This window comes from Mya arenaria, chromosome 15 (genome assembly GCF_026914265.1).
Source record: "Mya arenaria isolate MELC-2E11 chromosome 15, ASM2691426v1".
Taxonomy (NCBI): Eukaryota; Metazoa; Mollusca; class Bivalvia; order Myida; family Myidae; genus Mya; species Mya arenaria.
Window position 1 is genome coordinate 23440498 of NC_069136.1, and position 56053 is coordinate 23496550.

Sequence of the window (56053 nt, forward strand, 5' to 3'; positions counted from 1 at the left end):
GAATCCAATTTCGATGTCCGGAATATTACTATTACTGTCATTACAGATCGTATTTAGCACTTCCTTGCAAGTATAAGCCCGCTTCCTTTTCTTGGAAGCCATCTTGAATTGTCCAGATCGCTCTGCGATTTTAATTCACTTCAGAAGACTGTAATTAATTCAATTTTACGTGAAAAATTATTTAAGAATGCGGAAGTAACATGAAAAAGCCTCGTTCTGAATCGAAAGTAGAAATCACTCGGCTCTGTAATAATATTTGAGCGTAAAAATAGCGAAAACACTACCCTATTGTTTTGTCGCAAATATGCGACTTTGGCGGTCAGCCTAGTTGTCGCAATTATGCGACTTTGGCGCCGAAAGGGTTAATATTCGCTCTTATCTTTGAGCTCAAATATTCATTCATATTTAATTATTATTTAGACGTGCCTGGTAAGTTTATTGCTCATAGTTCTTAGAATGTTTTATGTATTTAACCGCGAAGTCTCCCTTGATATATTTACCGATCACTGTCCATTGTCTTTGTCTTTTGTGTTATTAATAATATGATTATGTTAGCATATACATTTATATCTTTTATTATATGTTTTAGGTTTCGTTCGACAACGTATAAATAAATAATATTCGAACTCCGAAGTTGAGTGGTTTTGTCTTGGCACACCCACACTACAAATGGCTCCCCGATCGAGGTTGGCGTAGTCCAGAGCCAGGCCGTCGTGTCCTCCAGACCAGACGTTGAGGGGATTTTGTCTGCGTTTTGACGCCCAGAAGAGGTCGAGAAGCCCAGCATATCCGCCGGCACCTCCGTATTGGTATACCTCCCCGTCCCTTTCCCCACCCATCCTCCCTGATCGTGCAATATACCCCCCAGTCCTTTCCCCCACCCATCCTCCCTGATCGTGTAGTATATTTCGCGAGAGACTCTAATCCTGTTTTATTTACATTTTATCTGTCAAATTTGACAGTTATCAGCTGATCGCGTGTCACGTGACAGAAGAGGAGCACCGCGTATGGATTTCTGTGTGTTTTGTCTGTGATATATGTGTTATTTGTAATTGTGGATTGTATTTTTGTGTGTGTGTGATTTTTTTCGTTGAACCGTGAGTACCCTTATTTTACACATAACTTTGTAAGTTTTTGATATTTTGGCTGTAACTATTTTTTTTCCTTTTGAGTAAACCGGCTAGTTGACATTTATAAAGTGAAAATAGCGTGACCTAGATTTTTTTGGATTACTTTTTGGATTTATTGCTTTATTTACGGTAAGAGTACATATATTTTTGGTTTATTTCATTTCATTTGGTATTGATTTTGTCCGTTTTGCTTGAAATTGTAACTGTCATTTTGTACTTTGTCAGTCATTTTCATTTGTGACATAATTTCACGACCCGGTATTTGTTTTGACAGTTAATTTTGACAGCTAAATTCATATGTTTAATTAATTGTACACACGGCTCCTTTTGAATTGCTTATCTATTGACTGTGCTTTAAATGTTTTGTTTTGTGTAAACTTGCTTGCTTTACTTGTGTCATAGATTAGTATTTCTGTGCTTTATTTGCTTCATTATTTTCATTTTGCTGGGTTATTGTGATCTTGCCTGGCTTTTGCATATATTTTGGTTGCATACATTGCTTTGCTTAATTTTACACGCTTACAATTAATTTATACATGCTTTACACTTAGTTTAGCACGTTAGTTTAGATCATATTTATCATTAGAAAACTAAGTGTATTTATTATTGTGTTTACCATCCTTCACACATATTACACATATAAATTTAAACTACACATATACACATTACCCCTGCTTTAACCCATCCCAAATTTCCCCTTGCGTGACCGGTTAAGTGTGCTTGGCAAGTTACTGTATTCATTTGCATAGTTGTTTGTTTATTTGTTTCTTGTGTGTTTCTGTGTTCTTTGTACATTATATGTTTCATATTTTGACCTGTCAGACTAGGATATAAATATTTGCCCTTTTTCATATAATTTTCCTAATTTATTTCCAGATTTCCCTGTTATTATTTACATTTCAGAGTGTGATCTCAGTTTTGATTAATTTGAGATTCTGAAATCATTTTATTAAGTTTTGCTTCACACACAATTTAGTACTTTAATTATTTATTGTTCATAGTTACTGTGTGGATATAGCTATCCAGGTGTATTTATGGTAGTTGTGTCATAGCTTAAATAGAAATAGTTATATAATTAAACTTGGTAGCCTACTAGAATATTTAGGGAACACCTTTTGACCCTATTTGACCCTGAACTTGTTTAAACTTAGACTGGTCCCCGGCCATTAAACTTATCACTTGTATTATTTATACTTTTTAACGGATCTGTCCTTTGCTTTGTCTTTGGCCTTTACAATTAATTTCATAAATTTAATTAAAATTAATTTATTTGTCATTTGAATTAAAATTTAACATTCACATACATCAATAGGATAAGTTCAATTTATTTATTTCAATTAATCAACTTTGAAATTTATTTTCATCATAATTAATTAGACTTAATTTACACACATTAAAATTTAATTACACATACAGTACACATATAGTTTTACACATCCGTTGATATATTTTTTTAATTGAAGATATACATAATTGGCATTTGTTAATAATTCACTGGTGAGCATAGCACATTGTGATCACTAATACACTCATAGTCACACACGGTACGTGTAGTGGATCATAGCCGCTTTCTGTTTTATTAATCTATTTTTGTTTATTTGCCCTTTCTTTTCTACTGTATTTTCTGTACATCATTTCTTCATTCTGGGTTTGTTATACCTTCTGTTGTTGTTGCTTTCTGTCACCATGAGTGACGAAGAAGCCCCCATGTCCGAGGAAAAGCTTGGTGCAGTTGGTGGTGATATGCCATACCCATCTGAAGCTGAAATGTTACAGTTGCTGTCCAGCAAGTATAATATTACACCTAAGCTTGCCCCACCCATTTTTGATTTTAAGCCCAAACCTCTTTCAGGTTCTAATGTCAAGCCAAAGCCCCAACCATTGATGTCCCTTTTGACCCAACCTTCCACCCCCCATCTCATTTTGCTTTTACACCTTCTTCTTCTATGGCGACTAAGGCACCGAAGATCCCACCGTTCTCTGGTGATGATCCTACGCCTAAGTCAGAGATCATTTTTTATGAGTGGCGCCATGAGGTGCGTTGTCTGAGGAAAGACGCTTATTTGTCTTCTTCCTTAGTGCTGCAAGCTATCAGGTCTTCATTACGGGGTACAGCTCGTCGTTTGCTAGTTTCACTTGGTGAAAATATTACAGTAGACACGGTACTCCGGAAACTTGAAGTGAATTATGGCGAACCTTCTCAAAAGTCTTTATCTATGAAGGAGTTTTCAATTTGGCTCAAAGACCAGATGAGTCTGTCACATCTTTTGGTTGTCGGCTCGAGTCGGCTTTGACGCAAGCTTTTGATAGCGGCCGTATCCCATTGACAAATCGTAATGAACTGCTTTGCGAAAGACTATGGTCTGGTTTGCGCACAGAGATGTTGCGCACAAACACACGCCACAAGTTAGACGCAGCAGCAGATTATGACGCGTTTCTCCGGGATGTCAGGCAGGTTGATAAAGAGCTGTCCCTTTCTTTACCAAAGTCCAAATCCCCCCATGCTTCTAGCCAACAGCAATCTATGCCCCCCAGTTCTCAGCACCCCAACTTTGATAAGAAGCTTTCTGACTTAGAGCAACGGCTCAATTCCCGGATATCTTCTGTCCAGTCTGGTGTTGATAAAAAGTTTTCCACTATTTTACAGCGCCTAGACACTCTCACACTTTCGCCTGATGTTAGTGTACCCCCACCCCAATACATTCCTCCTTTGTTTTCCCCTTCCCAGGCGGCACCTCCCAGACCGCATGGTTACGGCCCTCCGACACCCAATGTATACTCTGGTGGTAACCGTGGTTCCCGGCGTGGTAGAGGTGGTGGCCGCCATTCTTCTTTTGGTCAGTCCCCTAGTCACCCAAACTTTTAGCCGCCCCTGCCAGTGGCCACCCAGGGGTTGGCGCCGTTTTCGGCCAGTCTGTTAGTGTTTCTGATCTTGTTGGTGCGTCCAATACGTCCAATGTTGTCATTGATTCAGTTCCTGCTATAGGTCTGATAGACAGTGGGTCCATGGTCACTACTATTAGTGATACTTTCTTTAGGTCATTGCCTAGTAAGCCTCCTTTGAAGGAATTGTCTGATTTGAATATTGACATAAATGTTACTGTTGCCAATGGTAACAAACTTGCCATTTTTGGGTATATTGAAATCACTCTGGCTGTTCCTGATTTGAATATTGAACTTGATGTTCCAGTACTTGTAGTTCCCGACACTGGCAGTCATCCGGTGATTGTGGGCACCAATATCATTAGACGTTGTAAGTCAGCGTCTGCTGCAACCGCCCGTCCATTGCCTGATTCTTGGCAATCAGCTTTTGATACCCTAGTCTGTAAACCTATTACAGTAAAGTCTACTAATGAGCATACTGTAGAACTTGGTCCTTATGAGTCTGTTACCCTTAACGGAATTGCCAGAGGTCTTAACCATGATGTTCAGAAGATTGTTACTGAGAACATTTCTCCTGATAGCCCAAACCTTGTTAGACCCCATGTTTTGAAGGCCCCTCACCATGGTAATTATGTCAAGGTCCCTGTTAGGTTGTGCAACATGACTGCCAAACCCGTCTTTATCCGGCCAAAGTCAGACATATGCGTTCTAGACGAGGTCAAGGTCGTTGATAATCTTGTTTCTTCACTTCCTTCTTCTAGTCTTGACCCAGTTGACGATCTTGGTGTCAAAATCGACATCGATAACTTGTCACCAGATCAGATTCTGCGGGTTCGCCAAATACTTGGTAATTGGCGTCATATCTTTTCTACCGGCCCTACTGATCTTGGCTGTTCCAATATCGTTAAACATAAGATAGTTCTTACCAATAACACGCCCTTTAAGCAACCATACCGCAAGATTCCACCAGGAATGTATGAGGAGGTACGACAGCATCTTAAAGATATGCTTGACTGCGGTGCGATTCGCGAAAGTGATAGCCCGTACTCCTCTAATGTAGTTCTTGTGCGAAAGAAAGACGGCTCATTGCGTTTTTGTCTGGATTTCCGTATGTTGAATTCTAGGACACGTAAGGACGCCTATATGCTGCCAAGGTTCGATGATACCGTCGACACTTTGGTAGGTTCTAAGTTCTTCTCCAAACTAGACTTACGCTCAGGTTACTGGCAAGTCGAAATGGAAGAAGACAAGCACAAGACAGCATTTTCTGTAGGCAATCTTGGCTTCGTTGAGTGCAACCGAATGCCTTTCGGTCTGACGAACAGTGGCGCTACATTTCAGCGTCTTATGGAGAAATGTATGGGCGATTTAAACCTCAGAGAATGTCTTGTTTTCATTGACGATATCCTTATCTTCTCTGACTCTTTCGAAGAACATTTGTCCCGTCTCGAATCTGTTTTTCAACGCCTCCATTCTCATGGTCTTAAACTAAAAGGCTCAAAATGCGAGTTCTTTAAGTCGTCAGTTACCTACCTTGGCCATGTTATCTCGGCCAATGGTATTTCCACTGACCCGGACAAGACATCTGCAATTTCTGATTGGCCCGTCCCTAAGAATGTCCAGGAGTTGCGTAGTTTTTTAGGGACTGCTGGTTTCTACCGTATGTTTATACAGGGTTACTCTAAGATAGCCCATCCCCTTAACCAACTCCTCGAAGGGCACGGTTCCACCAAGTCTTCTAAGAAGTCTAGGAAATCTAAAAGAAATTCCCCAGCCCCGTGGTCCTGGTCTGACGCCCAGCAACATTCTTTTGATCTTTTAAAGACTAAACTTACTTCTTCTCCCGTCCTAGCTTTCGCTGACTTCAGTAAACCCTTCATCGTCCATACAGACGCGTGTGGGACCGGTTTAGGCGCAGTTCTTTTACAGGAGCAGGAAGGCGAGGAGAAGGTGATTGCTTATGCGAGCCGAGGTCTTCGGGCAGGTGAGCGGAATTACCCCGCTCATAAGCTAGAATTCCTCGCGCTCAAATGGGCTGTCACCGACAAGTTCCACGACTACTTGTTCGGTAACACCTTCACTGTTTTCACGGACAACAATCCATTGACCTATGTTTTGGCGTCTGCGAAGCTTGACGCGACAGGTCACCGCTGGGTGGCGGCCTTGTCTGCGTACAACTTCGATATTGTTTACAAGTCCGGCAAATCTAATAACGACTGTGATGGTTTGAGTCGTAAGCCACAGATGTTTTCTGAAGCTGTCAAAGCTATTTGTCTGGCAGCTACTACTTCTTTTGCTGCTGTTGAGAGTCTTTCTTGTGATAGTGACGCAGTCCTTGGAGATGATATTTTTTCAGATACTGTCCCAGTTAATCCTGTCGATTGGGTGCAGGAGCAGGCCAAGGATGCTGATGTTTCCAGGGTTGTTTCCATCCTGCGGTCCGGTTCTCGGCCGAGGGGGGAGGAGTTGTCTCGAGAAGTCCGTTGTCTACTCCGTGATCTTTCATCTCTTTCTCTTGATAATGGTATACTTTACAGAACCGCTATCGTGGATGGTGAGCAGGTCCGTCAGTTAGTTGTTCCTGCTGCTTACAGATCTGTTGCTTTTCGTGGTATCCACCATGATGTCGGTCATCCTGGCGGCGACAAGACTCTATGGCTCGCCCGCCAACGCTTCTTTTGGCCTGGTATGGAATCCTTTATTAAAGATCATGTTTCTTCCTGTCTATCTTGTGTCTGTAGGAAGACGCCTGTGGTACCGCGCGCAGAACTCGTACCCATCAACACCACACGACCGATGCAGCTTGTATGCATGGATTTCTTGAAGCTCGAGAGGTCCAAGGGTGGGTACGAGGATGTCCTTGTCATAACGGATCATTTCACTCGTTATGCTAAGGCGATTCCGTGTCGCAACCAAAAGGCGACTACCACTGCCAAGGCCCTATATGAGCACTTTATTGTGCATTACAGTTTTCCCGAGCAACTGCATTCTGATCAAGGGCGTAATTTTGAGTCCAAGGTTATTAAGGAGTTATGTACTATTGCGAATGTCCGCAAAACGCGCACTACACCTTTTCACCCTATGGGTAATCCTTCTGCGGAACGTTTCAACCGCACTCTTTTACGTATGCTTGGCACGCTTAACGATGATCTTAAAGCCAACTGGAAAGATTACCTCCCAGCCCTTGTTCAAGCTTACAACGCAACTAAAAGTTCTTCTACAGGTTTCTCCCCACATTTCCTGATGTTCGGCTGGCATCCCCGTTTGTCCGTTGACGCTTTTATGGGCACCAGTCCGGGTAACCTTGCTGACTCTAATTATTCCAGCTACGCCGCAAGGTTACAGAAACGTATGCACTATGCATACAAGGTTGCCAGAGAAGCCGCACAAAAGCGAGCCAGCCAGAACAAGGCCCACTATGACCGTCGTGTTCACGAGAATAAGCTTGTCGTTGGTGATATCGTTTTGGTCAGGAATGTCAACCTCCAGGGGAGGCAGAAGCTCGCCATCCGATGGGAACGTAGCCCCTACGTTATCGTAGACGTTCCGTACGATGGTCAGCCGGTGTACAAGGTTCGCCTGGAGTCCGGCAACGGACCTGTAAGAACATTACACCGGAACATGCTTCTCCCTTTTCAGTCAATTCCCACTGACGAGGAGTCACCTGCACCTCAACCTGTCCCAAAAGCCAGACCGAGGACCAGAGCAGCCCCTGTTGACAATGAGTATGATAGCGACACTAGCTCGGATGAGTCAAGTTCCTCCGCTGTCTATATCATCCCTCAGCGTCGAGGTCTCCGTCGTTTCAGTCCTTCTCAACCACCCACACGTGTCAATTCTTTAGCCCCGTCCTCTCCTGTCCAAACCCCTCATATTGACGCTCCACCTACGCCCAGTCCTGTCCCGTCCTTACGTACTCCTGATCCAGTTATTTCTAGACTTAGTCCGAGTCCTGTTACTCCCATACCCGTGCCCAGGCCGCGACGTACCAAACGTCCACCTGATAGGTATGGCGAGTGGGCTTATCAGCAAACAGCTGAATTCTTTGTTTGAGACTAAGTAGATTGAGTAGGCTTATGTATGAGTTGTACTGCTCTCATTATAGCATTTCAGGTAGTTTTCACAACAATATTAGTAGTTTTATTATTATAGCGCAGTGTACTATGGTTTTACCCATTATAATATTCATATTGCGTTACAGGCATTTTCATTGCGAAGCGACTGCTGCCCTTTGTGACATATATGTATTAACAGTTGTATCTGTTTGAGATATACTCTATTGTATTTGCCACATCCTTTGTCTCATGTTTTATATACAATACTTAAGCCTTTGCTATACATTATGAGATTTTATTCTTCTCGTAATATTATTTGAATACACTATCGTTGACACTTAATATTGATATCTATCATATTTCATTTCCTTGAGATAAAGTTATTTACTCTCTTTACCCGGAAAGTATGTTTCCTGAATGTAGGGTACATTCCAACTAGGAGGGGGAGTATGTAGCAAGGTGCATATTTCAGTATTTTATTAGTTTGTGTGTTTGGTATGGTTCTATATCGTATATCGTTTTGTATTGTTTGTGTATCGTCGTGTTTAGTGTTGTGCTACGTGGTTATTGTCCTATGTGCGTAACTGTCCGTCTATGTCCGTCAATGTCCGTCTATGTCCGAGTGCGTCAGAGCGTGAATACTGGTTATGCGAGTTTTTCTAAATTTATAGAGTGATTGATTGGTTCATAATGCCTTTTCCCCTTTTTCCCGCTTCATTGCACACGCCCTTATTTATATATACACATAAATCATTCCGTTCTGAATCATCATCGACGCAAGTCAAGATTTCAATTGTAACAGTTGTTACTATATTCTTACTTATTTAATATTCGCTCTTATCTTTGAGCTCAAATATTCATTCATATTTAATTATTATTTAGACGTGCCTGGTAAGTTTATTGCTCATAGTTCTTAGAATGTTTTATGTATTTAACCGCGAAGTCTCCCTTGATATATTTACCGATCACTGTCCATTGTCTTTGTCTTTTGTGTTATTAATAATATGATTATGTTAGCATATACTTTTATATGTTTTATTATATGTTTTAGGTTTCATTCGACAATGTATAAATAAATAATATTCGAACTCCGAAGTTGAGTGGTTTTGTCTTGGCACACCCACGCTACATATCACGTAGTATACACACACTGAATATTTACGAGGTCCTGTCACCGTTACGTTTAGTCATTTTATTTCTATGTTTATTATGAGAAAAGATATGTGTATCTTGAACAATTTATTTATTTTCGTTTAGGTTAATTCTATATCTTTCGGTTTTTATGATTACATAAATATCTCGTGCTCTATAAAAATTGTTTTGCCTTTTTGTATTCGCTAACAGTGCCCTTACAAACAATTTTGAAGCCAGAAACAGGCATATACAAACATATGTCGGCAATGATATTTACAATTTAAATAACATCTTCTTGCGTGTATAAATTAGACAGATCATGAGTATCAAGTGTTTTAATACATCGTTTTTGTTCGCTTAAAAGTTTGTATCAATTCATTTTTTGTGTCATCCCATTATTTAAATATTGGCTCATGGTTTTCCTCGTTTTTTTACAGTTAGACAAATTGAAACTGCAAGTGAACGATATAGAGGACAAAACCCTTGTTTATGTCAATATAATATATACTTAAACATGTGAGCGTTGCACAGAAAATAGTCAACAGTACTGATTCCTGCACATGTTGCTTTACCTGGAATATAACTCTTTGTACTACCATTTAGAATATGAATTTGAAGAATATAATAAATCGGGTTCCAAAGTTGTTGGCAGACAAATAACGGCTTTGGCCGTTTAATTCTATCTTTTTGGCGCACTCATATTTATAATGTATCTCATTTATAGACTCATCATATGTCTATTTAAATGGTTTATTTTAGAAAAAATGTTAGTTAACTGGAATAATTTCATGAATACGTGTGGGTTTACTAGTGTTGTTCCCAAAGATTAATACATGTATAAGCTTATATTTAGATGTCGTTCATTCAACTCTAATTGGATGCCATTAAAGCTGCACTCCCACAGATTTACCGTTTTGACAACTTTTTTATTTTTTGTCTTGGAAAGATTAAATTATTGCGTAAATATCTGCAAACCAGTGACAAAATATTGCTGACTAAAGATCAGAACGCAGATTTTCATATTTTCGTTCGAAAATTAATGTTTTATGGCTTAAACCGTTACAAACGGTTTAAGAAAAATACATACAACATCATTTTGTTAACTTCAATTGAAAAATCTGCGATCTAATTTTTTGTCAGCAGTCTCATATAACTGGTTTCCATGGATTTTCGCAAAAAATATCTCGTTCCAAGACAAAAAATAAAAAAGTTGTCAAAACGTTTAATATGTGAGAGTGCAGCTTTAAAACGTTATGAATAAAACATAAATGAAATAAACATTTAGAAGCAAATTATGTTTTAATATCAAGTAATTAAAGGGTTAATCATTGGTCCAAATTATTGTACGTTGACGGATTTTTTTACAATTTTGATAAAGCAAATATTAGGGATTGGAAGAATCCCGTAGGACACGTCTATTATTTTAGACCAGGTAAATCATATGCATGCAAATGAAGTTGCTATGTGTATTGTTGTTTTTTTTCAACTAAGCACGGCCAACCATACCCTCAACAATAAACATAAGCATACCCTCAACAATAGATATCATCATACCCTCAACAATACACATAAGCATACCATCAACAATGCACATAAGCATACCCTCAACAATACATATCATCATACCCTCAACAATACAGATAAGCATACCATCAACAATACATATAAGCATACTCTCAACAATACATATCATCATACCCTCAACAATACAGATAAGCATACCATCAACAATACATATAATCATACTCTCAACAATACATATCATCATACCCTAATCAATACACATAAGAATACCCTCAACAATACACATAAACATAACCTCAACAATACAAACAAGCATACCCTCACTCAGCGATATAAATCATCACACCATCAACATTACACATGATAATACCGTCAACAATATACACATTTAGCGTTACAGATTCGGCATACAACGTCAGTCGGTTTTGCGATATTTGGCGTTACAGATGTGGCATATAACGTCAGACGGTTTTGCGACATTTGGAGTTACAGATGCGGAATACAATGTCAGTCGGTTTAGCGACATATAACGTTAAGTGCGATATTTTGCGTTGGTGGAACATTTAACGTTGCTATAATGTTTCAAGTATTGCCTTTACACGCAACAGAGACTTTGAGTGCATGGTAAGGCCTGGAAAACAGAATAACAAGGTAAGAGTGGCAGCAAACAATGTGTTGTTTATCAATTTTAACATAATTTTTCTGCACTAATAACATAAACTTGTATATCATCATTCTAACCAGTTGAAATATATATTTAATAATTTATGTTAAAGCTGCACTCTCACAGATTGAACGTTATGGCAACTTTTGTTGTCTTGGAACGAGCCATTCTTTCGAATATCAATGGAAACCAGTCATATAAGACTGCTGACTAAAAAAGAGATCGCATATTTTTATATTTAAGTTCAAAAATTGATGTTTTATGCATTTTTCTTAAACCGTTAGCCATAAAAATTAATGTTCGAACGGAAATAGATAAATCTACGATCTTATTTTTTGTCAACAGTCTTTGTCATTGGTTGCAGATATTTACGCAAAAAAATGTTCTTTCAAAGACAAACAAATAAAAAAAGTGGTTAAATTTGTATAACTGTGAGAGTGCAGCTTTAGTGTGAATGTGTGCTTGTGCGTGTGTGCGTACGTATCTTTCAGCGTAAACGTACGTTCATGTGCGTGTGTGTGTGTGCGTGTGTGCGTATGTATGTTTCAGCTTAAACGCACGTTCATGTGCGTGTGCGTGTATGTGTGTGTGTGTGAAATATATCAACCCTTCACATATGATATTATTGAAACGATTCAATGTTTTCATTTATAATTAGTGCAACTCTTATTAAATAATTTTGTCATAACGTCAACAGAAAGAGAAGCATTAAACACACTACGCAATGCATAATCATCTAAGTGTGTGTTTATGTTATGCACCAGTAAATTGTAACCACGCCCCCCCCCCCAGGTCCGGGGAATAGCCGGGACTTTGACTTTCGGTCCAGCAAACCCCGGGTAAAATCCCCGCCTTGCGGGGACGAACTGATGAACTTAAACCCCGGCTAAATGCCCCCGCACCCCAGAGGCTCTATATAAGGCCCAATCTCCGCTAAATTTGGCGCTATGACAAAACCACCGCGGTCACCCGGCACTGCGGGGGCACATGGAAAGTAAAAACACGGCCTTTTCCCCCGGCTATCCCCGGTATACCCCCGGACCTTTGTGTGTGCCGTGGTTACAATTGACTGGTGCATTAACGCCGGTGTAACTCTCAATTTTGACTACAAAGTCATTTTTTCTGTTCAACGTGTTAACGGATCAGTACTGAACGAATAGAACTGACACGGCCGTTAATTAATGTCCCATCGTTGCGTGAAAAATGACCCTTTGTAAGTTGATCAAGGGTTATACTAGTATTCCCTATTTAACTTAGTCAATCAAATGGTCATACGCTGGCGACGGATTTGTATATATTTTTGTGTAGAAGGGAGTTAAATGTGCCTGTCTAATTTGTTTCTTTTGGTAAAGTTAACCTGCTAATCTTATAATTACTTTCGCGAGTTTTAAATCAGTCACGAGGTGTTTGGTCATTTTTAGTGAAAAATTCAAATTGAAAATCAAGTGTTCAGATTGAAGAATATCTTACTTGTACTTGCTTTATTCAATCTTCGGAAAGTGAGTGTTTGTTTTTTTAATCATTGATGTCATTATTTCAAATCGCATTGATGGGAATCTAATGATGTGCATTTCGCAGATTTTAGTTAAAACATACATGTTCATGAGTATCATCTGTGATATATTGTTATTTTGAAGGTCTGGTTTAAATAACTAAGTAGTAATGTCATCCTTTATCTTTTTCAGAAGAGCTGGGTATTTCTGCACAAGGGGCACGTTGACTGTACATAGCAGCGTAAACATAGTGACGTCTGGCGCCCAGTGAAATGTTCTTCCGTGTTACATATACAGTTTTCAACAGATATGTGAGTAAAACAGCCAATTGTGATTGCGATTCAGAAATTGCAGTCAACTTTATTTTTTTATCTTGTGTCAATTTTGTTCTTGACGGACTTGCAGTTTTGTTTTATCAGTTTTGTACATGGATGTTGATCTTGTTTTTTTCTTCAGAAAGACGAATACGACTATTAATTTAACAATACACGTAATATACATTCCAGGAAGACCTATATTCATGTATGTGTTTTTTGTTCTGGTGTAGGTACTCTGATATACTCGCGTTAGTTTCGATGTTGAAGTGGTGGGACATATTATTTGCTTTAACCAGTCAGCACCAGGTTCGCACCCGGGATCGCTGTACGGACGTATGCACCTTGTGTTGTCAACGTGTCGATGCCAAAGACTCACACTCACAAGACTGGGTTTATATGCATGCATTTGTGACAGAAACAGAGAAAGGTGGTGGAAAATTCCATGCGTTTTAACCATCCTGTTGGTTATGCTATACAGAAACTGCCATTAGGACCATATCACAATTTAAGTGGTCACCAGATTCAAACCCTGTCTGGTTGTTCGGACGTTCGACCGACGCATTACCATGGTAACCATGCAGAAGAGATACAAGTACATCTCAACAGATATGTGAGCAGAAATACCCATTGTTTAAGATTTGTTACTTATTAAGATGCTTAAGTTTCCTTTTTCAATTAAAGTTTTTAGATAACTTCAGTTTTCTATCATTTGTACACGGATATGAGATACATGTACTAATTACAGAACTTTAGGATATTGTCCATAAAAGGAAGACATTTACAATTGCATGTTTTTCACAGGTAAAGGTATTTATTGACTAACTTGACTTCCGGGCAGTTGAACATGATATTTACCATTTATAAATGTAAAGTATATGTACAGTACGGTACACAACAGATATGTGAGTAAAAACACAATTACTTTTAAAAAGATGCAAGTATCCAGTTTTGTCACGCACACATCTCCACACAAGACATTTGTGTATTTAATGTTTATATATATATATATATATATATATATATATATATATATATATATATATATATATATATATATATATAATACACGTTCTTGGGGCGGGTAATCAACGCCAGTTAGGTCATATGAATTTCACGAGTTTAGTGTACTGTAGCCTTTTACAGTTATGCCCCTTAGGAATTTGAAAAACAGTCTGGAAAAAAGGGGTCGGCCCAGTTGTCTATCCTTAATTATGATCGGACCTGCTTCGAGGCCATCATAATTATTAATGTCGTTCATCTTTGTTGTTGAATTTTTTTTTTTACTTTTATGTTATAAAAGGAATGGCAATATTACTATATTATAGTATATTCTATACTTTCTTTAGAGTCTATCATGAATTATTTTAATGCAACGTTTATAAATACGTTGAAACTGTTGTCTATCACAGATTATTTAGCTTGACGAATAGGGCTATTGAGCACACAGATTATAGGCTTAAAAGTATCACGATTATGAAACTGTTGTCCGCATCTCTATAATATGTACCTTTACGAATTTATTAGTGTCTATCAAAGAAATATTTTAATTGATATTTATGTATGTCATACAAAAATAACCCTTTCATATACCATTTCTTTTATAGACATTTGAAGGTACATATTAACAAAATCAATTGATATATTTTATTTTTTGCATCAAATATGTTCTTTGATAATATAAAGAAAAGTACTTTGATCAAACAAGTGTAAGTGAGAAAGAAATAGAATTGGCTTCAATTGCCAATCAATATTTTTTGCTCACAGTCTGCAGTCTATCACAGATCAATGAGCAATTGCAATGACCAACAGTTAACACAAACGGTTCCGTGGGAGGGGGGTATGGCACACCCGGCACATGCCCCATCACTTAAGTCGCATTCTATTTCAAAGGAGTGGAAATTAATAAACTACACCTTTCAAATGCCATCATGTGCAGGCGACATGAACTCATAAAAACAACAAATTCAAACAGCGCAACTTCCTTTAATTATGTCCTCTTAATGTTTCTTCACCCGTAAATAAACAACAGTTTCCTCGTCTTCCAACAATATCATATACTGGTGAAAATGTATCCATCATCCGTGTGATATTTGTTGAAAAAAAGAAAAGCATACATGCCATAAAACTTAGAAAAAAGTTATTATCTCCAGTCTTGTAGCAGAACGCAATCCTTGAATATGTGCAAGATATGCCATGAAGTCAATATCACCACTACTTGAAGGCCACTGATGTGTTATATTCACTTGTATGTCTTTCTGATTTCTTCACAAATTGCTTACGTCTAGCGGACCCTTGGGGGAAGGGGTACGCCCCTTAGGTATGTCCTCTCTTAGGGAGCGGAGTACGCCCCTTAGGTATGCCCTCTCTTGGGGAGCGGAGTAAGCCCCTTAGGTGTGGCCTCTCTAACGTCTAATCCTGAATCCTCCCCTGCTTTTAAGATAAACTTTCATAACCAGTATCACTTATTACCTTATTATTATAATAAAATTCATTAAACTTATCTTGAAGCCATGTGATGGCAGATAAACAATGGTTAAAAGTTAATTGAACAGTAATGTTCATTTCTATTTCTTTATTGATAAGATTAATCCCAGTATAAAAGATTCATTTTATATTAGAAAATAAATAAAATATATATGTTTAGGAAATACAATTAAGAAAACCATGTTTTATGATAGACAATATTTTTTAATGTAAATGATACATAAGAAAAAATATTCTTATTGTCTATCATGAAATATATTTCTTATTGTCTATCATGAAAAATATTTCTTACTGTCTATCATGAATTATTTTTTTATTGTCTATCATGAAATATTTATCTGTCTATCATAAATTTTAATACATATATTTAATTTAAAATATTTCTTATTGTCTATCATGAAATTTTTTCTTACTGTCTATCATGAATTATTTTCATTATTATCTATCATGAAATATTTTTCTTACTGTCTCACTGTGTGGGAACGGACACCGGATATAGCTCAAAAAGTGATAAGTAAACAGACGGTTCCTAAAGTGGCCAACCATCCAGCCGGAAGAGATGCCTTTTGCGGTGGAGTTGGCGAAGAGGCGTAATGCGACTACAGTTGCAGTCAGGTTTGCGTAAGCTCAAGTGGACAACTTCGTCAACAAAGATATGTATTATTTTGCTCACTTTTTGTATAATTTTTTGTTCGCACTTTTTGGCTCAGCATTGTTTTCTTTTTAAATAATTCATCTTGAAAGAATGTTTTCACTATGTAGGTCACTTTATATTTCATAGCCTTATAGTGCATTAATTAAAATATTTGGATTACATTTTTAAAGGTTCTTATTAAATCAATAATTTGATTAAACATATCCATGATTCTTCGAATTAATGATTCTTTCTTTCCAAATACACGAAAATTGAAAAGGCATTTTCTGTTGGTTTTAGAAATTTTACAGTGAAAATGCTAAAAGGTGCCAGCATCCTTTCCCAAGATTTCTTTAACCGAACCCAAGTAACTGAAAATGTGTATTTCATTTTTTTTGTATGTCAACATATATAATTTTAAATAAAATGTTTTATATGAGGGAGGCTTCATTTTTATGATTCTGAATGTGGGTTATAATAAATTTCTAGGAAAGGCTCATGAAATAAGAGTGCAAAACAATATAAAACCTTAATTCATATTAATATATTTGTTAATTTATGAACGTAATTGAATTGATTTCAAATGAATTTTGTTTATTACGACTTTAATTCACATGATTAACAATCGTTTTTTTAATTATGATACTTGCTTATTTTATTTATAAACTGCTTATTGAAATAAGTTACTTCATCGGGTTTTCATATACACATCAATGTTACAGCGTCCACGGTTCCTGAAGTGGCCAACCATCCAGCCGGAAGAGATGCCTTTTGCGGTGGAGTTGGCGAAGAGGCGTAGTGTGACTACAGTTGCAGTCAGGTTTGCATAAGCTTAAGTGGACAACTTCGTCAACAAAGATATGTATTATTTTGCTCACTTTTTGTATAAGGGTTTGTTCGCACTATTTGGCTCAGCACTGCTTTCGTTAAAAACAAACAATCTTGAAAGAATCTTTTCACTATGTAGGTCACTTTATATTTCATAGCCTTATAGTGCATTAATTAAAATATTTGGATTACACTTTAAAAGGTTGTTATTATATCATTCATTTGATTAAACATATCAATGATTCTTCGAATTAATGATTCTCTATTTCCAAATACACGAAAATTGAAAAGGCATTTTCTGCTGGTTTTAGAAATCTTACAGTGAAAATGCTAAAAGGTGCCAGCATCCTTTCCCAAGATTTCTTTAACCGAACCCAAGTAGCGGAAAATGTGTATTTTATTTTCTTGTATGTCAACATATATATTTTGCAAATAAAATGTTTTATATTGGAGGGGTCTCATTTTTATAAGTCTAAACGTGGGTTATTATAAATTTCTAGGAAAGGGTCATGAAATGTGAGTGCAAAACAATATAAAACCTTAATTCATATTAATATTCTTGTTTATTTATGTACGTAATTTAATTGATTTCAAATGAATTTTGTTTATTACCACTTAAATTCACATGTTTAACAATCGTTTTCTAATTATGATACTTGCTTATTTTATATAAAAAACTGCTTATTAAAATAAGTTACTTCATCGGGTTTTCTTATAAACATCAATGTTACAGCGTCCACGGTTCCTGAAGTGGCCAACCATCCAGCCGGAAGAGATGCCTTTTGCGGTGGAGTTGGCGAAGTGGCGTTATGCAACTACAGTTGCAGTAAGATCTGCGTAAGCTTAAGTGGACAACTTCGTCAACAAAGATATGTATTATTTTGCTCATTTTTTTGTATAAGTTTTTTTGCACTAATTGGCTCAGCATTGTTTGTTTTTTTAAACAATTTATATTGAAAGATGTTTTCACTATGAAGGTCACTTTATATTTCATAGCCTTATAGTGCATTAATTAAAATATTTGGATTACACTTTAAAAGGTTGTTATTATATCATTCATTTGATTAAACATATCAATGATTCTTCGAATTAATGATTCTCTATTTCCAAATACACGAAAATTGAAAAGGCATTTTCTGTTGGTTTTAGAAATCTTACAGTGAAAATGCTAAAAGGTGCCAGCATCCTTTCCCAAGATTTCTTTAACCGAACCCAAGTAGCGGAAAATGTGTATTTTATTTTCTTGTATGTCAACATATATATTTTGCAAATAAAATGTTTTATATTGGAGGGGTCTCATTTTTATAAGTCTAAACGTGGGTTATTATAAATTTCTAGGAAAGGGTCATGAAATGTGAGTGCAAAACAATATAAAACCTTAATTCATATTAATATTCTTGTTTATTTATGTACGTAATTGAATTGATTTCAAATGAATTTTGTTTATTACCACTTAAATTCACATGTTTAACAATCGTTTTCTAATTATGATACTTGCTTATTTTATATAAAAAAACTGCTTATTAAAATAAGTTACTTCATCGGGTTTTCTTATAAACATCAATGTTACAGCGTCCACGGTTCCTGAAGTGGCCAACCATCCAGCCGGAAGAGATGCCTTTTGCGGTGGAGTTGGCGAAGTGGCGTTATGCGACTACAGTTGCAGTAAGATCTGCGTAAGCTTAAGTGGACAACTTCGTCAACAAAGATATGTATTATTTTGCTCACTTTTTTATAAGTTTTTGTTTTTACTATTTGACTCAGCATTGTTTTCTTTTTAAACAATTCATCTTGAAAGAATGTTTTCACTATGTAGGTCACTTTATATTTCATAGCCTTATAGTGCATTAATTAAAATATTTGGATTACATTTTTAAAGGTTCTTATTTAATCAATAATTTGATTAAACATATCAATGATTCTTCAGAAAATGCTTATTTCATTTTCTTGTGTTCATATATATTTATTTAATATTGTTTATTGGAGGGGCTTAGTCTGTATTATATGTTGTTTATTATAGACTGGTATGAAATGCTTATGAAGTGCAAGTTAAAAGCAATTCAAAAAAAGATTAAGATAATATGAATTAATTTGTTAATTGAGATTATAAAATGTTTTTAATTGAATTTGAATGATATTTGTGTTCTAGCTCTTTAATTCATATGATTAACATTTGTTTTTTTTCGTTGATAAAACTTGACTAAAGTATATATTTAACGGTTTTTTAATATAAGTGACTGCGTTCGTTCAATGTTTCAGCATGTGTCCTACCATCCGGTTTGTAATCGATGCCCCATGCATTAAGCTTTGGATGACATGTCAAGTATGATAGTTAGACAGAAGCAGGTGAGCATTGTGTATAAAAATGGTTTAAAATTAATGATACAAAAATGATTCGGTTATACATGGTCAATTGTAATATTGAGGAAAAATGCTTAGTCGCTGTACAGGGGATACTAGTGTTATTGATTGTCAATTCAGTGTTGCAAAAATCGTATTGTTTCTAGCTTGACCTTTCGAAGAAAAAGGAGGGCTATACTTACCGTTTAAGCATTGTTGTCAGCGCTCATACTTAACAGCGTTGAACCATCACACAATTAGGTTACATACCTCCATATCATATTAAATACAAATTGTGGCCCCTGATAGACCTAGGAACCTTTGGTTTTATTTTGGGCACAGTTTTTTTCTTCATTTTTAAGGGAATTTTGGATTTTTATACTCTTCATTTAGAAGACTTGACACAATTGTTAACGACCATCAAACACTAGCGTTACATACATCCATGTTATCGACTTAGAAACTTTTGAGTTTTACTCAGATATAAAATGACGTTCATCAAATGAATTTCATTCTTAAGTGTTGTTCACGGCCATCTAACAATAAGAAAACATAATTCCATATTATCCTAAATACAAATTATTACCCTTTGTAATTACCATTGACCGACTTTATTTTTAATCATGATGATGACCTTTAACTTAACCCTCACTTGACCCATATGTGGTTCAATATTTCAGTGTCCAGGGAACCGGGAGTGTCCCACCTTGCAACTCGAAGTGATACCTCTTGCAACCTGAACGATGCTCCATCAGTGGCATTTGCAATGGTACGAATTGAACAAAACATTGCTTGATTGAATTTTAGAACTATAATAAAGATATTACATGTATTTAATATCATAATTGAAATATCACTCTAGATCGTTCAAATGGCATTTGTACAACAAAGATATAAACTTTAATTGATATTAAAGTTAATGTAAAAAATATAATAAAGATGGTTAAAACGATCATTGTAGTGCTGTTGGTGATAATGCTGATCTTTTTATGTTAAAAGATAATGATTTTGTCATCAAGATACCTAAAGATGATTTATATTTTTTAAGCCCGAAGGCCGCACAAACCTGTCTTCCATTAAGCACTTTTGGCCATGGGTGACAACTTAGTGATGACACAAAGGGTAACACCTTACTGATGACACAATGGCTTGATTGCTTAAACTGGGTCAGGCCTCTTCACGGGAAACACAATGGAAAATGAAATATTCAATACATTGACGCTCTATTTTTGCGCCTTGTGTTGATAGATAAGACTTTTACGTTTATGTGGCAACTTTATATTTATGACATTATAATGGTGATGTTGCATTTTTATACTGAAGTGACTTTCATATGTTGATTTGACATTATTAAGTTTATGTGACATTCTAATGTTATTGGAATTCTTATTTTGATGTAACCTTCTAATTGCGATGTGACATAACATGTAAGTTATTGCGCGAGTACTTTAAGATACAGGCCTCAATTTCTCGAAACTTATAAGTCACTTATAACAGGATTAAGCTGAGCTCATTATTTTTGTTTTCCACTAATTTGCATAACATTTACTTCTTTAAGAGTTTTCATACTTAAGATTGGAGTTATGATTATGATTATCACAATGAACCTTTTTTCATTTATAAAAAATCAATTTTAGTATGTATTTTACTTATTGAAATAAGCTGCTTAAGCCTGTTAAGTTTAAGAAGTTTCGAGGATTGGGGCCAGGTGTAAATTGTTATGTTGTCATTAAACTTCATGTTGTATACACCCTTATTTTTGATATTTTACAATGTTTATATTTGATGTTGTATATGAATCATAAATTTGAAACCAGGCCCCAATTTCTCGAAACTTCGTAAGTCTCTCATAACAGGATTAAGCTAAGCTCACTATTTTTGTTTTCCACGAATTTGCATAATATTTACTTCTATTAGAGTTTTTATACTTAAGATTGGAGTTATGTTTATGATATTATCACAATGAACCTTTTTTCATTTATAAAAAATCAATTTTAGTATGTATTTTACTTATTGAAATAAGCTGCTTAAGCCTGTTAAGCTAAAGAAGTTTCGAGAAATTGGGGCCAGGTGTAAATTGTTATGTTGTCATTGAACTTCTTGCTGTATACACCCTTATTTTTGATATTGTACAATGTTTATATTTGATGTTGTATGTGAATCATAAATTTGAAACCACAGGTGTAAATTGTTATGTTGTCATTGAACTTCATGTTGTATACACCCTTATTTTTGATATTGTACAATGTTTATATTTGATGTTGTATGTGAATCATAAATTTGAAACCACAGGTGTAAATTGTTATGTTGTCATTGAACTTCATGTTGTATACACCCTTATTTTTGATATTGTACAGTGTTTATATTTGTATGTAAATCATAAATTTGAAACCACTTTCCATTTGTTCCTGTTTTACATACCTTAACATGTGTTTCTTTGTCGGCTGCATTTCATCTCTTAATAACCTTTTCGCTTGGTATTGTATATGTGTTGTTATGTTTAGGTAAACACGTCATCATTTTGGAAAATAAATGATAAGTTACATGAACATGATATTGTATTATTCAGCAGATGGGACCCGACATAGCAACTTGAAACCTAATTTGAATATTTTGCAGTCTTGTTTTGTATCATACTATATTGATTTTGTTTTTAACTTAATTAATGTTAAAATTATATTTGTGTTATGTTTAATTCTGTGATGACCTAATCATTTAGTTTTTGGGAATACCCAGTTAAGGTATTGAGAAAGGTCCAAATGTGAATTGGTTACCCTACAGGACAAGTGTTTGCGTGCAACCACTTTCTAGCCAGGAAAGTTACCTCATTTTAAGAAGCCCGACATGGACCTTGTAGTGGCACTCTTATTCAAAATAAATCAATACATGCAAATTAATTACAATCATAAATTTTGATAATAAACCTTTCACTACTTACTTAATAATGCATTTAACTGATTGTAACCGTGCATTTAATAGGTGAAAACGCCAAAAAAATGTTGGTGAGTGCTAAAAGATTTACTGTGATCCACTGTGGTATCATAAGGTAGAGAGACCGTGTCTTCTGTACTTTTCTTTCCAATTAAACTCGGTATCCATCATAAGAACTATTCTTTTAGACATTTATTAATCGTTTTTGGTATATTAAAATAATTGTATTTATTGTGGTAATTCTTATTTGGGGTAAGAGTTCATCTTTAATTGTGTCTACTACCAAAGCATGGAATAAAAATATACAAGAAATTACACTTATCAACGTTCTACCCAATGCGAGAAGGTGGACATATGGGGGATTTAAGACAGCGCATGAATCCTGACAGGTGGGATTTTGAAATATAATAATCACATGACGCAGAAAACATCATTTAAAATATTCTCACTACGTCATTCTTGAAACTATTGATATCATTTTAGCGAATCTACTTGAAATCTTTCCAATATCCCTGATATATGCAATCAGCCGAACGACATTATGTGTTGAGTCATTTGGTATACTTCTTTGGATATATAAGTGAAGTCATTATATATATATTCACCTAAATGTGTACAGTTTCAGATATTTAATAGATACAAAATATGAAATTGGTGTTCGTCCCAGCGAAACGGTTTTTACGCCTGTAAGAGGACACTTTTGGAAAAAAACACGAGTATCTGTATCTGACTTATACGACGATGAGTGTATTGCATATATATGTGAGCAAATAAATACATTAATAAATAAATACTGATTTATAAATAGATAAATAAAAATATTTTCCGAAAGATAATAATTAGATTATTATCAGGGCTTTTCTAAATACAATGTATTGACACGTTGGAGTACCGAAACTTACGTGCACGGTCCGCTTACAACCGTAAGATGACACTTTTTCAATAGCTCTGCTGCGGTTTAGTCATATAATCAATCATCTGGCCAAGTTATACAAAAAGACCTGCCAAAGCAACCCTTTGGAAGGAATTATGTGCATTATCAATTGGCTCTCCGGTGGCACAAGGGTGACATGACTGATTGTGTATGTGCGCGCGACAAACAAAGTCAGCGTGCGCACGAGATACTACAATTTAAACCATCGTGAACATCAACAACAGCAGCATTTGTATTGACAACATCGCGACTCATAACAATAAATAAAATTTATGTTATGATTGGATGTCTCATTATTTAATTGTATTGATTATATGAACTTATTGTTAACATTGCCCTGGTTCTGTATAGGTTTACCTGATAAAAGGGTATTGTTTTATGTGATCACTTGCATGTTCGTCTGGCGTGTTACTTCTCGAACCAAATTCGCTGTTAACAGAAGACTGAACAAATCAATAGGTGTCTCTACTTCCCCAGTTAAATGACCAGGTCCTGCTTCTTTATGAAAAGTTAAATTTTCAACATTCTCCGGCGGAAAACAACGGAACCATGGTGGAAAGTATTCCTTTACACGTGCAATGACGTATGGATAGTGCTGACGTAGAAGCACGTATCACGAAAGCGCGAGAGTAGTTGAATAACTTACTAATTACATTCATCATTAATTAATTACTTGGTTTAATGGGTATTATATCATTAATGTCATAATGTCACAATAGCCATTATTATTATTATTAATATGAACTAAGGCGCTGCCTCTACGGGCTTGAAGTGTTATTGCCGGACACTTTAAGTTTACTTAATGAATAAGTGAAACATATTAGAAGTAAAAGGGAAACGTGTTTTTGTATATGTTAATAAAACTTATTATTATTATTATTATTATTATTATTATTATTATTATTATTATTTATTATTCTTATTATTATTATTATTATTATTATTATTATTATTATTATTATTATTACGAAGACAGTGCCATGTGCGTATTTGTGCTTTATAAATGCTGAAATAACGTCGTACAGTATAAATTGATATTGATATGTAGCATAACGTATAGTTAATATATTAATATAATATGTTTAAAAGTACTAAAAAGCAAGACCAAAAATAGTAATGACAAAAAACGTGGGAAACGAAATGACGTCGCCTGCGTCTTGGAGCGGTTCGGCACGGGCGGATATGACGTAACAGACGATAAACAACTTATATACGGTGACAGTTTCCTTGGTAAATGTTGCCGTCTATATGATATTTGCAACTTTTATGACCCAAACAAAATAGGCCCAAAATAGACCCGTGGCATTCAACGTAGTATATAAAAATAGGCCCAAAATAGGCCCTTGGCACAGGGATGGTTAAATAACACGTAAATAATAAATTCACGGAAATGACGTCATCATAACAAGTTGTAAAAAAATGACGCTCTTATACATTTTAACAAACATGAATTATTTTAACAGTATTTCTTAAGCAATATTCAAAAAAAAAATTATCAAACGATGTCAAATTAAAATTCACGTCTTATGGTACAATTTTCATCAAGATGGTTTGTGTGAACTTTGGAAAACTTCAAATTTGCTTTGACGTCGGCGCAAAAAATCGAGTTACAAAGAGGAAAAAGACGGAACTTTAACTTAAAAGATGGGAAATCAACAGTGAACAATCATTTTGCCAACAACCATACCGTTTATGACAAATTCAACAAAATCGAACAACAATTCCACAGGAGATATAACGTAAACGCTTGATAGTGTTCGGATCCCGGCGTAGAAATTACCGAAGAGGGACTTACAAGCTTAGTAAAAAGGAAGAGTTAATTATTTTTTCAACATATGTGGAGAGTCACTTTTTCTTCTGGACGTACTGGTGAGACATTTAATTTCGTTTTAATACAGGAGCTAACAGTCTAGTCGTTCAAGATGGTGGGTTTTAGTGGAATATTAGTCGCCTGTATACTTCTTCAAATATATTTAAAAGCAGTGGAATACAACGATACCAACCAGCCTTAAACAAAACATAAATATTCTCCAGGCGAAAAAACACATGTCAACTGTTTCGACTCTACAAAAAAAAAGTATTTTCACGTTTGAAATTCTTTCGTACCTTTCGCCCCCAGTGGTTGAAGTGGCACCCAGCCATTTTGTATCCTCCATGAGAACTATTAAAAACCTTCAGAAGTATTATGCCAAGGTTAATCCAAGATATATATTTTTCGTGTTCCTTCTACTAAGTGGTGACGTGCACCCTCATCCTGGACCTATTGAACAGGACAAGTATGCTGATAATTCGGGATTTTCAAATATGAAAAAAGGGAGACAACCTAAATTTCCTTGTTCAGTTTTTGGAAAAGGTGTAACTGCCCGTAGTAAAGCTGTCAACTGTGATTTTTGTGAAATCCGGACACATATAAGATGCTCAGGTTATATAAGTGATTCTTTTTACTCAAACGTATGCAAATCTAATGGATCTTTCTATTTCACTTGTCGGATATGTACTTTTAAATTATTACCTTTTTATCTTTGTGATGATTTAAACGATATTCATGATAGAATTCTGCCAGATTTACATGACAATAGTTTTGCTGAATCTTGTAGTAATTTTAACTGCTTTGAACTTAAAGGACTTCATTTTATTCATTTCAACATACGATCTCTATTACCAAAGTTGCCCGAAGTGAGACATTTAATGTCAAAATAGAGATTTGCAGCCATAGCGTTTTCAGAGACCTGGCTGGACAATTCAGTTATGGACTCGGAAATACAAATTCAAGGATACAATGTGATCAGAAAGGACCAGAACAGACAAGGTGGTGGAGTATGCTTATACGTTAATGAAGATCTGGCGTTCACCGAAAGACGGGACCTAGAAAAGGACAATCTTGAAGCAGTGTGGGCTGATATTTTATTACCAAAAACCAAACCTATTTTAATAGGGTCATGTTATAGACCACCTAAACAAACAGATTTTGTTGATATTTTTGAAAATGTTTTATCTATGGTTAGATCTGACACAGAATGGTACATCCTTGGTGATTTTAACATTTGTTTTTTTGCAAAGAAATCAGCTCTTTTTAAAAGGTTTGAACAAGTTCTTAATATCTTTAATCTAAAACAGATCATAAATGACCCTACCAGAATCTCAGAGTCCTCCTCTTCTGTGTTAGATCACATTTTATATAGCCATCAAAACAAGATCGTTCAGTCTGGTACTCTTCCGATAGGTCTCAGTGATCATTTGCCTGTATTTTGTACACGTAAAACACAGAAAGGGACGTACAATATGCATAAGAATGTTGTTATAAGATCTTTGAAACATTACAATGTAGATCATTTTATTCACAAACTTAAACTTTGCGATTGGTCAAACATGTTTATTGCAAAAACTGTAGATAATTCATGGCTGTCTTTTAAAGAAACATTTCTGTCAGTTTTGAACACTGTTGCTCCTGTTAAGGAAGTCAGACTAAAACAAAGAAGTGAACCATGGTTAGATTCTAACATTCTGGAACTCATCAGTCAAAGAGATGCTTTTTATTTCAAATTAAAAAAATCCAAACAGAAGGAGATGTTAGATAAATATCGTTTTTACAGAAACCTTGTTCAGAAAGAAGTAATTAAGGCCAAGTCAGAATATATGTCGAACAAGCTGGAAGAAAATAAAAATGATCCAAAAAAGCTGTGGTCAGATTTTAAAAAATCTTGGATATAGTAGTAAAAGTAAATCTTCTCCAAATATTGTTTTGAACATTGATGATGAAAATTGTTTTAAACCATGTAAGATTGCAAATCACTTTAATACTTTTTTACTACTGTGGCCTCAACTTTAGTAAAAAAAACTACCTTTGCCCTTCAATTTGTTTAACTATGAGTCTGGCTGTTTTAAACGATTTTATAAAGATAGAAATCCTGACTCTGTTAAATCTAAACTTCACACTGTTAGTGAAGAATACATTTACAAGGAACTATGTAAACTAAATTGTTCAAAAAGCACAGGGTTAGATAACATTCCTGCAAGATTTTTAAAAGATGCTGCACCATTTTTAAAGATACCAGTAGCATTTCTGATAAACAGCTCTATCACAAGTAACATTGTACTATCTGAACTCAAAAATGCTAAAGTAAAACCATTGTTTAAGAAAAACAACAGATCTGATGTTTCAAACTATCGACCTGTAAGCATACTATGTATAGTTTCAAAAATCTTAGAAAGAGTTGTATACAACCAACTAGAATCTTTTCTTGTTAAACATGGATTATTATACGAACTTCAGAGTGGTTTTAGATGTAACTATTCAACTGACTCCTGCCTAATTCATTTGGCCGACCATATAAAAGAACAAAATTCCAAAGGTCTGTATACAGGAATGATCATGCTGGATCTTCAAAAGGCGTTTGATACCGTAGATCACAAAATTCTATGTCAGAAGTTAAAAGATATTGGTGTGGATTCAATTGAGTGGTTTCAATCATATTTATCTGGAAGTAAACAAGTTGTCAATGTAAATAATACAACGTCTGAATTCATGAACATCTCTTGTGGCGTTCCTCAAGGAAGCATACTTGGACCGTTGCTGTTTTTATGCTATGTCAATGATATGAGTATAAGCATAAGTGAAAAATGTAAATTAATATTATATGCAGATGATAGTGCTATCCTTTTCTCACACAAAGATCCGTCGGTTATTAGTAATGTACTCGGCAAGGAACTTGAAAACTGTAGTAAGTGGTTAGTTGACAAACTGTCTTTGAATCTTGGAAAAACAGTATGTATTTTATTTGGGTCTAAAAGAAAACTAACAAAAGTTGATAGCTTTAATGTAAACTGCAATGGCCATATCATAAAACCTAAACAATCTGTTAAATATCTTGGAAGTATACTGGACAATGATCTCAGTGCTGCATCTATTGTTAACAATATCGTCAGTAAAGTTAATTCTAGGCTAAAAAATTTATATAGACAAAATCGTTTTTTAGATATGAATCTAAGAAGATTGTTATGTCACTCCTTAATACAATGTCATTCTGACTATGCATCGACATCTTGGTACAGTGGTATATCTAAACAATCCAAGAACAGATTACAGGTCACTCAGAACAAAGTTGTCAGATTTATTTATGGCTATGATTGTAGAACTTCCCTGAAAGTCTTGGCTTTCAGTGATATTGGATGGCTTAATATAGAAAATAGGATAAAGCAACTACGACTAAATCATGTACATAAAATCTTTAATAGCAAATGCCCATCATACTTACATGAACATTTTACTTTAGTCTCATCCACACATTCTTACAACAGTAGACATAGTGCTGGAAATTTTAAAGTGCCACAGGCTGACAGTTCTATATTAAATACTTTCTTTTATCAAGCAATCCAGGACTGGAACAGTCTTCCAATAAAGTTAAAAGAATTGAAAAATAAGAATACTTTTAAAAAAGAAGTGAAATCACATCTCATTGTTGGTATGAAATGTGCAGAAATGGAAGATTTCCTATTTTATTAATTGTTATTCATTTAATCTTGCATATCAGTCCATATATTTTTGTCATATTATGCTAAAGTGTCATATGGTTTTAACAGTCGGTTGCATTATAACTGTAAAAGTTTGATATCAAACATTTAATCATTCTTTAACTGGTCAAGAGTACATGCATGTTATTTTTGTATAAGAAAACCTAATTTAAACAGCTTACAATTGAGATCTTGGCAAATAATTATATTTGTCATAAGGACCCCATTGGAAATAAGTTGAATAACTTTAATGGGTTATCCTGTGTTATATATTTGTCACATTGAATTAAATCTTTATTAACGCACTTATATATCCAAAGCATTCTAATGATGTTGTGCTTTAGTATATATATCATCACTAATACTTTGTTAATCAGTCTGTGTTATAACTTTATGAGATATTTGGTTTGTTACTATGACATATATATGCACGAATAAATCTATCTATCTATAACATTAACGTTTCTTATGATAAATTGGTTGAACGTTACCACTATGAATTCGATGAAGTGACCATATCTTGCGTTGAAGTATAAATAATGTGGTATAAATTTAGCACACATTTTCAGCAAGTTCTTGAAATTACATAGTATCCAGCTGAAAAATAATAAAGATGGAAAGCATGATATGGTAAAACCATGCCGTTTTAATAACGCGTCCTAAAAGGGGAGGGGGTGGGGGTTATAGACCCAGTTTTACCGGAAAGGTCAAATAATTTTGGAAAAAACACATAATTGCGTTAAATATATAAGCGCTATTTTCCTTAATATATGTTGTGTCAAATACATTGCACAAAAACAATCCCCGAATAAAAGAAGTATAACTTTGCATATAGGTTGTTGGATAAAATGTGCATTCGTGCAAGTCTAATTCTGTTGAATAAAGAATTCACCAAACGGTCAAATGCATTGTACTGCTCTTGTTTCAAACAAGTTGTAACAACCCGTCGATAGTACCACGAAAGGTGCCGTGTTGGGTGATTGTAAGCAATGGCTGCCACAGACTGGGTTACATCTGCCATTAACATCAGCGGCTGACAATAGTCAAAACAATTGATTGAATAGCAATGAAGTCGACTTTAAATGGAATTTAGGTTTTAGTACATTCTACTTAATCAGACGGCAGAATTGAGTCATTTGAAATAAGGATTAGGTTATGGACAGACTGCACTTTGCAAACTATTAGTCGTATATGTCGTACAATTATCGGGACTCCATCTTAATATAGGCACTCCAGTCTAAACAATAGGTTATTACTGGACTCAGCTGCTCCTTTCCTTACTTGCCTTATCTCATTAAGCTATATTCAGTTGAACTATGTGTACGCTTAAAGCTAGTCATTATAACCATAATACTTCGTGAACGAAATATTGTTGTCCGTTGTTATTTTAATATGCGTAGCTTCAATTTCAAAAGGTCATGACAAGATAACACTACTTGACGACATACATATAACACCTTCATCGTCTTAGTTGATGCGCTGAGAAAACATGCCATTAAATGCCGTTAAAGCGGAGCTGGGCAACTTGAAACAAAATTATGCAATTAAATGGTTCAACATGGAATAGATTAGGAAATAACATAATCGATACACTTATCCGATATAGCATTTTAACATTTTTAACATAATTTCTTTTTTCTGTAATTTTCAGATAGATACTTAATCCATAATCTTTCGTTTTCATTAATCAACGTCAACGACAAAATCATCTAGAGACTCTTAGAAACAAAATGTAACACGATACATTTTGCCAATAAGGACATGGCGACTGTTCTTAAGAAGTATGCGGCTAATGAATGACAACATTACACGTTCGATCAAAAGAAAAATCAAATTAAACAACGCAACAAACGTCCAACGAAAATGCTCATAATTTAATACTTCAGTCTAAACGGTTTTATCTTACACCGATTGTAAAACAAGCTATTAGAACATTTTATTTATCACGCTCGTTAGCGCGATTATTTGCGAGAGTGAGGTCTGTGCAGGAAACAAGAGTACCCCGAGGACACCAACCTGTCCGGCTTGTTGACTGCATACTTGTTACAACGATCAAGGTTGCGATCGAAAATTTTAATCGTGTTATAGTTCATTGTTATATTTTCCTTTGTAAATTTAACGATTTAATGAATTGTCGTGCTAGATAAGTGTGTCGTGGGCAGTGTGTGTTTACCACGTGATAAATTGCGTCATAAATGCTACTTCGGAAGGCAAATCTTGCTCCGAATGAAGACTTTAAACAAAGATAACTTCAATATTTCTTCACCATTTTAAATGAAACACAGCGCACTCTACGCGGCTTACGGAGCCCACCTTTCGGTCTTTTACCAGAGTTTGATCAAGAGTTTAGTTTCTTAAAACACTCCAACAAACCTTTTTACAAAACGGCCGTTTGACGAAGCACTGTCAAAACATTATTTTGGAAACCGGTTTGTCGAAGTGTTTGATGAAACTAATCACCTTATCAAACTCCGGTAATAAAACGAAGGCGGGGCTCTTTAAGCGGCATAGACTGCCCTTTTTCATTTAAAATAGTGTAGTTAAATAAAGTTATCTTTGTTTTAAGTCTTCATTTTAAGTAAAATGTTGCCTTCCGACGTAGCATATATGACGTAATTTATCACGTGGTATACACACACTGTGTTGATGAGGGATATGAGCGAGAATGGACGAGAAGTGCTTGACGGTTAAAGGCGTTTTTCACTATAAAGGCTGGACCCGTGCTTTAATGGTTACATACATATGTCAACCGAAAGGTAATAGGTTTCATATCCCCCCACTCACCATTAAAATATTTTTCATTGTCGGAGAGTATAAATCTGCGGAAGTTAAACGCCGTCCTGTGTGATAGTGTAAGACAACACTAACGTTAAAGAACCATTATAGCTCGTCTATCTTCAAAATGTGCAATAACATAACAAGACCTATACTCTCACTAGCGTCGTAATACACTCATAATGTAACCTTCGGTTTGTGAGTTAATAAACGTATAGTACATAAAAAAAAACCACACAACTTCAAAAATAATATAATTACAATTTAAAATGCAATAAAAGAGAATGGTCAAGCCTAATAAAATAAAATTTGTTTTAATGAGTTTAAGATATGACTACATTAAAATAGGAGTGAATAGTGTTTGTCGACGTGTAGTATCAATATGACTTGGATAACTTATGCCCTGTTTTAGCATTTAAAAAAAATAATGTTGGTACACACGGTGGAGTAAAACTACACTGCAGCCGATCGGCGCGTACAATTAAGTCTTTACGGTTCGCTGCTCGAAACTTTTTTTGCAACAATGGACATTGTCTGGTTGGCGGTGTCACTAGACCTGTCATATTTCCAACTGGCGCAGTCTAAAGTTCCAGGTTTGTATTGCGAGCAAATAATTGAAACCTAAATGGTGCTTAGTGATATGGCACTAATGCGAAAAGAAAATGGGCTGATTGGCCTATTGAACCTTACCAATTTGACATTGCAATGTACTGATGGCATTCTTATCAGTCTTATCAATTATGATTATAATACTGTGTTATCTCTCTCACCTATTTTACTGTGTGAGAGGCATTCACGAAAAGAACCTACTAACATCGGGATGTGGACTCTCTTGTTCATGGTTTTGAGTTGCTTGGTTCTCATTAACGGAGAGGAAAAGAGAATTCTGTTACAATCCCCACCACGGCACCTTCGTCACTCCTGTCAATGGGACTTACCAGTTCACCATAACAACGTGCTCACATGGCGGGCACTTTAACACCCTCGACCTAGTAGTGAATACTGAGGTTGTAGGCAGAGTGATTGGCGGAGATAATGGCTTCGACGAATGCACATCAAAAACATTTTACGTTAGACTGAACTCTGGCGACGATGTCTACGTTAGGCATCAAACATCAGGAGACTACATTTACGCTGCTGGAGGCATGGGCTTGCCTGTATTTGGAGGAGTGCTATTGCATACAAATTAAATCAATATTCCAGTGAATTTACATACCTTTTACATCGGAGTATCGATGGAAACCTTCACATCAATAAAACAATATTATTATTATTATTATTATTATTATTATTATTATTATTATCATTATTTTTATTATTATCAATAATATTATTAGTTTTATTATTATTTTTTATTTTGAATTTTATTTTTTATTATTATGACTATCATTATTATCATTATTATTACTGTTATTATTATCATTATTATTATTATTATTATTATTATTATTATTATTATTATTATTATTATTATTATTATAATTACTATTATTATTATTATTATTATTATTATTATTATTATTATTATTATTATTATTATTATTTTATTATTATTATGACTATCATTATTATTATTATAATAATTATGAGTCTTCAGTGATAGAAATACACACTGGCGCACTTAATAATAATTATTATTATTATTATTATTATTATTATTATTATTATTATTTTATTATTATCATGACTATCATTATTATTATTATGATAATTATGAGTCTTCAGTGATAGAAATACACACTGGCGCACGTTAACAAGCCATCCGTGCACTATGGCCCGCAAACGAACAGTACTGAGTCGACGTAAAAAAGGTATACACCCGCCTCGGGTTAATTCACACAAATATGCAGCACGAGTTATGAAACTATGCCAATAAGATAATTTCAATTAACGACTAAGATCTTTAATGAAGCGACTATGTTATACATTTTTAATAATACATACCTGCACAAAAAGCATATTTAGAAACCTTGGCAAAACTGTTTGACGCCCTTTTGTTTCAAAGTGTTCTTAGGGAGATACTGGTCCACCCCCCTGTTTCGCATGGTGGTGTGCGTTTAGTGAACTTTATTGTCGAATTTCTTCATTCAGAGATGCTGTTAATGCAACTTATTGACCCAAGTATATAATTAGTCTGCATATGCTTTGTATTTCCAGAGTTATCTCTTGCTAGACTTAAAGTTTGCGATTACTTATTACTAAAGCCTGATATAATTCAATAATGGAAAGTCTGATAACACTGCATCTTATGCTAAAATCATATTTCACAAAGCTGTTTACAAACATAGATTTGTGTTTTACACACAATACTTATACTTGTTATTTCGCTTTTCGTGCTTGATATGTACTGATTTGTTGTCTTTATCTATGTGTTTTATATGTATATATTTTGAAACCTCATATAATTTGTTCCATTTGGTTATTCTTCTCTATTTACATTATTGATTGTTATTCCAAATGGTCAGTGTAAACCTGTGTAGCACAGTGGATCAAACATCGTTTCGAGCCCGGTCTCCGACTCCATTTTTTACATTTGAGTATTATTTTTTTACAATTATGATATCAAAGAGTTAAACATTTTATTAGATAATTGTCCTGAGATTAGTTACAGAAAAAAACTTCTTTTGTTGCCAATCTGGTGTAAAGTCACTTTAATGATTTATAATTTATGGTGGGGTAGGGTGGGGTAAGTGCACACATATATATTCCGGCCAATATTCTTTGCCAGTGTCATAATCATGCAGAGTGATTGAACTTTCTGAGCGAGTGTTTGCTGAGTTTGGTTGTTGGCGGACTATTGATTGGATTCTGGAGCTCTGTTTGTGCCCTTTTTCTGACATTTCAGAATAGAACAGTCCGTTTACGGTCAAATGACCAACTGACTGTAGATAAACATCGCGTGTTCAACTACCTTAATAAGATGAAATTACACGCCACCTTGTTATTGGATCGATTTGTGTGCAAATGAAAGGATTAATGGTACCTATAGGAATTAGCCCAGTATCCTTCAATTACGGCTGTTTGAAGCTATAAGGACCAGTGCTTAACAGAAACTGAACGAAAAAACGTACATCATAATAAAAAGATCAATAAAGCAATTTTATCATTTATTGCTGGATAAAGCTGTAATTTTAGAATGGCTAATAATGCATGTTTACAAACCTCTGTACCTGGATGACTGTGACAACGTTAGACGAGTGATTCCAACTTTCAAAGATCTCAATTTACCTTAAATCGTTGCTTTAGCTATGATAGGTACACGTAAATAATAATTACCACAATAACAAACACAGATAAATACAATTAACATTATCATTTTCGCCTGATAATAAATATTAAAGTTAAAGGTAATTATTGGTCAAGCATTTGTAATTATAAAATATAAAACAATATGCTGCTCAGAAACGATATGACAAATCTGCATTGGTTCAGTAAAATTGTGGAAAGGCAGATTCAAATTGATTATTTAGTGTTTCTCTCTGTTGTTTCTTCCTTCTGTAGTACACTATTCCACCAACTATAAGTGCTAGAGCCAAAAGTGTAACAACGAAAGCACTAATATATATATAGGCGCCCATTTTGTTATGGCACGGCTTTGCAGTTGTGATTACCGGCTTCTTAGTTGTGGTTACCGGCTTTGCAGTTGTGGTTGCCACCGTTGCAGTTGATGTTACCGGCTTTGCACTTGTCGTTGAAAGATCTTGTGAACATCGTTTGACGTCTGAAATGGGCAATGAAAAGTATAATAGAACTTATTTAATGCCTTATTTGTGAAAGAGATAAAAGTATGTTTCAGTCCATTTTATCATAAAACTAACAATTATTTTAATCCAATATTAAATGAGGTATTATTTAATATCACAATTTATACTCAGTAAATTTAAAAACGCAATTATTTTTTAAGTTAAAACATCTTTGATTAAGTTAGCGGTCCATATCGTAATAAAACAACATTTTGGTATTAATTTCATTATGAACAAATGACGCTTTTACGACATGTTTTAACACATTTCATCACATCACCCTAAAATTGAAATTCAAAAATCAACATCGTGTATATCTAGCCAAAGCATTTATTAAAGCTTCCCATTTGCGGAATAGCTTGTCAACATCATATCGCAGGTGCTGCATGTTCATCGTTGTAAGCTTATCATACACATCTGAGACGAACTCTTTTTTCAAAACAAAATACATTGTTCCAGGGTAGTTGTATAAGCGTGATGTCTCTCTTTACGTAATCTTTCTACTCGCGCCGCATTGAAAGCGTAAACATATTCAGTGGACGTCGACAGCTCAGACCAGCATTACTGTGTTCGAGTTTTAACGACGTCTGAGAACAAGACGTAATTATCATGTTTGACTTAAACATGCTAATTGTCAGGTAAAACAAGTGTACTTAAGCGTACATACCTATGGCGTCCTTTTGTCTGCTGTGACGATTCCGAAGCCGTAATGAAGCGGTGTTTATCACAAATATGTTGGTCCTGTTGGCGTTTGATAAACATGGTTGACCTGGCCGCGGGCGAATTATAACACTTTACGTCACTTTCAACCGCGTTAGTATCACAACATGGCAGTTAAATGTAATGGCAACAAGAATGTTGCTTGATCCTGTCTAGATCATGCCAAGAGCCTAGTTACGCTCATGTTCAGATAAACATGGCATGTCCATGAAATAAGTTGAAACTCAAATAGTATGTTATGCTTGAACTTTACTTTCTTATGTATTCTATCATGTACAAATGGTACCAAAACCTCGTGAATTTCGACCTGCACGGACATCACGTGCTTTCTTTATAATTTAAACTATACATTAAGATACTGAACCGATAAGCAAGAATGGATGTGATGAGAAAAGTATGCATGTTCAGTTTAATCCCTGATAAACATAATACTAACATTTCAAATCATAACCTTATAATAGGTCGTTGAAGTGTTTGCGTTTATAAATCTACTGAGTATAATGATTCATTGACTGCAATGAGTACAAAACATCAAACTGATTAATTTTGACAGTACTTACCTGCTTTTGGGAAGTCGGTGGATTGTGTATGGCCGAAACCTCTATACTGAAGTTTTGATATAAAAAAGTCAACTTCTCCAAGCTTAAGTGATTCCTCACTGTCGCAAGCAAACGAACCTAGCGTGTCCGTCTTAAACGTGTCAAAAGTGAGTACTGTCATCACAGTCATGTTTTCACCTGGAACAGAAAAATGGTTGGGAATGTATCACAATTGAAATATCTATTTGTCTAGCTGCATATATATAATGCTACACTTTGTATGCTATCAATTACCATTAAATTGCATTCAGTGTTGTATACCTAAAACTGTTTTTAGAACAGCGCTGTCATTTATATCAAGATAAAACTAATAACATAGTTACAGTTCAAAGATGTACAAAAATATGTGTTTCATAAAGTTGTCGCAGAAATCAAGAAATTGCTCCGATACTAAGTATCCTTTACAAACCTAGATAACTTATTAAAACATGGTTCTTTGTTTAAATAATATTTTCTTTAATATCTACCTACCTTTCCCTTTTGGCTTCACGAAATGATCGTCAAGAACGTATTCAAGTGTTACTCGCTCCCATGAGTAAAACTGCGCTGCCCCTTCGTCTTCGCCAGCTTGCAATTCATCGCCGTTTGCCGTGCTTTCCACAAGGACAACAGAGAGTTTCCAGCTGTCAAAGAAATCAATATCGATCTCCTGGGCGGTGTTGGTGTTGTTAAGGTTGCAAGTACCCGTCACCAAGGCGTTGTCAGGTACACCTATCATCAGTGTACTTGTCTACAACATAAACTTCGGATTTTATTGTACAAAAGTGTAGGGAGCAATAGCTATTCATTAGGACACCGTAAACGGTTTATTCCCTGTAAGTGTATACTAGTTAATGATTTTTTCCACGACTCTTTAAGTAACTTCAACTTTATTGAGTTATTTAGTAATCGTCGTTATAAGTATATGAACATGCACTAATCGCATTCTCTTGTCATGTTTATTTTCTAAACGCGAACAAAACTTGAAATGCCGTGTGTAATGCAAATCACCATTACCTTGTTGTTTTCCATTTCATATGGAATGGTGAAATGAAAATTGCCTTGTAGTATAATGCAGCAGTACATTTCGTAACAAAGTTCATACTTTGGGGTCGTTGAAAACGGCGTCGTTAAGAGGGTGGGATAAGGTGTCACTGAAGTGGAATGTAATGTCATCGTTGGTGTAGTGATCTTCTGCGTTGTTGAAGCAGGATGCGTGGTCGGACGCGAGGTCGGATTCGTGGTCGAATTCGTGGTCGATTGTGTAAACGGGTGCGTGCTCGGATGCGTGGTCGATTGCGTAATCGGATGCGTAGTTGTTGGTGGAAATACTGTTGGTTTTGAAGTTGAATGTGATTTGTGGGTCGACATCGTATGGCTAGTTGGCTTTGTTGTTCCTGAAGCGATGTTTTTTTATTAGTCGGCACACGGAAGGGCGCCGAATTTATTTGATATTACTTAAGAAATATTCCAACTAAGGGACTAGTTCATAAATTGCAGAACCATGTTTTCAATAGTTTCCACGTTGCATGATAAAATATGAAGATTAGTATGTTTATAAAACTTTACACTTTAATTGATAATGAAACCTTAAATTATAACAGCCCTGCTTATCATTTTGAAAATTTTGATTTCAAAAACCAACTCAATCATAACAACTCGGCCATCTCCGAGATAGATACTGGCCGAGGTGTTCCGATTGATATCAACTTCAGCCCAAATAGATGAAGGTTACACGGTACTATTACAATATCCTCTATGTTTGTAAACCTCCTACGCAGTAATCTCCTTTGGCGACAGCAAAATTGCCGAGTTTTAAAAAAAATAACATTAAGCTTAATTGTTTGTTTTGAAAATGCAATTCGAAAGAATGAACTCTAGATAATTTCCTCTTGATGTATAGTATTTTTATCCCCGTTCTATATTCTCATATGAGTGAAATGTGTTACAAAATATAATGCAAGGAATTCACATAACATGCCGGTACAAATAAAAAGTGAATTTCATGCTATTGAAATCTATGTATTAGACCATTGACTCTATTTCTTCCGAAGAAACGTATGTATATGTTTGGTATAATTTAGTTTTAACCGGAGGATTAGCTTGAAAACAAAACAAAACAGAATATCTATAATTCCGGGCTTAAACTGTTGTAACAATATTATTCACCATAATGTCCTTCAAGCATATGTACACCCAACATAAAAAAAAATATTATCATTGAAATTATAACCATTTTGGTTATCTGCATGCACATTTTTCTTCTAATTTCATTGCGCCGACTTGATGCTATGCATCAACTTTTTTCTTGTGGTTAGTGATGCATTCTTTAAAAATAACAACTTATCATCAGATAACATTTCTGCAGATAGTTCATAGAATCACGATTATACCTAACGACTACAAGTGGTTTGTAATGTTTTCAACAACCCTTGATGTTTATTTTAAGGATGCTCAAGTAAGAAGGTTTTGACGATATGCAATTAGTTACCAAAACGCATGTGAGAACGTGAGTCTCATTACCAGTTGTTACGGGCCAAACTGTTGAAATATCGGCTGAACAAGTCGTCGCTAAAAGAAAAAAAAAATGTAAATATCAACCAAATTAGTTTTCATTTGGCATAAAAGATCGTAATTACGAATAGTTATTAATTTATAAATGAACTCACAGGGACCATTGAAGTAGGCAAAATAATGATACACAAGTTTAGAGACACAAGGTTCGAGGCCTCAAAGACGTAGTACAAACACCGTCACAATACATAGAGGATAATATGTCTGGGTGCTTTTCTGACTTCCTGTATCGCGCCGAGTTCGATGTGTAAAAACGAATCGATCGATGCCGCGTAAAGGTTGAGACGGATGTTTGTTTATTTTCACCGAACAATACGCCATATAGGTCCTCATAAAGGCGTACCATCGTAATATTTCGTTTATTATATGTTTCCTTTGATTATATCATGTTTAAACACACCGTACGAAGCTGCACTAAGATACTACACGACATTTCCAAGAATTTCGTTATCGTAAAGGACGGCATATATCAATCGCATTCATGCTTAGAGCATTTTCTTAATAATGAACATGAATCAGTCATTGATCAAACTCGAAATTATTTCTGAAGGGAATATGATACGTTCCTGAAAAATGTGTTATTGAATAAGCACCAGTGTGTAAACGGTAACACTCAACACATGCTATGAGGCTACTAAAGAGAGTTGCGTATTACGGATGATTCATTACGGCATGCTATTTTCACTGTTGGATATGGAAACGGAAATAGATAGGCGTCCTGTATTTCACTGTTGGTTATGGGAAAGGAAAAAGATAGGCGTGCTGTATTTTCACTGTTTATTATGGAAAAGGAAATAGACAGGCGTGCTGTATTTAAGCTGTAGGATATGTCATGGAAATATGCAGGCGTGCTGTATTTAAATTGTTGGGTACGGAAACGAAAAAGATAGGCGTGCTTATTTAAACTGTTGGTTATGGAAAAAGAAATTGATAGGCAAGCTGTATTTGAACTCTTTGGTATGAAAAAAGGAAATAGGTAGGCGAGCTGTATTTAAACTGTTTGGTATTGAAAAGCAATTAGGAAGGCGTCCTGTATTTCACTGTTGGCGATGGAAAAGGAAATAGATAGGCGTGCTGCATTTAAACTGTTGGGAATGGAAAATAAAATAAATAGGCGTGCTTCATTTACACTGTTGGGAATGAAAAAAGATATAGATAGACGTGCTGTATTAACACTGTTGGGAATGAAAAAGAAAATAGATATGTGTGCTGTTTTTACACTGTTGGGAAAGGAAAAGGAAATAGATCGCGTGCTGTATTTACACTGTTGGGAATGAAAAAGGAAATAGATAGGCGGGCTGTATTTTCACTGTTGGATATGAAAAACTAAATTGATAGGCGGGCTGCATTAACACTGTTGGACATGTGAAAGGGAATAAATAGACGTGCTGTGTTTTCACTGTTGGATCTGGAAAAGCAAATTTAATAAATGTTCACATGAGGTCGCGCACACGGACATGTATTCCACCATCTGTACCTATTCCGATATCCTTGTATCATTGAATTGTTTGCTTACCTGGACTTAATTTTCCCTCCTTTATGTCATAAGCCTGCACATGAAGGTTCGTTATTGTCATTGTCATGTGGTAAGGCGGATTCCGTTCATATGAAACATTCTGGCTTGACATGCACGTGTATGATTTGCCCTGTTCACCAATTGGAATATCTCCAGTCGTTAGTTCTATAATGTTTGGGCCACCACTGGTATTGAAGTGCTTATGCGGATGCATGAGGAAAAACGGTCTCATTGATACTTTGGGCCCAAACAATTGTTTTGGAAAACTAACTTGGAGCCAATCGCCACTAGGGAACATCCTTAGATATATTGACGGGGCCGATAAAGGCGCTTGGCATTTACATTCAAGCTTGTCCACAGTGGCCGATTCCAAGGAAAACATAGACGTCTGCAAAGGAAGTAGAAAACAGCATTGAACCACAGTTATTACCTAACTGGAAACTTAACTTAAACTTCACTTCCAGATACAACACGATTAAGTGTACTAAAATAACTAAAAGTTACCTGTGTTTTGATTCCAGACATTGTCAAATTGAAGGTGGCATCCATTTCAAGTATGATGCAAGGACGTTCTATTCCATATTCACAAGTGAAGGTTTTAATTGCAGTTAGAACATCAATTATATTTACAATTATCGTATTACCAGGGCTGTGGAATTGTGTTAAGTACTTAATGCTCTGCGAAAATATCAGAGGATTCCGATAATTAAGATTATGTATTTCCGGTCCGAATAAAAACAATTTAACCCGAAGGCAGGAGTGGAAGCCGGTAATAGTAATACAATGAAAGTAATAGGTACAATCCATGGAGCCGCAAATTAAAAAAACAAACCCTGTCAAGGCGAGAACATGAAAGATGCACTATTGCCCAAAAACAAGATTTAGCACATTTAACACATTTAATACAATTGTTTTGATATACTAAAAAGATAAACAAATGTCGAAAACAATAGGCCTTATGGAGGATACCGAGGTTAATTTGAATGAAATGTGCACACAGTATTGCTACCTCATACGACCATAGTAGATCACAGTAAATATTTTAGCATTCATCAATCATTTAATATTTTAGCGTTTTCAGCTATTAAATAAATGGTTATAAAATTGTTATAAGTAATTAATATTTTCCATATGTGCATTATCTAGTAAGTTCAGGCTAAATATATATCCATGTAAAAAGCGAAGAGGATTTATTTTTATTCCTGACAAAATTTTGATATAGAATATTCCTCTATTGGAAAAATGTAAACGGCAAATTACACCAATGCGGAAGTCACAAGAATCAGTTACATGTATTATTTGTCTACTTTCTTCTTTTTTGAACACTTGACAGAGAATCAAAGCGAAGGTTTACCAAATCTGACTCATTCTTTATCCGTTTTGTAGCTGGATGGTTTGAGGTTTTAAAGCTTAAATTTTATAATTAATTACGCATTGTATTTACTCCTATTTGGTCACTTTATCAAATACATCGTGGCAAATACACAAGTGGAATTTTTTTCCAATTTATGGAGTTAGAGGTCATCAAATTCGCTAAAACAGTCTTATTTTTCGAGCAAATCGGTGAATTAACTACAATAATATATATATATGTTTAAATAAATATAACGTTGTTCTATGTTGAAAACTGTTTCATTCGTTTGTGGTAGTTCTGTAGAGCAGTTGACCTTTAAATAACCCGGCCACCCAACCGTATACAATATTGGCTTTATTTTGTGATTGATTTAAGCTTTAAATTAATCTTCATTTTTCTTGAAATGAAAATTCATATTTAATATACACTTACCATTTGCGAAGCTGAATATTCCAGAAACACTCATAAGAGAGAAAATAAACAAATAGTTACAATATGTCATCATTTTAAAACCAGGGTTCCTTCAATAAAATTAATTAAAAATTGATGTTTACGTCATCCGTATAAAGTAATATCTAACACAGTAATTAATTTACCGATGATTACTATCGCCATTTTAATCAGATGTATTGTTCTGAATCAAAAAACTGATAAAATGTTTAAACACTTGCATCATAATTTATTTAAAAACTTCCACCATTAAAAGTAAATAATAAAATTGATAAAAAACGTCAGCAAATAACTGTTCCATTTGATGCATTACACATTGTTTGCGACGTTAATATGGTTCTGGAACCGGTAACGCCCATGTCTTGAACTCGGTATAAGAGAGTGGAACTTGCTTAACTGTTCTTGAACAATGGACAGTTCCGAGGTAACTACTCGCCCATCTGCAGCAAGCTCAGCTATGATAGGCGTCGTAAACAGTAGTCAGTATATACAACCAGGATATCTGTGGATATGCCGTCCGGTGTAACATTACATTCTGAATCCGTGTAAGTTTGCAACGTAGTTAATTGACCCTGACATCATTTAAACGTTGAAATATGATCGGTGTTAAATCTTGATCAGTAATGGGGATTTGCTAACGTTTAACAACACTTAGAAATAAACGTTAGACATCGACTGTCCGTAGAGAACTCACCAGGAGTTTCTGGAAAGAACCAGCGTCTTTCGAGCTTCCATCGACCTTATATAAAAAGAAGGCATTCTAGTTTTTTGACACCGGTGTTTTATAATTTCAATGTGCGGTTTGAGGCCATTATATAATTATACTGGCTCGAACTCGCTTGGCTCAAATTTCCTCGTTGTATCGAACTAGATGTAAAGGACCGGTTTCTTTATACTGAAGGTAAGCATTCCCGCTTGGCTCAAACTATCCGAGGCTCGAGGTATATTCGAAATCAATCACACACACACACACATACACATACACCTTTATCCACAGTTGCTGAGTTCAAGGAAAACATTGACGTCTGCAAAGGAGAACGAAAACAGTATGGAACCACAATTTTTGGGTGACCGGAAACTTAACTTGAACTTAACTTCCGGAAACAACACGATTTAGTGTAGACTAACTTATAGATGATACCTGTGTTTTAATTCCAGACATTGTCAAATTGAAGGTTGCATCCATTTCAAGTATAATGCAAGTACTGCCTGTTCCATCGTCACAAGTGAATGTTTTACCTGCAGTAAGAACATTAATGATATATAAACATTCATCTTATTACCAGTGTTGTGTTATTGTGCCAAGTTTCTAATGCTATGCTAAAACTATCAAAAGGATCTTCTTAATATGTTTTTCTTCATCGAATTACAATGTAGATCAAACGAGTACAAATTTCGGTTTGCTGGCATTCTGATAATAAAGATTCTGTATTTCCGGTTCGGATTAATCAACTCTACCCGAGGGCACGTGTGGAATGTAGTAGCAAGTCTTGCCGAAGGTCGGATATTTCCAACCGGACCGGAAACACATGCTTTTTGCAGTTTATTTTCGTGCATTTCTTTAACTTGCAATGCGTAAAAAATGATGTAGATTAATAATTTGTGTACATTTCACCAAATGGCTCATGCGACGTCATGGGCTGACGTCATAATGCGTCGCGAATATCGTTCAATTTTGACTTCAAATAGTTTCTGGAAAATATTGGTTTTAAAAGGCTTTATTTATTTTTTTGAGAAAAAAAATATTTATTCAGTTCCGCTCTATTGAAATGGCACAATTTATTTTTTCATAGACTATAGAATAAAAGTAATTAGCACGGTCAAATTCACCAGAAACTATTTTCCGGCGTGCTGACATGACTAAATGTGAAATTGTGTCCTTCCATTTTATCCTTTAAGTTTTTGATATAAGATATCTATATCACCTTTTTAATACAAAATAAAGTTGTTGTTTTTATTTACTGCTAATATTTACTTTTCTTTTTCTTGGTACATGTTTAAATAAATACAATGCTGTTTAATGTTGAAAATTGTGCATATCATTCGTTTCTGTTAATAATGTAAAGCAGTTGACGTCTCAATAAACCAGGCCACCCAACCGTAGTCATTTTGTTCTTTTGTTGTGATTGATTTAAGCATTAAATTAATCTTCATTTTTCTTGACATGAACAGACATATTTAATAATAAACTTACCTTTTGCGAAGTTGAAGATTCCAGAAACACTAAAAAGAACAAAAATAAACAAATAGTTACAATATGTCATCATTTTAAAACTAGGGTTTCTTCAATAAAATTAATTAAAAAGTGATGTTTACGTCATCCGTATAAAGTAATATCTAACACAATAATTGATTTACAGATGAATACTATCGCCGTTATAATCAGATGTATTGTTCTCAATCAAAAAACTGATAAAATGTTTAAACCCTTGCATCATAATTGGTCAAAAACACTTTCACCATTAAAGGTAAATAATAAAATTGAAAATAAAACGTCAGCAAATAACTGTTCCATTTGCTGCATTACACATTATTTACGACGTTAATATGGTTCTGGTACCTGTAACGCCCTTGTCTTGACATCGGTATAAGAGAGTGGAACTTGCTTGACTGTTCTTGAACAATGGACAGTTCCGAGGTAACTACTCGGCCATCTGCAGCAAGCTCAGCTATGATAGGCGTCGTAAACAGTAGTCAGTATATACAACCAGGATATCTGTGGATATGCCGTCCGGTGTAACATTACATTCTGAATCCGTGTAAGTTTGCAACGTAGTAAATTGACCCTGACATCATTTAAACGTTGAAAAATGGTCGGTGTTAAATCTTGATCAGTAATGGGGATTTGCTAACGTTTAACAACACTTAGAAATAAACGTTAGACATCGACTGTCCGTAGAGAACTCACCAGGAGTTTCTGGAAAGAACCAGCGTCTTTCGAGCTTCCATCGACCTTATATAAAAAGAAGGCATTCTAGTTTTTTGACACCGGTGTTTTATAATTTCAATGTGCGGTTTGAGACCATTATATAATTATACTGGCTCGAACTCGCTTGGCTCAAATTTCCTCGTTGTATCGAACTGGATGTAAAGGACCGGTTTCTTTATACTGAAGGTAAGCATTCCCGCTTGGCTCGAGGTATCCGAGGCTCGAGGTATATTCGCCAGTCCCTGGGAGTTCGAGCCAACGGGATTCGACTGTATACAAAACATCTTTTTCGACGTAAGTTCATTCCATCTCATCCCACAAGCTTGCTTTTGCTCCGAACGTATCCTCCAGAAAATCATTATTAATGGAGACATTAAGTGTAGATTGGCTAGTTATTTTAGACAGTACTATAAACCTCCTTTCTCTCTTCATGTTTAGTTATATCTAATTGTTTTGTTTTTGGATAACATGGATACAGCGATAGGGGAACAATTGGACATTCGCTATGTTTCTTAAAGCGTAGAGACTCACGAACAAAACAAAACAGTCAACCTATCATTTAGCGGGTCTTTATATGAACTACATAACCTCTGTTCATGGATAACTGTGACTAAGTTGAAGTGAGTCCAAAGAGCTATATTTTCCTTAAATCGTTTGTTCAGCTCTGATAGGATACTCGTAGATAACAATTTCAACACATAGATACATAGATCTGTTTCTATTCACATTTGTAAATTTGCATGATTTATTTAAAAGTCATAAAGTTTTTCCCCAAGCATATCTCATCATGAACTTTAATACAAAATACATTTCAGAAATGTCATTAAATGTGCTGTTTTCAGAAATGTCATTAAATGTGTTGTTTCTTCAACAATTAGTACTAGAGCAGTGATGACAGCGATGAACTGCGCTAAGATAAACTTATGCATACTTATTCATGTGCATAAGAGTTATTTCCCTTTTTTATTTGGTTTACCCTACATTTAATAAAAGCTATGACTATGTCTTAAGATTACACTGATAATTCATTTCACGAAACGTAATATTTAAAGGTGCATGTTTATCTGTTCAGCTACAGCGAAAAACACAACAAACAGCGTTTCTAATACTTTTTATGGTTTATCCAAAAAAGCTACCTGAAGTTACGAAACCTTTCTATAAAGCGTCAGCAGAGATCACCTTAGATATGGCCATAAACTTAGCAAAATCATGGTATTTTCAGCTTGTGGCGTACGTTTCACTAAACAATACTACTAACAATCCAAAAAAAAATAAATAAACGAAGATCTTTTTGGGAAGGGTCCTTACAATTTTAGTACAAATATGTTTTTAGATTTGATTTCTAATCATTTAAAAGGTATCCTTATCGTAATTGTACTTATTTCTGAATGCATTATTTTGTTTAACTCATTTGATTTTAATAATCATAACAAAACAAAGTATATGATTTTTGGGTACAGTTAAAAAAATAACCTTTATGTACTTGTACAAGATATACATTTTATTTTTATTTTTTTAACATCCACCAAACGAAACAGAGAAAGAAAAACAAGCAACACGCTTTTAAAAACAACAACATTTATTTACAAAAAGTTAACAAAGAAATTTAAAATAATTATTGATAATGTCTAGAAGTTTTAAAACAAATATCTCATATTATTATCCTAAAGTACCTTTACTGATCCTGGTATTTTGTATGAACACAGAATATAATCCAAATGAAATTGTATACACATGTGGGAAGTATATCAGCACGAATTATATCCCAAAACACTTTCATAAACATAATTACTCTCAGAAGGTATCATGATGATTGTGAATTTACAAGTATGTTGTTTGACTAAATTTTCAGTGGTGCGTTTTTATCATGTTAACATCGTTTGGTTTGCCTGTTTAAAATAACATCAAGTTTGGTACAAACTAATGTATGCGGCTGACGTATGATTAAACATTTGATTTAAAGAGTGAATAAATTTAACATACAACTACAATATTTCAAGGAATTCGCACATAATTTAATACCTTCAATGTCGTTATAAAAATGCATCGAAAAAGAACATGATTGTAATGGTTTATTGTAAATCATTATGTTCCAAAACAGACGCACAGTAGCGCTGGATAGTGTGTCGTGGGGTGAAGGGGTATATGAATTGGAAGTGTTAGTGGTATGTAAGACGGTTAGCCAAACTGTTATGGTGACACATAATTCCAGGTTCGCAAATCAATGATCATGTTGTATCTGTAAAATAAAACATGACTAAATGATCATATAAAATCTCCTCCCAAAAACAATAATTAAAAGACAAAGAAAAGCATTGCCAATGGAAATTAAACATCGTAGGATAAGTTTAATATATGACCACTTTTTGCTATGTGTAGAGCTTATGGTCCAGAATTTCACGACTCAAAACTTTCATTTGACACTAGGGACATTGTCTAGGTGGCGTAGACTCACCAAACCAGTCATTTTTTCACCTGTCTCTGTATGAAGAACCGGTATGTATCGCGCGCAAATTATTAATAGAAAATGGTGCCTAGTGTTAAAGCACCGATGTTTCTGTTTAACCTTACCAATCTGGCATTGCAAGGTATACTGATGACATTCTTATCGACTTCAAGTGCCAATTTGGAACTGTGGACATGATCTTGTGCTACCTTTTGTCACCTATTTTCTTCTGAGGGGCATTCACAAAAAACTTGTTTAAACTAATTTTACCAACCAACACGGGTATGGGAGTTCTGTTCCACGCGCGTTTGAGTTGCTTTGTCTTCATTGATGGAGAGGAAAAGAGAATTTTGTCATCATTGGCAGACCTGATGTCTTAGTAAAAGATGTTGCGACACTTAGACAATATGGTAAATAATAATTAAACTTACGTTTATATCAAAACTTTTGTTATTATAAACAAGCGAATATCTTCCCGAATAACCGATGAAGTGTATGTAAGTGATAATTGTGTTCTGCATCAATATTCATTCGATTTATCAACCGCTACCTAAATGCATTTTGATCAAATAAGTTGATTAATTTTAGCCGCTGCATACACTTGCACAGTGGTGTTTTTGGCAGAACATATCAGCCTGTCAGAGGAACCAACAACTTTATTTTCTTCGACAAGTTGACCTTGAACGAGGTCAGCGCTTACAGCCCCCACCACCGCACTTTCGTCGCTCCTATCAACGGGACTTATCAGTTAACCATAACAACGTGCTATGTGGGCAGGCACTTCAACACCCTCGACCTAGTAGCGAACACTGAGGTTGTAGGTAGAGTGATTGGCGGAGATAATGGCTTCGACGAATGCATATCGAAAACGTTTTACGTTAGACTGAACTCTGGCGACGATGTCTACGTTAGGCATCAAACAACAGGAGACTTCATTAACGCTTCTGCAAACATGGGCTTGCCTGTTTTTGGAGGAGTTCTATTGCATACAAATTAAATCAATATTCCAGTGAATTTACATACTTTTTACATCGGAGTATCGGAGTATCGATGGAAACCTTAACACATCAATAATAATAAAAAAACGTTTTTGTTGTCTTTATTAATATTATTATTACTATTATTATTACTATTTTTATCATTTTTGTTATTATTATTATTATTATTATTATTATTATTATTATTATTATTATTATTATTATTATTATAATGACTATCATTATCATAATTATTATTATTATTATCATAATTATTATTATTATTATTATTTTTATTATTATTATTATCATTATTATTATTATTATTATTGTTATTATTATTATTATTATTATTATTATTATTATTATTATTATCATTATTATTATTATTATTGATATCATTATTATTATTATCATTATTATTATTATTATTATTTATTATTATTTATTTTTATTGATGAATGTGAGTCTTCAGTGATAGAAATACACACCGGCGCACGTTAACATGCCATCCGTGCACTTTACCCCTCAATCTTCTCAGTGGCCCAGTGGTTATAGCGTTCGCATACGGAGCGGGAAGTCGTGGGTTCGATCCCTGACCGTGTCATACCGAAAGACGTTAAATGTTGGTACAAGTAGCTCCCTTGCCTCGGGCTTGGCATTTAAAAGGTAGTGCTTGGCAAAATGTTGTACTCATTACTGGTTTAACCCAGGAAAGTTGTACCCCGTGTATCGGTGCTCGTAAAAGAACCAAGGGCTACGGTATCGCACCCGGACTTCCTTGTATCCCACCACTGTCTCTTCAGCGTGCTGTCCCATTCAGAAAAAAACAAAGGACCCTGTTGGAAATAATTGCTTGCACTTTCACGGGTTATCATTGACCGCAAGGTCTAAAAGAAATACATACAACCGAACAGTACTGATTCCCTCACTATGACCAGTGTTGACGTAAAAAAGGTATACACCCGCCTCGGGTTAATTCACACAAATATGCAGCACGAATAATGAAACTATGACACTAAGATAATTTCAATTAACGACTAAGATCTTTATTGAAACTGCTATGCTATACATGTTTAATAATACATACCTGCACAAAAAGCAAATTTAGAAACATTGGCTAAATTATTTGACGCCCTTTTGTTTCAAAATGTTCTAAGGGAGATAACTGGTCCAACCCCCTGTTTCGCATGGTGGTGTGCGTTTTGTGAACTTTATTGTCGAATTACTTCATCAAGAGATGCTGTTAATGCAACTTATTGATCCAATTATACAATAAGTCTGCATATGCTTTGTACTGAGTTATCCCTTGCTAGACTTAGAGTTTGTAATTACTTATTGCTAAAGCATGATATAATTTAATAATGGAAAGTCTGATAACACTGTATCTTATGCTAATATCATATTTCATAAAGCTGATTACAAACATAGATTTGTGTTTTCCACACAATACTTATACTGGTTATTTCGCTTCTCGTGCTTGATATGTACTAATTTGTTGTCTTTATCTATGTGCTGTATTTATTTTGATAACTCATATAATTTGTTTCATTCGGTAATGCTACTCTATTTGCATTATTGATTGTTATGTAATTGTACCAGTCATTTGTAACCACGCCTGCCCCCCAGGTCCGGGGGTATACCGGATTTAATGATTACCTTTATCGAATTTCATTGGCTGTGAATGTGGGTTGTATTCTAAGATGATAAAAAGTATTTCCTTTTGTGCTGTTTATGGTGTGTTTTCTTTAAATACAACTTATACCTTTAACTATTTTATGAAATGTGATATCATTTTACTCGTTGTTATCATGGAGGAGTTGAAAGTATCTAATCCTCAATCCAAACACGTTCGTTTTTTTCCAAAAACTAGACCAAGGAGATAATAATATGGACAAAGAAAATAGTCCCAACGAACATTCTTCTGTGGTTAAATCTTCTTGAATGTATAACAATAGGTCATGGCTTTCCTTAAAGTGAACCAATAAGTCAAATTTACAAATTTGTATTGTGAAAATGCAATATTTCAATAGAATTTCAGTAGCTCGAAGAAAATGATTATTGATATCAGCGAGCCTTCAAGTACAAGTTGAAATATAACTTTCGCATAAGGGATTGGAGATGCGAATGATTGAGTTAATATTAGATGTATTATCGTACAAATTGACAGCGTTATCACATGTACAACTTCATGGCGACCTACAGCAGGTATGATTTTTTTCCGGCCCATATGTGCAGCTTTAGAGTTGTATGTAGACATAAGGTATGGAGGTCTGGGCATTAAACGACTAGGTTAAGGCTGAAGTGCATAAACACCATCAAAATGCAATGCACAGAAAATATGTTAGGGTATGATATATCATTCCCCACGTTTTCACTCGCTTGTCATTTATATACTGTTCAATTCATACTTGTGTTATTGTTTGTCAGACACACAGACTCAAACACACGCACACAGTCACGCACGCACGCTCACACGCACATAAAACACGCTTACACACACACACACGCACGCGCACGCACACACACACACGCACACGCACACACACACGCACACACCCACACACACACACACACACACACACACACACAATATATATTTATAGTTAGTTAGTGCCGTGGATGGAGAAAGTTTATCTGGCGAGGCTAAGGAATTTATCTGGTGAGCTAGTTTTTATACTGTTACTTAGTTCATTAAAATTTAATAAACTGCTTTTAAATTAACAAGTAGCCTAACAAAACACCATGTTCAATATAATAGTACTCAAAACTATTCAAATTCATTCAATACGCTCATAGTCAAAGTCATATTGCATTTAAGTAAGTCAATATCAATTCAAAACAGACGAGCTTTTTTAAAGTATATGAAGGTGAAACAGTCACATAAGCAATATAATTATGTAACAATTATTTCGCAGGTCACAGGTCACGGTTCCAGATCAGGAGTGTGTAAACAATAGTCCCATTTTCAATTGATTAACTCATATTGACATTATAGAATAAAGTGGTGGATGTCAATAACTGCATAGGAAAAGAGAGATTTTTTTGTAAGTGAGATGTTGGCATTCACCACAAACATGGATTTAACGTTCGTTGAATGCTGCACATTTTAAGCATTTGCGGGTGGGGTAAGTGAACATGTAGATATTCCGGCCAATATTCTTTATCAGTGTCATAATCATGCAGAGTGATTAAACTTTCTGAGCGAGTGTTTGCTGAGTTTGGTTGTTGGCGGACTATTGATTGGATTCTGGAGCACTGTTTGTGCCCTTTTTCTGACATTTCAGAATAGAAAAGTCCGTTTACGGTCAAATGACCAACTGACTGTAGATAAACATCGCGTGTTCAACTACCTTAATAAGATGAAATTACACGTCACCTTGTTATTGGATCGATTTGTGTGCAAATGAAAGGATAAATGGTACCTATAGGAATTAGCCCAATATCCTTAAGTTACGGCTGTTTGAAGCTGTAATGACCAGGGCTTAACAGAAACACAACGAAAAAACGTAATAATAACAACGTACATCATAATAAAAAGATCAATAAAGCAATTTTATCATTTATTGCTGGGTAAAGCTGTAATTTTAGAATGACTAATAATGCATGTTTACAAACCTCTGTACCTGGATGACTGTGACAACGTTAGACGAGTGATTCCAACTTTCAAAGATCTCAATTTACCTTAAATCGTTGATTTAGCTATGATAGGTACACGTAAATAATAATTACCACAATAACAAACACAGATAAATACAATTAACATTATCATAACCTGATAATAAATATTAATGTTAAAGGTAATTATTGGTCAAGCATTTGTAATTATAAAATATAAAACAATATGCTGCTTAGAAACGAAATGAAAAATCTGCATTGGTTCAGTAAAATTGTGGAAAGGCAGATTCAAATTGATTATTTTGTGTTTCTCTCTGTTTTTTCTTCCTTCTGTAGTACACTATCCCACCAATTATAAGTACTAGAGCCAACAATATAACAACGAAAGCACTAATATATATATAAGCGCCCATTTTGTTATGGCACGGCTTTGCAGTTGTGATTGCCGACTTCTTCGTTGTGGTTACCGGCTTTGCAGTTGTGGTTGCCAGCTTTGCAGTTGTGATTACCGTCTTTTTCGTTGTGGTTACCGGCTTTGCAGTTGTGGTTACCAGCTTTGCAGTTGTGGTTACCGGCTTTGCAGTTGTCTTTGGAAGATCTTGAGGACATCGTTTGACGTCTGAAATGGGCATACACATGACAACACAAAGTATAATAGAGCTTAATGCCTTATTTGTGAAAGAGATAAAGGTATGTTTCAGTCCATTTTATCATAAAACTAACAATTATTTTAATCCAATATTAAAAGAGGTATTATTTAATATCACAATTTATACTCAGTAAATTTAAAAACGCAATTATTTTTTAAGTTAAAACACCTTTATTAAGTTAGCGGTCCATATCGTAATAAAACAACATTTTGGTAATAATTTCATTATGAACAACTGACGCTTTTATGACATGTTTTAACACAATTCATCACATCACCCTTAAATTGAAATTCAAAAATCAATATCGTGTATATCTAGCCAAATCATTTATCAAAGCTTCCCATTTGCGGAATAGCTTGTCAACATCATATCGCAGGTGCTGCATGTTCATCGTTGTAAGATAATCATACCCATCTGAGACAAACTCTTTTTTCAAAACAAAATACATTGTTCCAGGGTAGTTGTATAAGCGTGATGTCTCTCTTTACGTAATCTGTCTCCTCGCACCGCCTTGCAAGCGTAAACATATTCAGTGGACGTCGACAGCTCAGACCAGCATTACTGTGTTCGAGTTTTAACGGCGTCTGAGAACAAGACGTAATTATCAGGTTTGACTCAAACATGCTAATTGTCAGGTAAAACAAGTGTACTTAAGCGTACATACCTATGGCGTCCTTTTGTCTGCTGTGACGTTTCCGAAGCCGTAATGACGCGATTACGAAGGTGGTTATCATAAATATGTTGGTTCTGTTGGCGTTTGATAAACATGGTTGACCTGGCCGCGGGCGAATTATAACACTTTACGTCACTTGAATACATTGTTTCAACCGCGTTAGTATCACAATATGGCAGTTAAATGTAATGGCAACAAGAATGTTGCTTGATCCTGTCTAGATCATGCCAAGAGCCTGGTTACGCTTATGTTCAGATAAACATGGCATGTCCATGTAATAAGTTGAAACTCAAAAAATATGCTATGCTTGAATTTTTCTTTCTTATGTATCCTATCATGTAAACATGGTACCAAAACCTCGTGATAATTTCGCTTTATTTATAATTTAAACTATCTATTCAGATACTGAACCGGTAAGCAAGAATTAAAAGTATTCATTTAATCCCTGATAAACATGATACTAACATTTCAAATCATAACCTTATAATAGGTCGTTGAAGTGTTTGCGTTTATAAATCTACTGAGTATAATGATTCATTTACTGCAATGACAACAAAACATCAAACTGATTAATTTTGACAGTACTTACCTGCTTTTGGGAAGTCGGTGGATTGTGTATGGCCAAAACCTCTATACTGAAGGTTTGAATCCCTGATTAACATGCAACTAATAAATCAAATCTTAACCTTATAATAGGTCGTTGAAGTGTTTGCGTTTATAAATCTACTGAGTATAATGATTCATTGACTGTAATGAGTACAAAACACAAAACTGATAAACAATTCTGACAGTACTTACCTGCTTTTGGGAAGTCGGTGGAATTCGTAATGCCGAAACCTCTATACTGAAGTTTGGATATTAAAAAGTCAACTTCTCCAAGTTTAAGTGATTCCTCACTGTCGCAAGCAAACGAACCTTGCGTGTCCGTCTTAAACGTGTCAAAAGTGAGTACTGTCATCACAGTCATATTTTTACCTGGAACAGAAAAATGGTTTGGAATGTATCACAATTGAAATATCTGTATATGTAGCTGCATATATATAATGCTATACTTTGTATGCTATCCATTACCATGCGATTGCATTGAGTGTTGTATACATTCACTGTTTTTATTACAGCGCTGTCCTTAAAAACAAGATATATCAAAGAACATATTTATAGTTCGAAGATTTACAAAAAAAAATATGTTTCATAAAGTAGTCACACAAATCTAGAAATTGCTCAGATACAAACAATCCTTTACAAACCTTGATAAATTATTAAAACTTCTTTGTTTAACTAAAATTTTCTTTAATCTTCACCTACCCTTTCCTTTTGGCTTCACGAAATGATCGTCAAGAACGTATTCAAGTGATACTCGCTCCCATGAGTAAAACTGCCCTGCCCCTTCGTCTACACCAGCTTGCAATTCCTCGTCGTTTGCCGTGCCTTCTTTAATGACAACAGAGAGTTTCCAGCCGCTAAAAAAATCAACGTCGATCTCCTGGGTGGTGTTGGTGTTGTTAAGGTTGCAAGTACCAGTTACCATAGCGTTGTTAGGTACTCCTATCGTCAGTGTGTTTGTCTACAGAAGTTCAAGATCAATTGCTATTCTTTAGGACACTGGTACACTGTTTTTTATTGTAAATTTTAACTAGTTAATGGTTTTCATGAGTCTTTAACGTAACTTTAACTAAATTTATTTGTTAAGTAATCATCAGAAGTATACGCACATGTTTTTATACTCTTTATTTTGTCATGTCTTATTTTCTAATCGAGGAATTGTAAATGCTTTGTGTAAGTAAAATTATCATTACCTTGTTGTTTTCCATTTCATATGGAATGGTGAAACGAAAATTGCCTTTTAGTATAACGCAGCAGTACATTTCGTTACAAAGGTCATACTTTGGGGTCGTTGGAAACGGCGTCGTCGAGGGGGTAGGATTCCAAGTTGTTTTGGTTTGTGTTGGATGTGACGTCATCGTTGATTTAGAATGTGGCGTACTAATTGATGTAGAATGTGACGGCTTAGTTGTCTTGTGCGGTGTTATATTAGGTTTCACTGAAGTTGAATGTGATGTCATCGTTGGTGAAGTGATACGGTGCGTTGTTGAAGCTGTATGCGTGGTCGGATGCGTGGTCGATTGCGTTGGAAATACTGTTGGTTTCGAAGTTGAATGCGAAGTTGATTTGTGTGTCGACAGACTAG

General features: G+C 35.1%; 2 long non-coding RNA genes across 2 annotated transcripts; both read left to right on the forward strand.

The window, feature by feature from the left end:
• The first annotated feature begins 391 nt into the window (after positions 1–391).
• LOC128220721 (uncharacterized) lies at positions 392–14139 on the forward strand. Its single transcript, XR_008258838.1, has 3 exons — positions 392–809; positions 13076–13194; positions 13431–14139. It is a non-coding gene; the product is annotated as an uncharacterized LOC128220721 (long non-coding RNA).
• Positions 14140–14322: 183 nt separating this feature from the next.
• LOC128220021 (uncharacterized) lies at positions 14323–21985 on the forward strand. The gene is made up of 3 exons (XR_008258714.1): positions 14323–19492; positions 20167–20255; positions 20535–21985. It is a non-coding gene; the product is annotated as an uncharacterized LOC128220021 (long non-coding RNA).
• The last annotated feature ends 34068 nt before the right edge of the window (positions 21986–56053 follow it).